This window comes from Hordeum vulgare, chromosome 3H (genome assembly GCF_904849725.1).
Source record: "Hordeum vulgare subsp. vulgare chromosome 3H, MorexV3_pseudomolecules_assembly, whole genome shotgun sequence".
In the NCBI taxonomy this organism is placed as follows: domain Eukaryota; kingdom Viridiplantae; phylum Streptophyta; class Magnoliopsida; order Poales; family Poaceae; genus Hordeum; species Hordeum vulgare.
Window position 1 is genome coordinate 270,712,905 of NC_058520.1, and position 72,089 is coordinate 270,784,993.

At 45.9% G+C, this 72,089-nt stretch overlaps 2 protein-coding genes across 2 annotated transcripts; both read right to left on the reverse strand.

Moving 5' to 3' along the window:
• Nucleotides 1-5,888: 5,888 nt before the first annotated feature.
• LOC123443645 (calcium permeable stress-gated cation channel 1-like) lies at nt 5,889-37,567 on the reverse strand. The gene is made up of 12 exons (XM_045120119.1): nt 37,314-37,567; nt 31,164-31,507; nt 30,382-30,528; nt 29,672-29,807; nt 28,397-28,498; nt 27,913-28,032; nt 27,546-27,626; nt 26,708-27,048; nt 25,844-26,089; nt 14,945-15,269; nt 6,715-6,948; nt 5,889-6,404 (listed from the first exon to the last, which is right to left on the reverse strand). The coding sequence occupies exons 2-12, from the start codon at nt 31,475-31,477 to the stop codon at nt 6,147-6,149; spliced, it is 2,304 nt and encodes a 767-aa protein (XP_044976054.1). The 5' UTR covers nt 31,478-31,507; nt 37,314-37,567; the 3' UTR covers nt 5,889-6,146.
• On the reverse strand, nt 6,896-10,204 carry LOC123443646. The gene is made up of 2 exons (XM_045120121.1): nt 8,446-10,204; nt 6,896-8,199 (listed from the first exon to the last, which is right to left on the reverse strand). Exons 1-2 carry the CDS (start codon nt 8,852-8,854, stop codon nt 7,916-7,918), a joined length of 693 nt encoding a protein of 230 aa, XP_044976056.1. The 5' UTR covers nt 8,855-10,204; the 3' UTR covers nt 6,896-7,915.
• Nucleotides 37,568-72,089: the final 34,522 nt, after the last annotated feature.

Genomic DNA, 72,089 nt, shown 5'->3' on the forward strand with positions numbered 1-72,089 from the left:
CAGCCCCGGCGAGCGGCAACGGCCACCGGCCCCGGCGAACGGCGCCCATCCCCGGCGAGGATGCAATTAACCTAGTCTCGCGCCCACAGCCACCTCTTTTCCCAGCTCCGGCGAACGAGCTGCATATCTGCGACGGCGAGGCACACCCACGATACAGGATGCTGGAACTAACATCGATTTTTGTTGCATGCTTCAACCGGCATCACAATTTGCTACAACCGGCATCGCTATTTGTTGCAACTAGTGTTGCATTTTGCTACATCGCACATGGCTTTGCGATTTTTGCTACAACCAGCAATGAAAAAAGCTACATCCAATGACATGATTTGCTGCAATGGCTATGGCGAAGTTTTTGGTGGCAACGGTGGCGTTGTGATTTTTGCTGCAACCTTGTCGGTCCTTTGTTGTAGCTTTTTTCATCAACGGTTGTAACATTTTATGTCAACGGTTGCAACATTCTGTCATGATAATGACCGCTTGCAGCTTTTTATATGTCTGGTTGCAGCTTTATTCATCAACGGTTGTAGCATTTTATGTCAACGGTTGCAGCATCCCGCCATGACAATGACCGCTTGCAGCTTTTTATATGCCCGGATGAAGCTTTTTCATCTGGGTTTGAAGCTTTTTTTGACAGCGGTTGTAGCATGAGCGCAAAAAATGGTTTCCATCACCGTCCAGCAGCAGCCCCATGTCCACAAGCGCCTTCGCTTGCAGCACTAACTCGAGGGCCTCCCCCGGCGATGTGACCCCACCGGCGAAACCATGAGAAGCTTGGCTGGGGGACAAGATGCTCGTAGAAGCACGGGGGAGAAGAAAGTTTCTCGCCGCATTAGATCGGCATCCTCAACGATGGCGGCCGGTGGTCGCCCTCAACAGATGAGAGAAGGTGGGGGAGCAGAAGGTCGCTCGGGGGGAGAGAAGGGTGCTCGCGTGTGGCCAGAAACTCGCGCGAGGGGATAAGGGTGTGACGGGATACGAACCGCTAGATCTAATCGCATCATACGTCGCACGATGGACCGGCCCGAGCGCTCGGCCGGACTGTCCTATGTAAACGTTTACCTTTTCATTAGCACCGGACCAAATCCTCCTCGAATTAAGATTTCTTAGTTTTTAAACAATGGACAAAATAGGAGCATGGTTACTGTACATAATGGGCAAATTCTAAACAGTGGACATTGCACCATTTTGGTCAAACAACGATCTAAATGTATATAAACAGGAATCGATGAGAATCAACAAGTAAAAGCACAACCATGATGAAAAGCAAGGCCATGATTATCATATCTCCTACACAGGACCAAAGAACTTGAGCTTTTTTCCATGTATACATAATATAATATTTGTTAGATAAAACAAGATCAACGAGACACGAGAGACATGGATTTTTACGTGGAAACTCTTATGGGAGAAAACTACGGATGCACGAAGGCGCAATCACTATGAGGGTGGAGTATTACAAGCACGAGACGACAGACTGTCTTTAGGTGCGACTACATGGAGTATATATGAGGGGCAATACATGAGAGTCCTTGGAGGACAAGTAAATGAGTTGTACTTGTACGCGTCGGTACCAACACAAAGGCCTACACCGTTTGTACTACGTCTAGTCCAATACGGTAGAATTTGGATCACAATTTAACAATCTCCACCTTGAGCCAAATTCCCTCCAGTAGTCGAAGAAAAAGTGAATAACTCCATCCAAATCAGCTTAAACACCTTGTGCGTCAAAAGTCCATAGGACTAGTGAGAAATACCAACTAAGCCTGAGCAAAGCTCAAACTTATTGGTAGGAACTGGCTTTGTCATCATATCAGCAGGATTATCATGTGTGCTTATCTTGCATACCTTCAAATCACCTTTAGCAACAACATCTCGAACATAGTGAAATCTGACATCAATGTGTTTTGTTTTCTCGTGATACATTGGATTCTTTGTAAGATATATAGCACTTTGACTGTCAGAAAATATGGTAGGGCAGTGTACAAACCTCACCGAGATAGCTTCTTTGCATGCCTCAGAAATAGCCATATACTAGGCATCAGTAGTGGAACAAGCCACAATACACTGCAACGTTGCTCTCCAACTCACAGCACAACCACCAATGGTGAAAACATAACCTGTGAGCGATCTTCTCTTATCCAAATCACCAGCAAAATCAGAATCAACAAGTCCATCTCCAGTATTCCCAAACTGTAAATAAGCATTAGAAGTACCTTGCAGGTATCTGAAAATCCAGTGAACTGCTTTCCAATGCTCTTTTCCAGGATTAGCCATGTATCTACTAACTACACTCAGTGCATAAGATAAATCCGGACGAGAACAAACCATGACATACATAAGTGAACCAACTGCACTCGAATAGGGAACTCTAGACATGTACTCAATATCTGCATCTGACTCAGGACATAAGACTGATGATAATTTGAAGTGTGCAGCTAACGGAGCACTTACTGGCTTGGCATTATGCATATTAGAACTTTATCAATATACCCGTTCTGACTGAGATATAATTTTCCAGACGGTCTATCTCTGGATATTTCCATGCCAAGTATTTTCTTTGCTGGAATTTGGCTATAACCTTTAGCAACTAACCTTGCTTTATATCTTGTCTCATCATTAGGAGAAACACCTTCCTTTATTTTGAAAACTCACTTGCAACAAATAGGTTTCTTCTCTCTAGGTAATCTTACCAAATCCCAAGTGCCATTCTTTTCAAGTGATTCCATCTCATCATGCATAGCAGTCATCCACTTATTACTATCACCAAAAATAATAGCCTCGGAATATGAAGAAGGCTCAACATTACCTTCAATTTCTTCTGCAACAGATAAAGCAAAAGAAACAATATTGCACTCCTCAATTAACCTCTCAGGTGCATTAATACCCCGCCTAACTCTGTCACGTGCGAGATTCCAACCGGGTGGAACAATAGGCTGATTTGGAGTGACATGTTCATCATCAAAGACGGGTTCATCATGTGCATCAACATTTTCCTTATCAGAAGTATCACCTGAATCGATAAGATGCTCCACCTGAACAGTAGGTTGTTGTTCACTCTCAATTGGAACATTAGTAGATGCAACATCATGTAAGATAGCAGATTCATTAAAGATAACATTCCTGTTAATAAAAATCTTTTGTGTTTCAGGATTCCACAATTTAAAACCTTTAACACCAGATTTATAGCCAAGAAAGATGCACTTAACAGCCCTAGGCTCCAACTTTCCATTGTCAACATGAGCATAAGCAGTGCAACCAAAAACTCTCAACTGTGAATAATCAGCAGGTGAACCAGACCATACGTCAATTGGAGTTTTCTTATTAAGAGGAATGGATGGTGAACGGTTGATGAGATAACAAGTAGTGGAAGCAGCCTCAGCCCAAAAACGCCTATGCAAACCTGCATTGGACAACATGCAATAGGCTCTGGAAATAATGGTCATGTTTATACGCTCAGCAACACTGTTTTGTTGAGGAGTATAAGGAACGGTGCGGTGTCTGACAATGCCTTCAGACTTGCAATAATTTTCAAATTGCTTAGAACATAATTCCATACCATTATCTGTGTGAAGTATTTTGACCTTCTTTTCAGTTTGTCTCTCAATCATAATCTTCCACTCCTTAAAAGCTGAGAAAGCTTGCCATTTATGCTTCAAGAAATAAAGCCAAACCTTTCTCGAATAATCATCAATAATAGTCAACATGTAACTAGCACCACGTAATGACTTTTTGCGAGATGGTCCCCATAAATCAGAATGCACATAATCAAGAATACCTTCAGTTGTATGAGTCGAAGTGTTGAACTTCACCCTCTTGTGCTTGCCGAAAATACAATGCTCACAAAATTTCAATTTACGAGTTTGATATCCTTTAAGAAGACCTCTCTTATTTAACTGTGCCAAACCAAGTTCACTCATATGTCCAAGACGCATATGCCAAAGGTTAGAAGCATCACAATCAAAATTCTTTGAAATAACCAGAGTAGCGTTACCTGAAACGGTAGAACCTCGAAGGTAATAAATACCATTGGTCGAACTTAAGTCACCTTTCATCACAATGAGAGAACCTTTGGTGACCTTCAAAACGCTATCTCCACATGAATACTTGTAGCCCTTTGCATCAAGGGCACTCAAAGAGATAAGATTTCTCTTCATCTTTGGAATATACCGAACATCTGTCAAAGTTCTGATTGTTCCATCAAACATCTTGATTCGAATGGAACCTATGCCTTCAATCTTGCATGGTGAATTATCAAAACCCAAAACGGAACCATCAGCAGTAGTAGAATCAAAAGTAGTAAACCAATCTCTATGCGGGCACATATGAAAAGTACACGTAGTGTGAAGTACCCACTCATCATTTGTCTCAGCACATCCAGCAATAACAACAAGAGCATCATCGGAACTATCATCACGAGCAACATTAGCAGATTTTTCACCTTGTTCTACAACTTGAAACATTCTGAGATGTCATGCCCATCTCTCTTGCAATACCTACAAGACTGCTTCTTGTCTTTGGATTGCGACCGACCCCTCTGGTCGTTCTTACTTTTACCACGGTTTCCATTATGTGAGTTCTTCTCCTTTGTCCTGCCACGGACAGATAATCCCTCGGCTTGGGATGAACTTGAACCATCATGAGGCGCCATTAATTTCATCTTCTCCTTAGAGTTCAAGCTTCATAAACTTCATTAAGCGTGAGAGTATCACGACTGTATAATATGGTGTCTCGAAAATTGGTATAAGAACTTGGCAGTGAACAAAGTAACATTAAAGCAGTATCTTCTTCATCATACGTAACCTCCATTGCAGCTAGATCGGATATGATCTCTTTAAATTCTGAAATATGAGTCAAAACATTACCTCCCTCAGGTAACCTGTGCATGAATAATTTTTGCTTCAGATGCATCTTGCTGGTGAGATCTTGTCATGCAAATCGCTTCCAGCTTTAACCATAGAGCGACGACAGTTTTCTCGCTCAAAACTTCCTGCAAAATATTATTATGCAAATGGAGTTGAATTTGTGACAAAGCCTTACGATCCCTTCTTTTCTCCTCATCAGTCCAATCCTCAATTCTATTCTTTTCAAAACTATCCAATGCATCATCATAGTCGGCCTGCGCCAACAACGCCCGCATCTTGACTTGCCATAGGGTAAACCTTGTGTCGCGGTCGAGCAGCGAAAGATCGTACTTCATGGATGCCATGAATAGATAAATATGTGTACACAAAGCAGTACAAGCCGATAGAAAAATTCTTGACAAAATTAATATGCGGAGCAAAAAATACTAAGAGCGGTAGCACCTGGTAGCTCTTGGGTGTAGACGTAGCAACGGAAGACAAGATCTGTTACGTGCAGGCAGCAACAACAGCTCCTATCGTTGTCTGGCCGCAAGCAAGAGATGACAGGATCTGATCTGTTTTAGTTGCAGCTGTAGCTGTTCACATGGGAGCGGCAGCAACTTGACGTTACTAGCAGCAGCGGCACGATGGATACCAGGAGCAACAGCAACTTGACGTGAACAGCGGCACGGTGGACTCCTGGCGCGTGGCTAGCGAACGAATCTGCACCAACGAATTCGACGACTCGAAACTCAGCGACTTTTTTTCACAGCAAACCGCGACAGCGTCCGGATTTTACAACGGCGGCCTGCAACGATTTAATCCCGTCGGACTCCGCTTCAGGAGAAAATTATCGACGAATCGCCCAACGCGGCCGCGGTGCAGACAACCCTAGCTCTCCTATCAAATCTCGTATACGCAGAACCTCAGCTATGTATACCGCTTAACAAGATCAACGAGACACGAAAGACACGGATTTTTACATGAAAACTCTTGCGAGAGAAAACCACGAACGCACAAAGGCGCAATCACTATGAGGATGAAGTATTAAAAGCACGAAACGACAGACCATCTTTAGGTACGACTACATGAAGTATATACGAGGAGCAGTACATGAGAGTCCTTGAAGGACAAGTAAACGATTTGTACTCCTAACGCAAAGGCCCACACATACTACGTCTAGTCCAATAATATTCGTCATAGCTCCTTTATATTGTGAAAAAGAAATACCAACAACTGAAAGGAAAAAAGCAATGATGAAACGCATTACTGTGTTCTTTATTCAATGTACACGGCCAAACTCTATCATAGTCGCTGATCATTTACAATTTCAGGCATAGAAGGCGCTTCTGAACCGTTGTTTCTGCTCGGGACAGGGGTGTTCCGTCTCGATTGCCGCTTCGTTGCCACGAGGACCTGGTCTGCCTCCCCTTCATCCATCATGGAGAATTTCTCATCGTCCTCGCCTTTGAAAACCGGGTGGATGTAGGCACTTGCCAGGTACGTTTTCAGGTCAAACCCTGGCTCTCGCGCACGTTCTAGGGTGTCTTTCCTCATTGCCTCCTAGAAAACAAAATTAACATGTTAGTAGTTTCCTCAGTTACAAAGCCTTTCGATTTGGTTGGTGCATAAAACTAGAAGAATTCATTACCGGTTAAGCTGGTATAATTTATTCATAACTATAAACACAAGTACAAAACTATATCTTCATTCTATTTACGTTAGAAGTTTGATAACTATAAACACAAGTACAAAACCCAAAGTATTACAAATACCGGTTAAGCTGGTATAATTTATTCATAACATGTAGTAGCATGATCAGCATCTGAGATGCACAGTGATGCAAAACTATCATATTCAGAAATAACATTACCTGCAATGGATATTCTACAAAAGCAGGTTCATAGCGGTTCTTGCAGTATTTGTGGAAATAAAAGGTCACCACAGGAAGAACAAGGAGCACTGGTGTTGACTGGCCTGCGCCTTTTGTGCTTAATAATCCAAGGAAAAGCAGCTGTGATACGATCAATGCTGTGATTATACGCCCATGAACACTTGGCCAAAATGCAGCTGCACTCTCATATTCTTGATTGTACACATTTATTATCTGAAACAGTATAAGTTCAAGTTAGAAAATAGTTTCATGGAGCAACTGAGATATAACATGGGGTGACTTTATTATTCAACCAAAGACTCAGCAACTTTGAACTAATTATTACCTTATTGTGATGAACATCAAAATAAGTCTATTTCTTTGATAAAGAACATACAATAGCTGGGCTGAAGCATCAAGCATCGGGCACCAGATCAAAATAATAATACAATTTTAGGACTAAAAAAATGCACTTTGAAAAGGCCCCACAACACAGTTACTCTTAGATTACAAATGGTTGAATGTCAGGCCTCCCCACAAATCAGTAGTTGAGGCTTTATCTGATCAGGCTGGTAACAGATAACAAACAGATTCTACTTCATTGATGCTTCGTTTCAGGTTATTTACATATTTAACAACACTTTTTAGTTCCATCAATTCGGACCTTTGTGTTAAGCTAGCCAACGCAACCAGAAGTCCGAATTGATGAAAAAGGCTAGTACAATCCACATATACTGTAACACCCCCTCTCACGTGTGACGGGAAAGACAAGTCAACACGTTTTAGTTCGAATTTCAATAGTAGTCCTTCGTGTTAAGCTTCATGCACTAGCCAACGCAACCAAAAGTCCGAATTAATGGAAAAGGCTAGTACAATATGTTAGAGTACTATATATGTAGCCATGTAACCTTTCAAATTTACCTTTCATATTTAGTCCGTATAAGGGGTTTTTTGCATATTACACACCTGTACATGTATATATACTGGTCTATGGCCTCCTGAAAATACAAGTTGCATATTTCCTAACATGGTATAGAGCTAGGTCAATTTTTTTGCACGTTGCAACTTATGCTATTGATCCGCTCCATGCCACCGCTCTCCACTGTGGCCGTCGCTCGTCGCCGCCCTTCTGCGGTGTGTGGACAGGCTCCTCCTCTCCCCGATCCAGTCATTGCTGGATCCTGCAGCATGCCCGATCAACCTATTTACCAAGCCGACAACCCTGACAGTCTAAAGACACACCGCCAGAGACGGATCCAAGGATGAGAGACGAGAACCACATAAGTGACCAAGGCGATGATGCCACTGCTGAAAAGAGCTGGTAGACAAGGCAGCAGAGAGAGACTGGCTGCGGTGGCAGTGGATGGAAGGTGAAGCCAGTCAAGCTCCCAGAGACCCTGAGAGTCACGGTGCCGGGGATCAGCACCAAAAAGAGCACCAGTGTGACGGTCCAGAACTGAACATGAGTTAAAGTCAAGAATGACCCTGCAACCAGAAGTCAACAATCTGATCACCAGAAATGAGCTGCATGGTAAGCCGAGGAACATGAGCAAACATCGAGAACGTGAAAAGATGCAGTGCTAAGAGTGCCTCGGCCAGTAACCGAGAGAGAAGTACCATCAACAATGAGAACATGAATAGGAGAATCGAGAGGTCGAGTAGATGACAGGGTTGATGGATCATGAGTCATATGAAAAGATGCTCCAGTATCAAGAATCCATGGGGATGTACCTGCTTGTGTAGAAGGTGGTCTCACAATGCCAGAAAAGTCCGTAGCAGAACCAACAGACCCTGTTGATGAAGAACCAGAAGATGGAGCTATCAAGCATCGAAATCGCCCAATCTCCTGCTCAGTCAAGGGCGCAACTGAAGGTGTCGATGTAGACGCACCCGAAAATAGAGAGTCGGAGGCAATCAGCAGGGCGCGAAGCCGCGCAATCTCGTCCTCGATGAAGTACACAGCTGAAGTAGGCGGCGTAGTGGCACGAGGAGAGAAACGACCACCACCACCTGGGGAAGCCGCTAAAGATGGCGGTGTAGCATGACCAGTATCGTCGACAATGGCTGGTGGAGAAGACGAGGCCATGTGCAGACAAGCACCAAGCGCCAAGGGAAGACGCGTGGACGAAGCGCTGTCCATGGAGTCGTAGGCTGGTGTCGGGGAAGAGCTACATGCATTGATGAAAGTCGCGAGAGGAGTCGGTGTAGAGCGACAATCACCATATGTGGAGCTCGCAGGAGGAGCAGCAGAAGAGCTACTAGCACAACCGTCAGGAGTCACCGGGAAGCAAGGGACTACGACGTTGCGCGCTGGTGTAGACACTTTTTTTACTCTTTTTTTAGGAAAAAGGCAGCAGTTTCCTCTCCCGACCAGAACCACACGAGATCCACGAGCGATCGAGGGACTCGTATCCAGCAACAGGGACAGACTGGCAGCGGAGGTCAGCAGCCGCCGGCGAGGGTGTCGGCTGCAAGGGAAGTCCGGGGAGGGCGCGCAGATAGGCGGGGCGATCCGATCTAAGGTGCAGCAGGGTCGAGTTGACTGGGTCGGCGCGGGGCGATCCGATCTAGAGATACAGCAGGCTCGAGCAAGGATGGAGGCTAGCAGAATCGCGTGTACGACGGCTGGCGACGGGATCCAGCAAGGAGACGGCGGCTGACGACGGGATCCAGCAAGGAGACGACGGCCTGGCGACGAGATCCAGCAAGGAGACGGCGGCCTGGTAACGGGATCCAGCAAGGAGACGACGGCGGCCTGGCGACGTGATCCGGCAGGCAGGAGGCGTTGACGGATCGGGGAGGCTGGCGGCAGGAGCTAGCGAATCCTCATAGCGAGCCCGTGTCTCAGCGTCCTTTTGACCTTGTTCACTATGATGTCTAGGGTCCAGCTCCCTTCGCTTCGAAGGGATGCCATCGCTACTATATTATCTTTATAGATGATTTCTCTCGACATACGTGGATATTTCATGTCTACTCGTAGTGAGGTCTTATCTATCTATAAGCGTTTTGCTGCCATGGTTCACACTCAGTTCTCTTCGCCTATTCGAGTGTTTCGTGCTGACTCTACTGGAGAGTATATCTCCAAGATGTTGCGTGGATTTCTTGCTGAGCAGGGTACCCTTGCTCAGTTTTCTTGTCCTGGTGCTCATGCTCAGAATGGCGTGGCTGAGCGCAAGCATCGTCACCTTCTTGAGACGGCTCATGCAATGATGATTGTTGCCTCTTTCCCGCCTCACTTTTGGACTGAGGTTGTCTCCACTTCCACCTATCTCATCAATCTTCAGCCGTCCACTGCTTTGCAAGGTGGCGTTCCTTTCGAGCGTCTTTTTGATCGTTCTCCCGATTATTCGACACTTCGTTTGTTTGGTTGTGTTTGCTATATTCTTCTTGCCCCTGGCGAACGCACCAAACTAACCGCTCAGTCTGTTGAGTGTGTCTTCTTAGGCTATAGTGATGAGCATGTCTTCTTAGGCTATAGTGATGAGCATAACCGCTCAGTCTGTTGTGTTTGCTATGTTCTTCTTGCCCCTCGCGAACGCACCAAACTAACCGCTCAGTCTGTTGAGTGTGTCTTCTTAGGCTATAGTGATGAGCATAAGGGCTATCGTTGTTGGCATCCTATCGACCATCGGATGCGTATTTCTCGGAATGTGACTTTTGATGAGTCTCGTCCCTTCTACCCGCGCCCATCTTCCTCGACCTTTTCAATGGAGGATATCTCTTTCCTCACTTTTCCTGACACACCCATCGCCCCCATCCAGCCTTTCTCTATTTGTTCCCCACCTCTTGCCGATTTGCCGCCACCATCTCCCACGGTTTCCTCACCTAGCATGTCACCGGATTCTGCACCTTTTCAATGGAGGACATCTCTTTCCTCACTTTTCCTGACACACCCATCACCCCCATCCAGCCTTTGTTTATTTGTTCTCCACCTCCTGCCGATTTGCCGCCACCATATCCCATGGTTTCCTCACCTAGCATGTCACCGGATTCTGCACCTTCATCTCCGGTGGCTTATTTGTCTCCACCCCCCGATTCTACCTCGGTGATTCCTCCTTGTGTTCTTCCATCTTTTCCTTAGTACTTCACTCGTCGTTCACGTAATGTGGATGCCTCTACGGATGTGTCAGCCTCCTCATCTCAGCCTACCTATGCCTTGCGTCCTCGTTCTCGTTCGCCTGTTGATCGCCTTGAATTTCCCACCGCTGGTGCTGCTGTTCTTGAGCCGACTACTTATCGTCAGGCTGTTGTTCATCCTGAATGGCAGTTTGCGATGGCAGAGGAGATCAATGGAGGATATCTCTTTCCTCACTTTTCCTGACACACCCATCGCCCCCATCCAGCCTTTCTCTATTCGTTCCCCACCTCTTGCCGATTTGCCGCCACCATCTCCCACGGTTTCCTCACCTAGCATGTCACCGGATTCTGCACCTTTTCAATGGAGGACATCTCTTTCCTCACTTTTCCTGACACACCCATCACCCCCATCCAGCCTTTGTCTATTTGTTCTCCACCTCTTGCCGATTTGCCGCCACCATATCCCACGGTTTCCTCACCTAGCATGTCACCGGATTCTGCACCTTCATCTCCGGTGGCTTATTTGTCTCCACCCCCCGATTCTACCTCAGTGATTCCTCCTTGTGTTCTTCCATCTTTTCCTTAGTACTTCACTCGTCGTTCACGTAATGTGGATGCCTCTACGGATGTGTCAGCCTCCTCATCTCAGCCTACCTATGCCTTGCGTCCTCGTTCTCGTTCGCCTGTTGATCGCCTTGAATTTCCCACCGCTGGTGCTGCTGTTCTTGAGCCGACTACTTATGGTGCTGCTGTTCTTGAGCCGACTACTAATCGTCTGGCTGTTGTTCATCTTGAATGGCAGTTTGCGATGGCAGAGGAGATTGCTTCTCCTGAATGCACTGGTACATGGGATCTTGCTTCTCTTCCTTCCGATGTCCGTCCCATCACTTGTAAGTGGGTCTACAAGGTTAAGACTCACTCCGATGGTTCTCTTGAGCGTTACAAAACTCGTCTTGTGGCTCGTGGGTTTTAGCAGGAGCATGGTTGTGATTACGACGAGACATTTGCTCATGTGGCCCACATGACCACTATTCGTACACTTCTTGTTGTGGCCTCTGCACGCCACTGGTCTGTCTCTCAGCTTGATGTTAAGAATGCCTTTCTTAATGGTGAGCTGTGTGAGGAGGTGTACATGCAGCCACCAACTGAGTATTTTGTTCCTGATGGCATGGTACTTCATCGCTCTCTCTATGGCCTTAAGCAAGCCCCCCGCGCCTGGTTTGAGCGTTTTGCCTCTGTGGTGATTGTCGCTGGTTTTTCAGCAAGTGCTCATGATCCAGCATTGTTTGTCCACCTTTCTCCTCGTGGTCGGACTCTTCTTCTTCTCTATGGCCTTAAGCAAGCCCCCGCGCCTGGTTTGAGCGTTTTGCCTCTGTGGTGACTGCCGTCTTGTGGCCCACATGACCACTATTCGTACACTTCTTGTTGTGGCCTTTGCACGCCACTGGTCTGTCTCTCAGCTTGATGTTAAGAATGCCTTTCTTAATGGTGAGTTGTGTGAGGTGTACCACCCACCAACTGGGTATTTTGTTCCTGATGGCATGGTACTTCATCGCTCTCTCTATGGTCTTAAGCAAGCCCCCCGCGCCTGGTTTGAGCGTTTTGCCTCTGTGGTGATTGTCGTTGGTTTTTCAACAAGTGCTCATGATCCGGCATTGTTTGTCCACCTTTCTCCTCGTGGTCGGACTCTTCTTCTCTATGGCCTTAAGCAAGCCCCCGCGCCTGGTTTGAGCGTTTTGCCTCTGTGGTGACTGTCGAGTGCTCATGATCCGACATTGTTTGTCCACCTTTCTCCTCGTGGTCGGACTCTTCTTCTTCTCTATGGCCTTAAGCAAGCCCCCGCGCCTGGTTTGCACGTTTTGCCTCTATGGTGACTGCCGCTGGTTTTTCAGCAAGTGCTCATGATCCGGCATTGTTTGTTCACCTTTCTCCTCGTGGTCGGACTATTCTTCTTCTCTATGTTGATGGCATGATCATCATTGGTGATGACCCCGATTATATTGCCTTTGTAAAGGCCCATCTTAGTGAGCAGTTTCTTATATCCGATCTTGGACCTCTTCGCTACTTTCTTGGGATTGAAGTCTCTTCTACCTCTGATGGCTTTTTTATATCCCAGGAAAAGTATATACAGGATCTTCTTGCTCGTCCTGCTCTTACTGACGAGCGCATTGTTGAGACTCCCATGGAGCTCAATGTTCAACTCTGTGATACTGATGGTGATCCCCTGCCTGATCCGACACCTTATCGTCATCGTGTTGGCATTCTTGTCTATCTAGTTGTCACTCGTCCGGACATCTCTTATCCGGTTCATATTCGGAGTCAGTTTGTCTCCGATCCCACCTCGTCACTATAGTCACCTCCTTCATGTTCTCTGATATCTTCGAGGCACGATCTCTCACCGTCTATTCTTTCCTCGCTCCAGTTCTTTATAGCTTCAGGCCTATTCGGATGCTAGGTGATCCTTCATATCCCTTCATATCATCGTTCACTTTCTGCTTACTGTGTTTTCCTTGATGGTTCTCTCATTGCCTGGAAGACGAAGAAACAGACCGTAGTTCCCCGTTCGAGTGCAGAGGCTGAATTGCGAGCTATGACTCTTTTGACGACAGAGGTGACTTGGTTACGGTGGTTACTTAGGATTTTGGTGTTTCTGTCACTACACATACTCTGCTCTTATCTGACAGTACAGGTGCTATTAGCATTGCGCGCGATCCTGTGAAGCATGAGCTCACCAAGCATATTGGTGTTGATGCTTTCTATGTGCGCACTGGTGTGCAGGATCAGGTTATTGCTCTTCAGTATGTTCCTTCCGAGTTACAGTTGACGGATTTTCTGACGAAGGCCCAGACTAGAGCAGCATGGCTACTATCTCTCCAAACTCAATGTTGTTAATCCACCATGAGTTTGGGGAGGGGGGTGTTAGAGTACTATATATGCAGCCATGTAACCTTTCATATTTACCCTATTGTATAAGGGGTTTTTTGCATATTACCCTATTGTATAAGGGGTTTTCTGCATATTACACACCTGTACATGTATATATACTGGCCTAGATACCATGTTACATATACTGTAACACTTCGGACCATGTGGACAAATGTGTGTTGTAAGACACTGGGGGCAAATCTGACCCCTATACGTCCACACATGCGTCCAGGAAGCTGTCCGGGCGTGGCCGCTACATGGCCTGTCACATGCATATGATTGATGGGGATGAAGAGAGAGAAAGAAAAGAAAAAATAAACAATGCGAGACACGCCCGGACGCCCTCATATCCTCCCCAATGTATGGGCTGGATATGAGGGTTCGCGGACAGTCTGGACATGAGGACAATTTGAGGGGTCTGGTTGGGTGGCTTTTTCCTTCTCTCCTGTATAGGCACATACGACTGTGCTTGCATTAATGAAATTATTTCCACCCCTAAAACATGAATTGACTCAATCCAATATAGTATTCCCTCTGTACCTAAATAATTGTAGTTGGGGAGACCTACGACTAGTTTTCCCCAACTATAATTATTTAGGTACAGAGGAAGTAGTCAATCATTCTATAACCTATTTCTTCAAAGGGTCGTGCATTGCTTCACAGACTAGCGCATCATTTTTGGAAGTGATTTTCGATGCTGATTTCTGGTTTGTTGCTTGCTTCACAGACTAGCGCATCATTTTTGGAAGAGATTTTCCATGCTGATTCAGATTCAGTGATGGTTTTCACGGATACACTGGATGTGCTCCTTACACTGTAACTTTGCTGGTTTTGCACGCAATTGTCATTGTTTTGAACTTCAGCAGTTTCCGCACATAGTTGTCTGCAGTCCAATACTCTAATACTTCAACTTCGTACACAGTGATGGTACCAAACTCTGAACTAGGCTTTAGCCTTTATGAGAAGCACATTTGCTCGTGCATGCTCCTGAATTCGTAGCGCCAGCATATCCTTTCCATAAGTTCTATGGTTGTATGGATTTTTCATAATAACTCTAGCAAGTTTGGTCGGTAAATCCAAGATCGACTATTATTTGCACAAAACAAACATATGTCCAGCAGTGGTAAAGATTGAATAAGATTTCTTCAAAAATAGTTTTAGACAGTTAGAATCATCAAAGTATTCTGTGCCAGGCATCCCAAAGTATAATCCTTCCAGTAAATCTTACCTGATGGCGGTAGACCACGTATGCGAGCACAAAGAATACCAATATGAATGGAAGCAAAAATGGCGTCACCACAGCATAGACGAGACCAAGTAAGAAATAGAGCTGTATTTGGGGTTCATTCGAGTCAAAACCAATACTTCCGGGGTCCATCGCCTCTTCTCTGTCTTTCTCAGTCTTGACCAAGAAAAAGTTTTTCAAGTGGAAGATAACCAATGGCTTCAATCTCAATATTTCACCAGCTACCCCAGCCCATCCATCGACCATTACATACGTTATGAAAAAGGTTGCCTTCATTGGAATTGCTACACCGATTGTCCTTGGTATTCTGCAAAAGAAGCAAATATAAACAGTTTCAAATGGAGAATAATAGGAGTTATTGGCATAAACTGTTGAATATGCCAGGTAAATGGAAAGGCCTTCAAATCTATGCTAGATGGTAAACAACTGCGAGTAACAAGGAACACTAACAAACTTCAAGACCGTAATCATCCTAACGATTTGGACAATATAGCATGAACAAAATGGATGTGTCTTGTACAGCTTCAAGACCATCATCACCAGCAGAGACAATCTCCATGAGAGAGAGGCTTCTCTGTTTCTTTTCTAGGCTTCTACAGCCAGTAAATAATGTGGCAAGACTTGATTCTTTTGGCAGGAATACGAGGGGCGCAAGTGGTACCATTTGGTGAAATGGACCCGTATTTGCAGATCCAAAAGAAACGGGGGCTTGGGGGTGAAAGATCTTCTCAAGCAAAATATTAGTCTTCTCACCAAATGGTGGTAGAAGCTTGAAACTCAACAAGGCCTTTGGCAACAAGTGATAAAAGCCAAATATTTTTAAAAAGATACTGTCACCTCGGTGCGGTGTAAATTTGGCGACTCACCGATTTGGGAAGCTATTATGGAAGTCAACGAATATTATCTGGCTGCTAGAGGCGTGATCTTGAAATCTGGCAACATTGCTAGGCTTTGGTTTGATCCCTTAAGCAATAACCCTCCTTTGAAAGATACATATCCTTGAAATCAGGAAGTTACGGTCGCTCAACTCAATGCTGGGGTTATGGTGACTTCTTTAGAAGACCTTCACAGTCCACTGATGGAGCAGTGGGAGAATCTTAGAAACCTGGTGGGCTCCTGGGCACTCTCTGGCGAGCCAGACCAGATTGTGTGGAGGCTGGGAAAGAAAAAAAGGTTTACAACCAAATCTGTCTATGATTATTGCTGGGTGTAACTATAGATGGGTCTGGAAATCAAAAATCCCCCTTAAAATCCAGATATTGCTGTGTCAAACCTTTCAAGACGCTATTCTGACTAGAGATGTTATGAAAAGGAGGAATTGGGCAGGTACCCCTAGCTGCTCGCTTTGTTCTGAGAGAGAGACTTCTCAACACCTTTTCTTTACCTGCCCGGTAGCTAGAGTGGTTTACCGTAAAAGGCTTTCGCCCCGCTTTATATATAAAGGAACGATCAACAACACCTCGATAGAAACGCCCGGCACCACAACACATGCACACACCCAAGGCAAGATACATAGACGCTGAGTGCGGCAGCACCATCCCTCGCACTACAAGAGCACCGGGGGCTCAATCGGGAACACGTCACCGCGAAGAAATGAAGCCGCATACGACGAACCGTGTGCTCCAAGGCCGTGTGCTCCAAGGTGGCACCTTCAGGAAGGATGCGAAACCGGGGCACTGCCACCGCCCGATCCGAGGATCAGAGTTTCCCCTGGAGCAGCACGACGGGCAGTGAGAGCCGCGATGACGCCTTCCGGTGACTTCACCTAGCATGTCACCGGATTCTGGACCTTCATCTCCGGTGACTTCACCACCATCTCCCATGGTTTCTTCACCTAGCATGTCACCGAATTCTACACCTTCATCTCCGATGAGTTCTTCCTCTCCACCCCTCGATTCTACCTTGGCGATTCCTCCTAGTATTCTTCCATTACTCGTCGATCACGTAATGGGGATGCCTATGCGGATGTGTCGTCCTCCTCGTCTCAGTCTACCTATGGCTTGCGTCCTCGTATGAAAGTCTCTTCTACCTCTGATGCCTTTTTATATCCTAGGAAAAGTATATCCAGGATTTTCTTGCTCGTGCTACTCTTACTGACAAGCGCATTGTTGAGACTCCCATGTAGCTCAGTGTTCACCTCCGTGATACTAATGGTGACCCCCTGCCTGATCCGACGCGTTATCGTCATCTTGTTGGCAGTCTTGTCTATCTCACTCGTCCGGATATCTCTTATTCGGTTCATATTCTGAGTCAGTTAGTCTCTGCTCCCGCCTCGGTTGACTATAGTCACCTCCTTCGTGTTCTCCGATATCTTCGGGGCACGATCTCTCACCGTCCATTTTTTCCTAGCTCTAGTTCTTTACAACTTCAGGCCTATTCAGATGCTACGTGGGCTAGTGATCCTTCAGATCGCCGTTCACTTTCTGCTTACTGCGTTTTTCTTGGTGGTTCTCTCATTGCCGGGAAGACGAAGAAACAGACCGTATTTTCCCGTTCGAGTGCAGAGGCTGAGTTGCCAGCTATGGCTCTTTTGACGGCAGAGATGACTTGGTTACGGTGGTTACTTCAGGATTTTGGTGTTTCTGTCACTACACCTACTCTGCTCTTATCTGACAGTACATGTGCTATTAGTGTTGCGCGCGATCCTGTGAAGCATGAGCTCACCAAGCACGATCTCTCACCGTCTATTCTTTCCTAGCTCTAGTTCTTTACAACTTCAGGCCTATTCAGATGCTACGTGGGCTAGTGATCCTTCAGATCGACTTCAAGCCTATTCAGATGCTAAGGAGGATCATAGTAACACCCTGAGAGAGCAGAATTGAAGTAGCTGGGACACTCTCAATCTTCAGTCGACGTCCCCAGAGCCGCGCAGATCCGCATCATGTTTGAGGCATTGATCTTCAGCATCTTGGCTCCACGCTCCATCGCCTCACGATCAGCACCAGCCATCAAACCTGCCCAGTAATTAAGATAGCCGCATACAGAATAAACCACGTCAAAAGATCTCAGCTTCTTGTCCTCAAAGGTAGCACGGTTGCAACAATTCCATATTGCCCAACACACAACAATCAAGCCAAAGGTATAAAATTTCACACCACCAGGAAAAGTATTGCCTGGACCTAAGGCCCACGACACAACCAACAGTCCTCCAAACCTCTCTAGCGCAGGCAATAAAGAGTGTTTTGGATGCTCCTCTTCCTCCCCGGGGTGCTCCTGGGGGCGCCTCCGGGAAGAAACCCTTCCGCCGCTGACCCGCCCCCCGCCTCATCTCCTCCCTCGCCACCGCTAGGGGCGTCGCCGGCCAAAGGCCGCGTGGAGCAGGCGGCGGCGGGGGGCTCCCTCCAACGCGCAGCTGGTGGGCGTCGCGGGGCGCCTCCCCTCTGCTCGGCTGTGTCGGGCGTCGGGCCGGCCCTGCGCCGGCTCCCTCCTCCCCCGACGTCTTGCGGTCGCCGACGCCATCTTCTCCCCTCCCTCCGGCGCAGCTCGTGGGGCTCCGGAGCCCTGGGGCGGGCTGGTGGCGGATCTGGCCCCTGCCCAGATCTGGTTGGTGGTGGTTGGCAGGGGCAGGGGTGGTCGGCGCCCTGATAAGGTGGTGGTTCTCCGGCTAGTGTTCGTCTGCTCTGGTGTGGTGGTGGGGCTCCGGCTGGTCCTGGTTGGGGCGTGGAGGCGTTGATGTTCTGGTGGGGGTGCGTGTCTGCCTAGGTTGCTCCGGTTGGCAACTACGGTTGGACGCGCGGGTGCATGTCTAGTGGCTCCAATGCTTGGCAGGGGTGGTCGGCGCCCTGATAAGGTGGTGGTTCTCCGGCTAGTGTTCGTCTGCTCCGGTGTGGTGGTGGGCTCCGGCTGGTCCTGGCCGGGGCGTGGAGGCGTGATGTTCTGGTGGTGGTGGTGCGTGTCTGCGTAGGTTGCTCCAGTTGGCAACGATGGTTGGACGCGCGGGTGCGTGTTCGGTGGCTCCGATGCTTGGAGCTCGCCGGGCGGCGTGGTTTGGGTTGTGGCCCAGTGTGGCAGCTGCTCCGGCCGTGGGTGGTTCCACGGCAGCTTGGCAGGTCGACTGCGGCGGCGGCTGGGATGCTCCGGCGCCCGCCGCCTGTAGTCGACTTGTGTCGGCCTTCGCTTCCTCTCCTCGTCATCCGAGCGTTACTTTGTCGAAGGGTTGGTCTTCTCCCAGTTGCAGTCCATTGCCCGTCTTGCGCCCGGTGCGGCAGGACCGACCTTGTCTCGCGCACGGTTGGCAACGACGGTTGGACGCGCGGGTGCTTGTCTGGTGGCTCCAATGCTTGGAGCTCGCCAGGCGACGCGGGTTGGGCAGTGGCCCGGTGTGGCAGTTGCTCCGGCCATGGGTGGTTCCTCGGCAGCTTGGCAGGTCGACTGTGGCGGCGGCTGGCATGCTCCTTCGTTCGTAGTCGACTTGTGTCGGCCTTCGCTTCCTCTCCTTGTCGTTCGGGCGGCGCGGGTTGGGCAATGCTTGGAGCTCGCCGGGCGACGCGGGTTGGGCAATGGCCCGGTGTGGCAGTTGCTCCGGCCATGGGTGGTTCCTCGGCAGCTTGGCAGGTCGACTGTGGCGGCGGCTGGCATGCTCCTTCGTTCGTAGTCGACTTGTGTCGGCCTTCGCTTCCTCTCCTTGTCGTCCGGGCGGCGCGGGTTGGGCAATGGTGTGTGGCAGTTGCTCCGGCCATGGGTGGTTCCTCGGCAGCTTGGCAGGTCAACTGCAGCGGCGGCTTGGCATGCCCCGGCGTCCGTAGTCGACTGTGTCGGCCTTCGCTTCCTCTCCTCGTCGTCCGGGCGTTACTTTGTCGAAGGGTTGTCCTTCTCCCAGTTGTTGTCCATCGTCCGTCTTGCGCCCGGTGCGGCAGGACCGACCTTGTCTCGCGCACGGTGTTGCAGGACCGATCTCGTCTCGCGCACGGTGCAGCAGGACCGACCTCGTCTCACACATGGTGTCGCATGACCGAGCTCGTCTCGCGCCCAATGCTGCAGGACGGGTCGATGAAGGCCAATTTTGGCCGGTCTATTGGGTCTCGGCGCTGCGGGCTGCCCAGGGGTGTGAAAGACGGGCCCTTTCCGCTCGTCTCTTTGGTTGGGCTAGCGGCGGATCTCGGGTGAGCTGGTGTCAAGGTCTTGGATGTCGGGGTGGCGGCCCTGGTTGTGGTAGCGCGGTGCTTTTGGGCAGAGCCCGTGGCTTGGTGCTGCTCAGTGGCCATGGCTGTGTGGGCGGCGTGGTAGCTGGGCTGTGGCGTTCAATGGCAATGAGTGTTGGCCGGGGTGAAAAATTGTTCTATCTTCGGACGGACCGACGGCGGCGAAGCTCCTTCCCTTCTTGAAGGCGTCGCGCGACTTTCACTGCCCGTCGTGCTGCTCCAGGGGAAACTTTGATCCTCGGATCGGGCGGTGGCAGCGCCCCGGTTTCTCATCCTTCATGAAGGTGCCGCCTTGGAGCACATGGTTCGTCGTATGCGGCTTCATTTCTTCGCGGTGACGTGTTCCCGGTTGAGCCCCCGATGCTCTTGTAGTGCGAGGGATAGTGTTGCCGCACTCAGCGTCTATGTATCCTGCCTTGGGTGTGTGCATGTGTTGTGGTGTCGGGCGTTTGTATCGAGGTGTTGTATGCCGGGGTGGCGGCCCTCTTGGTGGTAGCGCGGTGCTTTTGGGCAGAGCCCGTGGCTTGGTGCTGCTCGGTGGCCATGGTTGTGTGGCCGGCGTGGTAGCTGGGGTGTTGCGTTCGGTGGCAATGAGTGTTGGCCGGGATGAAAACCTGACCGGCGGCGGCGAGGCTCGTTTCCCTTCTTGAACAACAGCCTCACGATAAGAAGTCGGCTCAAGAACAACAGCACCAGCGGTGGGAAATCCAAGGCGGTCAATAGGCGGACGAGGACAAGGACGCAAGCCATAGGTAGGCTGAGACAAGAAGGACGACACATCCGCATAGGCATCCCCACATACTGAAGAGCAATAACCTGATCTTGCACACCAGCGCGCACATAGAAAGTATCAACACCAATATGCTTGGTGAGCTCATGCTTCACAGGATCACGTGCAACACTAATAGCACATGTACTGTCAGATAAGAGCGGAGTAGGTGTAGTGACAGAACCACCAAAATCCTGAAGTAACCACCATAACCAAGTCATCTCTGCCATCAAAAGAGCCATAGCTGGCAACTCAGCCTCTGCACTCGAACGGGAAAATGCGGTATGTTTCTTCATCTTCCCGGCAATGAGAGAACCACCAAAAAAAACACAGTAAGCAGAAAGTGAACGGCGATCTGAAGGATCACTAGCCCACGTAGCATCCGAATAGGCCTGAAGTTGTAAAGAACTAGAGTTAGGAAAGAATAGACGATGAGATCGTGCCCCGAAGATATCGGAGAACACGAAGGAGGTGACTATAGTCAACCGAGGCGGGAGCAGAGACTAACTGACTCAGAATATGAACAGGATAAGAGATATCCGGACGAGTGAAAGCTAGATAGACAAGACTGTCAACAAGATGACGATAACACGTCGGATCAGGCAGGGGGTCACCATCAGTATCACGGAGGTGAACACTGAGCTACATGGGAGTCTCAACAATGCGCTCGTCGGTAAGAGCAGCACGAGCAAGAAAATCCTGGATATACTTTTCCTGGGATATAAAAAAGGCATCAGAGGTAGAACAGACTTCAATCCCAAGAAAGTAGCGAAGAGGTCCAAGATCAGACATAAGAAACTGCTCACTAATGGTGACAAGTGATGATCATGTCATCAACATAGAGGAGTCCAACCACAAGCAGAAAGGTGGACAAGCAATGCCGGATTAAGAGCACTTGCTGAAAAACCAGCGGCAGTCACCACAAAGGCAAAACGCTCAAACCAGGCGTGGGAGGCTTGCTTAAGACCATAGAGAGAGCGACGAAGACGACATACCATGCCATAAGGAACAGAATACCCAGGTGGTGGCTGCATGTACACCTCCTCACGCAGCTTACCATTAAGCATTCTTAACATCAAGCTGAGATACAGACCAGTGGCGTGCAGAGGCCATGGCAAGAAGTGTACGAATAATTGTCATATGGGCCACAGGAGCAAAAGTCTCGTCGTAATCACAACCATGCTTCTGCTGAAAGCCACGAGCCACAAAAACCATCGGAGCAAGTCTTAACCTTGTAGACCCACTTACAAGTGATGGGATGGACACCGGGAGGAAGAGGAACAGGATCTTATGTACCAGTGCGTTCAAGAGCAGCAATCTCCTCTGCCATCGCAAACTGATATTCAGAATGAACAACAGCCTCACGATAAGAAGTCGGCTCAAGAACAACAACACCAGTGGTGAGAAATCCAAGGCGATCAATAGGTGGACGAGGACGAGGACACAAGCCATAGGTAGGCTGAGACAAGGAGGACGACACATCCGCATAGGCATCCCAATTACGTGAACGACGAGTAATGGAAGAATACTAGGAGGAATCGCCAAGGTAGAATCAGGGGGTGGAGAGGAAGAAGTCACCGGAGATGAAGGTGCAGAATCCGGTGACATGCTAGGTGAAGAAACCATGGGAGATGGTGGCGGCAAATCGACAAGAGGAAAAGTAGAGGTAGCGGAACGAATAGACAAAGGCTCGATAGGGGTGATAGGTTTGTCAGGAAAAGTGGAAAGATGGGCGCGGGTAGAAGGGACGAGACTCATCAAAAGTCACATCCCGAGAAATATGCATCCGACGACCGATAGGATCCCAACAACGATAGCCCTTATGCTCATCACTATAGCCTAAGAAGACACACTCAACAGATTGAGCGGATAGTTTGGTGTGTTCACGAGGGGCAAGAAGAACTAGCAAATAGAACCAAACAAACGAAGCGCTGAGTAATCGAGAGAATGGTCAAAGAGACGCTCAAAAGGAACGCCACCCTGCAAGGCAGTGGACGGCTTAAGGTTGATGAGATACATGGAAGTGGAGACAGCCTCAGCCCAAAAGTGAGGCGGAAGAGAGGCGGCGATCATCATCGACACGATTCTGAACATGAGCACCAGGACAAGAATTGAGCAAGTGTACCCTGCTCAGCGAGAAATCCACGCAACATCTTGGAGATATACTCTCCAGCAGAGTCAGCACGGAACATGCGAATAGGCGTAGAGAACCGAGTGTGAACCATGGCAGCAAAACGCTTATAGATAGATAAGACCTCACTACGAGAAGACATGAAATAGATCCACGTGTGTCGAGAGAAATCATCTACAAAGATAATATAGTAGCGATGGCTTCCCTTCGAGGCAAAGGGAGCTGGACCCAAAACATCAGAGTGAACAAGGTCAAAAGGACGCTGAGACACAGTCTCGCTATGAGGATAAGGTAATTGAACATGTTTACCAAGCCGGCAACCCTGACAGTCTAAAGACACACCACCGGAGACGGATCCAAGAAGACCACGTCAAACTAAGGATGAGAGATGAGAGCCACATAAATGACCGAAACGATGATGTCACTGCTGAAAAGAGCTGGTAGACAAGGCAAGAGAGGTGGAGAGACTGACTGCGGTGGCAACGAATGGAAGGTGAAGCCAGTCAAGCTCCCAGAGACCCTGAGAGTCATGGCGTCCGGGGCCAGCACCAAGAAGAGCACCAGTGTGACGGTCCAGAACTGAACATGAGTCGAAGTCGCACCAGTGTGACGGTCCAGAACTGAACATGAGTCAAAGTCAAGAATGACCCGACAACCAGAGTCAACAATCTGACCTCCAGAAATGAGCTGCATGGTAAGCCGAGGAACATGAGCAACATCGGGAACATGAAAAGATGAAGTGCGTTCCTCAGCCGGTAACCGGGAGAGAAGTACCATCGGCAGTAAGAACATGAACAGGAGAATCAAGAGGTCGAGTAGATGACAGAGTTGATGAATCATGATTCATATGAAAAGATGCTCCAGTATCAAGAATACACGGAGATGTACCTGCTTGTGTAGAAGGTGGTCTCACAATGCCAGAAGAGTCCGTAGCAGAACCAACGGAACTTGTCGATGAAGAACCAGAAGATGGAGCTAGCAGACATCGAAATCGCCCAATTTCCTGCTCAGACAGGGGCGCAACTGAAGATGTCGATGTAGACGCACCCGGCAATAGAGTCGGAGGCAATCAGCACGGCGCGAAGTCGTGCAATCTCGTCCTCGGTGAAGTACGCAACTGAAGTAGGCGGCGTAGGGGCACAAGCAGAGAAGCGACCATGACCACCTGTGGAAGCCGCTAAATATGACGGTCTAGCATGACCAGTATCGTCGGCAAAGGCCGGTGGAGAAGACGACGTCGTGTGCAGACAAGCACCAAGCACCAAGGGAAGACGCGTGGACGAAGCGCAGTCCATGGAGTCATAGGCACCAAGACAACCGGTGAAAGTCGCGAGAGATGTCGGGGAAGAGCAACATGCATCGATGAAAGTCGCCAGAGTCGTCGGTGTAGAGCGACAATCACCATATGTGGAGCTCGCAGGAGGAGGAGTAGAAGAGCTACCAGCACAGCCGTCAGGAGTCACCGGGAAGCAAGGGACTGCAATGTTGCGCACTGGTGTAGACATTTTTATTTCTTTTTTTTTCTTTTTTTTACCAAAGAAACTCAGTCAACGAGACCAGGACCAAGCCTGCGATCTCGCAGAAGCACCTACTCATGCGGGCAGGGCGAAATGACAGGGGACGAAACCCGCAACAGACGGTGGGATCTGGCGATGGACAATGGGATCCAGCAAGGGCTATGGGAACGAAGACAGCAACAGAAGGCGGCGGCTGAATCCGGCATGTGCGGTGGAGTACTGCTGCAGCAACAGCAAGATCTGGCGGCTGATCGGGCGACGAGGCGAGATCCAGCGAGGGGGATCAGGCGGACGGCGGGATCCAGCAGGGTGGAACGAAGCCGGGATCCGGCTACTTCGAGCGATAGAGGAGACCCAGCGACCGTGTCCAGAATCAGCAGCGGCTAGGGCGACTGGGGCGAGGGGATCCAGCACCGACAGCGGACTGGGGCGAGGGGATCCGGCGTGGGCGGCGGTGTGGGGTGACGGGAGCAGGAGAGCTCGATCGAGACTGGCAACGGGATCCAGCGAGCAGCAATCGAGCGAGGATTCCACTGGTGACGGGATCCAACCACCAAAGGAACTCGAGAGCAGAGCAGCACATGACGGCCTTCAGCTAGGAACAAAGGCAGCCGCGGAAGAGACAGCGCCGACGACGGCTGTGCAAGAGATTGGATCGGGAGGAGCACGAGTTGCGCGTGCAAAAAAAAAACTAAGGCTCTAATACCATGTTAGGAAATATGCAACTTGTATTTCCAGGAGGCCATAGGCCAGTATATATACATGTACATGTGTGTAATATGCATAGAACCCCTTATACAATAGGGTAAATACGAAAGGTTACATGGCTACATATATAACAGCCACATGCCAAAATTTCCAAATGCCATCTAAAGAGCAGGTAAACACATGAAGGAAACTGAAAATAATATTTCCAATTGACCCACCATCTCACGTTGTGCGCTGCTGCTAGGCTTCAATGCAGCTTATTCTAACCAACTAATAGCATATACAAATATATCAATTTGATGATAGTACTTGTACTCACCCCAAAAAATAATTGTAAGCATCCTATACCACCATAAATAATTGTAAGCATCCTATACCACCATAAATAATTGTAAACATCCTATACCACCATGCAAAATACAGAAAAAAGAGAAAGTGCTAACATTCAACTGCATTTAATATCCATCTGTAGCTATGTTGACCTTCATTTCACATGTTAAAGTGCATGATTACTTGATTACATCTGTTCTTGTTTGAGTGCAATGAGATGTTGGATGATTGTCAGCTTCTAGTTATATATGAGATTCCAAACGGGAGTAGGTGTATAGTACATACTGATTTGCTGACTGATGAAGATAGGTCTGTAGCTGCTCCAAAGCAGATCCAGCAATGATGCTTGCCAGAAATACATTAAAGAATAAGAAGATATAGTACTTCGATGCAGATCTTCTTTCCAGTGAAGACACAGATGTCAATCCTTCAACCTTTGACATAAACATTAATATGCTTGGGAGCAGTATAAGGAAGATCTTCAGAGCAATTCCAGGAAGGAATCCTTGGATGAATGATTTGATAGCAGGCCTGAGCAACAGTTGAACAACAAACTTTCGAAGATCATGAAAAATGCCAACAAAGCAAATACAAGTAAAGCATGACTGAATTACATCAAAGGTCCTTAAACTTGTTTGCTGAATGTTAAGTCACCCACTTCCATACAAAATGTGGTGAAGCTCGATTTTTACTTCTGACCAGCAGTATGTTTTTGTGAGGCCTGTCTCTCATTTTTACATCTGCGGAGCATATGTTTTTGGTGAAACTAAAGAAAAACAAATATAGTTGCTACTTCAAATTGAAGTTCTTTACTCCCAAGAACATTGGATCCCATCCAATGCTCAAACGGTTTTTTTCCATCAAGAGATATTAGTCCGGTTTCATCATTTTCACAACAGATTATTATCATCAAACACAAATGCATAATCATATTCTTTGTTATCCATGTAAGACATTGTTAACTAATCCAGAGTCCAACTTATTATCACTGCAGCAGCACCTTTGCAAAAATTCACAAAAAGGAAATAAAAATAGGCAAGGTAAAAAGAATATAAAGCAACTTGCCATTGAAATCATACAAACAATCAATAGCATACTACTGTAGAACTAAAGAAAAAAATGAAGAATATCATGCTGAAACACACTTACATTTCAATTATAGGCTTCAGAAATGGAACTGCCTTCTCAATCCCTTCAATATTTGCAAGGGACTGAACAAATGCGATTGGGATTACATAAAAGAAGTTCAGAAAGAAGAATGCTACCGCAATTATCAACCTTCTAACTGTAAGGTGAACAATTGGAATAGACAAATTATCCCAGTACACATCACGAGGTTCTGGAGCCCACTCAGTCAACCAAACCGTCGGATTACTGGTTTGTTGTGTCTGAGCACATACTGCTGCACCCCACCTTGATCTAAAGGAGACAAATGCTGCTGGAACAACTAACTTGGGATCCTTCACGATCTTTTCACGTTCTTCAGCTTCCTAAATGAATGTCATTTGTAAGTGGCAGTAAATCTAAGGGTTTACGGTATTGCAGCTATTCCTCATTTCAAGAAGAAAAACATTTAACAATATGAAAGACAATGCTTTACTTACATGACTGAACCAAAAGTTAATTATTTAAGAGTACCATCAATTATTAAATACAAAAGCAAGAACAGGGATCTCATGTCTTTCGACATCCACTTGGTTAAGTAAAATAAAAGGGAACCATTGCTTCAACTTGCTTCACTTCAAATAGCATATAAAGCCATTGCTATGAACTCAATGTTGTTTGAATCATAGTCTCACGTCATCAATAAATACCATCGATTATTGATTCTCTTAATTGTATGGTAGCTAAAGGTATTGAAATATGATAATATAGAAGTACTTTGGATGATGGATATTATTTACTTTTTAGGGCAACGTAATGTATTAAATGAAGAAAGTGTACTATTTTCAGAATATCGCTAGAATGAAGCTGAATAGTGACTTACTTCCTTTTCTATCCTCTCAATTTCCGATGTGTAGTGTTCAACAGCATCCACTTTGGAACCAAAACATCCAAGAAAACCAGTCTGGAACAAAGTTACAAATTATAAAACAGAAAAGCGCTAGAATGAGATTTATATACTTTTTCCTATTTTGATCAAAACTGAGAACTGTTTGCAAGAAAATTGATGGCTAGACATGATCCACTTTGGAACCAAAACATCCAAGAAAACCAGTCTGGAACAAAGTTACAAATTATAAAACAGAAAAGCGCTAGAATGAGATTTATATACTTTTTCCTATTTTGATCAAAACTGAGAACTGTTTGCAAGAAAATTGATGGCTAGACATGATCCAGTTTTGGGAGGCAACCTTAACAGTAGGCCTTTTACTTGCATTTCTTTCATACTTCAGCTGATAGAAGTCGAGCCAATTCTGCATCTTCTTCTTCTCTTTGACCAGGTTAGCGAGCTTATTTGCATTATAAACAACCTTGAAAGAGAAAGTGCATGTCATAAATAAATTAGAACATGACTGGTAATGCCGCCAATCCAAAGTACACAATCATGATTTGTATTTTTACATTAAGCAAATAAGTATACTTTATATGGAATTTGAGTACAGATAAATTGTACACACACCAACCAAAATCTGACTGGCGTGATAGAAGGTTTATATGGAATTTGAGTACAGATAAATTGTACACACACCAACCAAAATCTGACTGGCGTGATAGAAGGTTTGAATTTCGACCAATGCATCCAATCAAGCAGAAGGTTGAGAAGAATGAAGTGGGCATATACACAATTTCCATTGCAATATGACTATGCCTAGCCATGAAAAATGTAAATATTACCTGATGTGTTAGATAGTGATCAGGATGATTCACAAGGAAGAAATGCTCTGCAAGCTCACCAATTGATTCATCCGGATCAGGTGGTATATTCCGCACCAGGACCTAAAAACCATCATGCATCAATTGTATGTCACAAATCATAACTACAACGGCAAAATCCTATAGAAAATAATATTTTAAAAATTAAGAGCACCATGCGAAGGATCAGGCGCCTATGGCTTTTGGGTGCAGCCGTCAGGAGACAGAAGCACAGGATAAACTCGACCGGTTTGGCTGGCGTAACACTACTAGATTATGTGTACGGGTGATGTAATCCTGTTAGCGACCGGTTGTGGTTGAGCCTTTTATTACTATTCTTGTGCTGGATGTTTATACATTTCATTTAATAAAGATGATTGTGTGCATCACATGATACAGAGGATGGGGGGCGCCTCCTTTTCAGTTTTTTTTATTGTATCTTGATTTCTTTATCAAAACTAAAAGCATAAATAAGAAGAAAAAAAGATGAGTTCGCACACTACACAGTTCTGTATCTGGATACAACTATTCGCAAGAGCTAGGCTGTCTCTGTTTTCCATACAATTGAAGATTGGCTTTAAGTCATATGTCGGATAAATATTGCACTTTATTTTCCTTCTTTGGAAACTTAACAGCATAATCAGCAAATGATTCTTTACAGAATGAGCTGGATATGCTCGGTAGTGTATTTGGTTGTCGTAATGCTGACTTGTAAATCCTTTCAATCACACTGAATTATGTAAGATTTGTTTTTAACTGGAAAAATGTCATATTCAAGTTCACACTGACCGGCAAAAAGGGATTCCACCTGTCCCCTCAAATACGAATAAGTTGCCTTAGGATCCAAACCATTACATATTTGAAGAGAATTAATATTGGCCTAGATTGATGTCACTAGATTCATTGTGAAATGAAGTTCCATAATATGTAAATTCTGTCGTTTGTGATTTACTATTGAGGGGGTGGCCTAGAGACCGTATCAACATTCAAAACAATATGTATAAGTGGAAGGAGTATTATAAAGAGAATCAAGATTGGACACATTAGATTGATGTCACTAGATTCATAGTGAAACGAAGTTCCATAATATGTAAATTATGCCGTTTGTAATTTACCATCGAGAGGGTGGCCTAGAGACCATATCAACGTCCAAAACAATATTTATAAGTAGAAAAAATGTCAGGGAAAATAATCTAGATCCTGATCTACCAATTAGACACAGAAATAAAAAAGATTTACAGAGTAACAAGATCATACTGTGAACTGGTCTGGGCGGCGTTTCTCTGATGCAAGAAAGCGCAATCTCATCGTTGCGACTATTTCATACTCCCGCAACAGAACATAGCATGTCCAAAATGTGAAAACATAAGCCATAGTCAAGTGAGCTATGAACCTGTGTTCAAAGGGTTACTCAATAAGCAATTCCAGAGTTGATGTAAAGCTCTATGTGGTCCTATGCTGTCATGCCAATCTGCTGCCACATGGTGTACGCTGGCATTGTAGCTCAAATTAATATATGCCAATCTTTGGGCTCTACATTTCCAACGAACGCAATCACATTATTCTCTCCCAATTCAGTTGGACAGAGGATGGGAAGTTGGTCATATTCCAAACCCTCTCTCCATCTCTCTATTCCAGTGTCTACTCTTTTTAGATAATGATCTCTATCTGTACTAGCTCCCTCTCTATCTCTGCTACCTCTCTCTCCCTTTCCCTCTCCCCCAAATCTACTGGGGAAGAACTGAGATAGGCTATCACTCCCCAGATCGATCATGTATATTTAGGGTAATCTGAACCTACCCCATATCTATTATCTTCAAAGTTTGTGGTAATGTGGACTGCATGCTCAAACAGATTAGCTTTGGGTAACCTCTCCCAGAGTTAACTTGTGGTGTTACCACATAAGCAATCTTAGAGAACTACTATATGCAAATATATTTAAGAGAATAAACTCATCTAGTGCTAACCTCTTCGACCCAAAAGGTATGTTGGATATCGAAAGTTTGTCGATATCACTGTGCTCTACCTTCAAGCCCTCAAGGGTATCATTGGTCCAATTAACAGGAACGAGAACAAGAAATGCTAGAATTGTGATTGGAACAAATATTTTAAGCCTGCAAAGGTTAAAATGTGTTTAGTATAAGTAATGATTCAAGCAAAAAAACATGGAGCTGGACAACAATCAGTGGATAAAACAGAACAATTCATTGGTTCGGCATTTTTAATACTTATGCTGCACTTTGTATATTGAGAACAAGACAAAATAGAAAAGGTTTAGAATCAATACAACAAAATAAACATTCTTGAGAAAACTGGAACCAAATAATAAGTAGGTAAAAATAAAAATGAATGGTTAAACACAAAGATTAACTCACTGAAGCAAGTGAATATTTCAACACTGGAAGCTAGATGTCTTATAGAGAAATAAAATACTACAGCAAATGCAAACCTAAAGGACAACTAGAAGAAACAGAATAAAACATATAAAAAATGCTAATACTGAACTGATCTCTAGCTATCAGCAACATTCACTGCACCAGATCATTGTGCAACGCAATCGATCAAGCATCCGTAAGAAACACTGTTCAGTATACAATTATAACCAGCTATAGGCATGTTACAAAAGATGTGCAGTCAAGCTGAAGCTAAGAACTTCACCAGTGACTAGGAGTTGCATCTTATCTGAGGTACAAGTAGGCAGAGGAGATACAACATTAAATATGTCCACAATGAAACATAAGTTACATACCCTGTCAAGTAGATCCGCAGATAGACAGCTGAATCAAGCCCTGCATGGCTAATCAACTCATCCTCTGGCATTTGGAGAGCAGCAGGCATCCAACTTAAGAACTTTAAGTATGATCGCATGTCCAAATTTACAAACTTCCGTACAAATGCACCCCCATGGCTTGGGCTTTGTCTTGTACCTTTCAGATACCACTTTGGGAAGTAAACCCTGTCATTGATGGGCTGTAGCCGTAGGAAAGCAAATGCTAGCAGGAATATGACGGCACTCAGTATGTTGATAGCTGCAGAAACACCTATATCTTGGATCGTAGCCATAGTTGTTGTTCATATAACTTCTGGGAATTCCTACAGATGTTACTGTAAGATGTAAGGAAGAAAGCAAGCATATAATGTTGAGATAGTTTGATGTCATGAGAACAAACTTGTAAACTAAACCAAACCTAAGAACTGGTGAAGTGAAGAATGTCAAAAGGACAGACCCAGTGCATACAAGCTCCCACACACGGTGGGGTCGATAGAAATGAAACTTTATGAGATAAAAACCCTTAATATGACACAAGGTGGGGTCATGGTGGCGTCGATGGCGGAGGCACCTGCCAAGGTTGGTACCTCAATCTGCTCTGAAGATGAACCAGTGGAAGATGGTGACGGCGACACATGTGAGTGCGTCAGACCGGTTTGTGCCCCTGACCCGGTATGTGGCTCGGTCAGGGCCTCCGGCTTTAGATGTTAGGCTTAGGTGAGAGGTCTGGATATTTGGCTCAGCTTTCACCCCTTCATCATATGGATAGGAGTAGCGGCAAATGTTGCCAAGATGGCGGATTCATACATATTGTTGTACTCCCTCCGTCCCAAAATAACTGTCTTAAGCTTAGTACAATTTTGTATTAGAGCTAGTACAAAGTCAAGACAGTTATTTTGGGACAGAGGGAGTATTACTTTGTAAGGTCCTCGGGAATAATCAATAAAATGGTCGCATGCATCTCCCAGATGCAGAGACCGGGGGTCATCCTCCTTTTCTAAAAAAAAAAAGCCCTTAATATGAGGTTACTCAATATCATCACAAATAATACTACAAGTTTGACATGGTTCAGTTTGGTTCCGAAACTCGATTCATATATGAGATAACATCGGTAATGTCTGGTCCAATATTGACCTTTTCAACACAAAGAAGTGAAAGTGATTACTCGATGTTGTTATATTTGTGTCGAATATTATGTACGCAAGGGGTTACGTGGACTTGGAGTTGTAATTGGTGTGGATAGGTACGAGTCGTGTAGGAGTCGGACACGTTGTATCCTAGGCCTCTTATATATCGAGGGGCACCACACGTTGTAACTCATGACGATCGGATAGCAATAGGTACGCGGGGGAGCCGGCGACTTGTGCCGGCGCCCGGGCGGCCGGTGTTGCGGTATCTTGGGGAGGAGCGCCCGTAGTCATGCCCCGGGGATGTAGCCATATCGGTGAACCTCGTTAACAAATATCGTGCCTCGGTGTGTCGTCTATGATCTTGCATTAGCGTTTTATTCTAACAAGTGGTATCATGAGCAAGGTTACGAGAAGGCTATGCGGAAGATCATCTGGAGGTACAAGGATCATGCTTGACGGGTGCCAGGAAACGTCCGATTGGCGCAAGGTGGAGCATGGCGGCGATCGCGGATGCGGTCGATGGTGTCGGACACTTCGGACAGGAGGCCTGGACCGTTCGATGGGATGCGGTCGGTAAGGATCGGCTAGACGTGGCGATCAGACCGGCGTAGTGGCTGTTGAAGACGTTGCGGAGGCGACGGATTCGGCTCGCGGTCAGACCGACGACCAGACGTGGAGACGGTCGGATAGATCGGAGTGTGAGAGCATCAAGATGATGCGCTCGGTGTTGTACAAGGGCGGCGGCGGGACACTGCGGACGGATTGTGTCGGCGACGCGGGTGGCCAGGGTACGACACGGCTCGTGCACGGATGTTGCGCGAGGTGGCGTCTGTTGCGACAGGGTTGGCGTACGGCGAGTACGCACGACAAGGTTGTTCAGATTGCTGGCGAAGAACCAAGATCAGAGACATGGCAGAGGTTGTCATCGAGATTAGCGGCGGAGTTTTTCGAGGGACGCGGACACAGGAAAGGAAGGATACGGTTCGAGGCTGTGTACGCGAAGACGACGCTTCGTGGCGTGCGGCGGCTAGTATCGTTGGATGAGGTGCACCGCACATGAAAAGCAAACCGTGTCAGCGCAGGAGTTCAGGGGATTAACACGCGGCCAGTCAACCTACAAGATGATACGGGTATACGTGTTTGGTCTAGGGAACAAATCCTGCTGCTGGTTACGATTTGGAATAGAAAAAAGATGCGTGTGCATGCATCGGTCCTGGGAGACTGGTTACGTGGTTGGTCTAGGGAACAGATCCTGCTGCTGGTTACGATTTGGCATAGAAAAAGATGATTGTGCATGCATCGGTCACTCGGAGACTTGGTTTAACATGACCGGACAAAACGGGGCAGACTGGACTCAGTTTCCGTGTACGGGAAGGAAAAGCCTATGGATCCATACGGCAATAAAAGCCTGGCGACGGAGGCAGCGAAGACACGAGAAAAAAGTCTGCAGATTCGGAAAAAAAAAGTGGAGCGAACGAGTTGCTGTGAGCAGAATTAGCGTTGTATTCTGCGCTTTGCTGCAAGAGGCTTCACGGCAATTTTCTCAAGGACGGACACGGTCTGTGCGGGTCAGATTTCTTGGTAGATCGCGTATTACAGCGTGGCTTCAGACGAAGAATTTGGGATTGAAGATCTTTTTCATGAGGAAGTCGCATAGGCAAGCAAGGGCGGTCAGACCAGCGGCAACAGGTCGGTTAAATCGCGGCTCGGCATGGCGCCGGGGTTCACCAGATTTGAGGTGGAGAAATTCGATGGCACGGGTAACTTCGGTCTATGGCAGGCAAGAGTCAAGGATCTTCTGGCGCAGCAGGGAATCTTGAAGGGTTTGCAGGAGACGAAGCCGGCCAAGGTTGACGACGATACGTGGGAGGATATGCAAGTGCGGGCAGCCGCCAACATACGGTTGTGCCTTGCAGACCAGGTCATGTATCATGTCATGGATGAAGATTCTCCTAAGGGAATTTGGGACAAGTTGGCAAGTCGTTATATGTCCAAGTCAGCGACCAATAAGCTGTATTTGAAGCAAAAATTCTATGGGCTGAAGATGCAGGAGGGGTCGGATCTTGTGGAGCATGTGAACGCCTTTAATCAGTTGGTCACGGATCTAGCACGGCTGGATGTGAAGATTGAGGACGAGGACAAGGCACTACTTCTTCTTGTTTCGTTGCCACCGTCCTATGAGCATTTGGTCATTACGTTGACACATGGAAAGACAACCGTCAATAATGAGGAAATCACGGCAGCATTGCTTGGACATGAGTTGAGGAAGCAAAAGAATGCTGCTGAAAGGGATAGTACTCAAGGTTTGGGGTTGGCAGTTAAAGGTTATCAGCTCAGGAAGGGACAAGAGGCGGAGAAGAAAAAGAAGAAAAAGGTGCAGTGCTACAAGTGCAAGGAATGGGGACATATAAAGAGGGAATGCCCAGAGCTGAAGGGTGAGGCTAGTGCTAACCTGTCTACTAATGGTGGTGACTCAGACAGCAGTAGTGATGCTCTCGTAGTATCAGACAGACGGTCAACTAAAACTGAAGCTTGCTCTTTTCATGCGACGCCCAACAGGGAGTGGTTCTCTTCGTACAAGTCTGGTGAGTTTGGTTTCGCCTATGTGGGCGATAATACTGATTATCGTGTTGCTGGAATAGGTGACATCAAAATCAAGATGTTTGACGGAGTTGAGCGGATGCTTCGGGGAGTCAGGTATGTGCCAGGGCTAAGGAGGAATCTAGTTTCGCTTGGTGTTCTTCATGATGGTGGTATGGAATTCCGTTGTGATCGGGATAAGAAGACCATGGAAATCATAGAAGATGGGGTGACCGTGATGATAGGAGAGAGGACGGCTTCGCATCTTTACAAGTTGCAAGGGAGCACTATTGCAGGTGGAGTCATGAAGAGTGGAGCTGCAGGAGTAGCGGTGGAGTCTCAGGGTGGCGGCGGGTTAGACCCGTCGGGTAGCTCTAAGTAAGCTACAAAGAAGACAACTCAAGTCCGGAGTACATGGAGGCTCGACGCATGGATGACTTCTAGGTGGTGGAGAATATTCGCCAAGGTGGAGTTTGTTATATTTGTGTCGAATATTATGTACGCAAGGGGTTACGTGGACTTGGAGTTGTAATTGGTGTGGATAGGTACGAGTCGTGTAGGAGTCGGACACGTTGTATCCTAGGCCTCTTATATATCGAGGGGCACCACACGTTGTAACTCATGACGATCGGATAGCAATAGGTACGCGGGGGAGCCGGCGACTTGTGCCGGCGCCCGGGCGGCCGGTGTTGCGGTATCTTGGGGAGGAGCGCCCGTAGTCATGCCCCGGGGATGTAGCCATATCGGTGAACCTCGTTAACAAATATCGTGCCTCGGTGTGTCGTCTATGATCTTGCATTAGCGTTTTATTCTAACAGATGTAAACATGTAACAACCACGAAATAATATTACAAGCTTGACATGCTAGACTAAGTTGAGTTCGGCTCTACTCTGTAGGAATGCTTTGTTCGCCACAAAACGCTATCTACTCTTGTAGCACCAAATAATGATGTCTTAACACATGGAAAGTATATGTAATTCCCAGAAAAATGATTTTCTTGAATCCAATATTTCTAATGTCTGGTCTAAATTGGGCCTTTCAGCACAAAGATGTGAAAGGAAAGCCAGTGATCAGAAGTAACAGGCATAGGTTAATATTTACTGTGAAGATGGCCCAAGAAAGAAAGTCTGCATGAGAGAAACCATGGGATATGGAGACCATCCATATCTGACAGCTACAGAAATGAAGCTGAAATAGCATAATTCCAATTGGACAGCTACATCAACCAAAGCTACCTCTGATTGTGATTCCAGTGCAGGCAAACCAAACACATATGCCCATCAATTATGAATCAGCTATGAGATTGTGATTCCAGTGCAGGCAAACCAGACACCTATTCCCATCAACTCTCAATCAGCTATGAGATGCTCGATGGACAATAGAAAATTTGGACCGTCAACATCACGACATAAAATACTAGCCCCTCCATATCTCTAGGTCGTCACTTTACTAATAATGTAATATAAATTATAGTATATCACAAAAGTTATAGCATTAGAAAATAGAACATTTGAAATTTGGTATAAACATAAATTTTGTAATATATATCTCGTATTATATTGAAATCTAAGTATACCAAGAGAGGCTTGGATTGCAGTCGTATTGGGATGTTTGGCCCATGTGCTAGTACCGAAAAATAAAAGAACCTCTTCGAAAATAAGGCGTCACAGGTGAGAAGGTGATAAGTTTGCATGAATTAATTCCATGAGGAACGGTGGGTGCGAAGTGAAACCCCATGGTTGAAATCTTGAAACGGTAGTCGCGTCAAGTTGAATTTTTTTTAATTTGTGAGTTGGGTTAGTTAGGTTTGGATTAGGTTTAATAGTAATTCAATTTGTCGGTTGAGAAAAAAAAAGAGTAGGTTAGGTTCGATACTAATTTGAATTGTGACTCGAGAAAAAGTACGGAGTACTCCGTCTGTCCCAAAATAATTGTCACTAATCTAGTTTAAAATTGTACTAAGTTTAAGACACTTAATTTGGGACAGAGAGTACAATTTAATTTTTGTCACTTCAGAGAAATGGCGTGTGTGTGTGTGTGTGTGTGTGTGTGTGTGTTATAATGAAAAGAAAACCGTCTCTTCCCTCCGTTGTGCAATTGATTGGGGATTTTAGCACCTGATACCAGTCCAGAAGAAAGAAAGAAAAATAATGCTAGATTTGAGAGAAACAAACGGATTTATCTGTATTTACATTGTTGGTCCTCCATAAGAAACGGAAGAGAAACGACGGAGCAATCTGGTGGGACACATGCACGTCTCCCCGGGATGAAGTAAGTAGTAAGGAAGAAAAAGAAAGAAAAATCGAAGCCTGGAGAGGCAGATCTGAGCACCCAGAGGGCAGGAAACCGGGCGAAAGAAGCCAACCTAGTAGCAAACTCATCCAAGGAAGGAAGAAACAAGAGGAAGCAAGGACATACCTCGTCTCTCCACCAACACCGGTACCGGGAGCAAGCTGGCCGTCGTTCCGGTATAGCTATGGCGTCTCGGAGTGGAGCGGGTAGCACCGACGCTTCCGCTGCAAGTGAAGTGCTGCTGCTCCCTCCCTGGACAGTACAGCGACGCCCTGGGGTTGGGGTTGGGATTTTATCCCCCTCCGTCCCTTTCGTCGTGGCTGGAAAGGAAACGGCGAGGGAGGGAGACGTTACTAGTTGCCGCTGTCTCGTGTGCTCGGTGCTGGCTGCGGGGTGGGTGGAGTTATTTATTACCATGACTTTTCTCCCACGCTGTGCACCGGTTACAGCACCACCAGTCCATCACCTGTGGATGTGGAATTGTGGATGTGGACGCCCCTCTTGCTCTGGCATGGGTAACGGGCAGTTTTACTGCGCTCTGCTACGAGAGGGGGATGCATCTATTCTCAGCGTGGGTGGCCCTCTGGCCTGGGTAACGGACAGTTTTGCTGCGCTCTCCTACGAGGGAGGGGGTGCATCTCAGGGTAGACTCCAAAAGATGGGGCGTAGGTTTCCGTGTTACATATCCACTTCCTTCCCACATGTTGGGGCAGGATTTTTTTTATCATTCCTTTCCGTAAGGCCTTGTTTGATGCGCAGGGTTTGAAGAGGTTTGTAGGGGATTATTTTTGAGCGGATCAGAAACCCCGTAACTCCCCACATATTCATTTGGTGGACGGGGTTTATGGTGAGCAAACTCATTCAATCCTCTCTAATCCCCCTCGATTCCTTCCTACCCACGCGGCTCGGAAACCTTGTCTCATGGTTCAGGGATTTGGCAATTGAGGGGATTTGAGATGATTGGATGGAAGGAAGGGATTCACCCAATCATCTGGAAAAAAAACCCTCTACAATCCTCCCCAACCCCTTCTTGCCAAACAAGGCCTAATTGAGGATAATCATGTGTGCAGGTCGGGTTATGTTTGTATTTCACGGCAAGTTTTGATCATGGCCGTCTCCTGTAATTCCTTCAAGTACTAACATGTTCTTTTAAGGAATATATATTCTATATTTTGTTGAAAATATAAGCAATTTATCATATGATTTTTATTAAAAGAAAAGCTCGAAAAAACATGACTATCATAAAATAGATGAAACAAGACATGGAATATAAAGATGAGACGGCGAAAGACATGTGCACATATAATCTAGAATGAAACATATGTAGAGCCGTTCTATATACACAAGGCATCATATGCAGTGATGAGCAGAAACGGAACATATCTACAAGTGAAACTATAGCAAAAAGTTGCGGTAGGAACTTAATGAAAAAGAACATGAGTACGTACTGAGTTGCAGCAGCGGTAGGGTTGGTGTTGGCGTTGTCGTTGGCCATGTTACCGAAGAGGTGGTCGATGTCGGGGAAGTAGTCGTCGTCCGGGAAGAGATCGTCGGTGTCCGTGATGGAAGCCAGTAGTCACGTTGAGCGCTCCCCAAAAACCTTATCGCCCTTCTCTCGTACAGGACTTGAAGAGACGGAGTTTCGGAGGCCTACTGTCCCGACCTACGGTGCACGCCGCAAGTAGGGATGGGGAAGAACGTAGCAGCAGCACGGAGAAAGGAACCGGTGACGAGAGGAAGTTCTGATGCGTCTTCTCTGGAGAAGAGCGACCTCTCTTTTATAGGCGCAAGAGAAGGAAGCGAGAGGCCAATGACGGGAGCCGAAGAGAGTGAGGGAGACGAAACGAACAGACAGCAGCCGAAGAGTGTTGCGTTCGCTTTCAATAACCACTACAACAAAACATTCAGCTTCCGAGTGACCTTTCGTATACTAGTCGTGCGTGGCAAAAATTTAGTTCGGCTCGGCCCATTCCCGCAACCCACGTCGTGTCATGACGAGGCGAGGCGGGCGGCGGAGGAGGAGGAGCGCGCGTGTATGTCTCTCTTGTTCTCAAGCTCATACATGCGTGGAAACGTCCTCCCTTATAAGGAGGTCCAACTCCCACTAAACTAGCAATGTGGGACTAAACATTTCCACCTCTTGCCTTGCACAAATGGGATGCGTGGGCCTCTAGGATTTATTAGGAATTTTCTGAAATTATATATTGGGCTGGCCCAAAAGTAGACAAAATTCCAGCAATCCCCCACCAGATCCCAGAGGCACACAAAAATTGCCTTTGGTTCCAAAACACTGCTTTATATACCGATACTGAAGTGGAGACTGTTAAGTTGAACTTTGTAACGACTAAGATGCGATCCTTTCCGATTTGGGAAACGAGGCCCCGAATTGGAAAGAAGCGCATCTAAGCGTTTCGCAAACATGGTAACATAGCACATACATAATATCAACAGAATGACAATAAGGGATTCAATTGCCATCTCATAAATATATCAGAGTTATATCACGCATCCAAACAAGGTAGTTCCGCTACGGACTACAAAACATGAGAAATGACTATGCTACCCTGCATGCTTGCCCATGATCACGGCCATGCCTCAATCTTCTGGATAGTTCACGTACAGGCGGTCGTTCTCCTCATCGTACTGCCACGCCAGCTGTGTGCCGTCGGGATCACCTGTCTCGGGGGTACCTGAACCTGTTGGTGTTGTGAAGGAATCTGTGAGCCACGGGGACTCAGCAATCTATGACCTCGGTGCCAGAACTAGTCAAGTTATTAGGTTGGAAAGGTGGAGTATTTAGGTTGCAGCATCCTAAGCTTAATATGGTGGCTAACTTACGTAGAACATGTATGAAGGTGGTCTATTCTAGCGATCGATGATAGTTGATCACTATGTGATCCTGAACACCTACCTACGTCAATCATAACCCCACCGTGTTCCCGATCGAAGAGAGATCTTCGAAGGGTGTAAGTGCATCTAGTGCCCCTTAGTGATTTTGGTGGTTTGAAGACTTATAGGTTAAGTATCTAATGTGTTTGTGAGTGTACACAGGATCTATAAGTCATTGAGGAGTTTGAGATATTTGAAGAATATCGACCCCTAAAAATATATGTCTTTCAGTTGAAGAAATTGGTTTGAAGCTGAAGAAATGAATCACGAGGAATCTGCGATGAAATTGATATTCCTCATGAAGATACTGATATTGAGAAGACCGGTGGTTCCGGAAGAAAATCGTTCTGAAGAAATTGAAGCGTGAAGATTTACGTTTTCTGTTTTACTTTCTTCGCATTTGATGAATAGGAACACCGTACTAGTAAAGGGGGCAAAGTAACACTATGGAATAAATTTCCTCATGATGCTCAACCCAAGCCTAATCCTATCAAAAGCCTCAAGTGAGGAATATGAGTGACATGAGGACTCTCACAGTTGAGGGTTCCGACCGTTTCGATAACCATGCCAAGTCATTGGTCTTATCCACTCCAACGGTCATATTATTTAAGGGCATTAGTGTCAAATCATGTCGGGATGCTCCCAGGCTATAAATAGCCACCCCCACAACCACTAGCTGGTTGGCTGCTCCGTTAGAAACTGACACTTGTCATAAGAGCAACACAAATTCCTCAGAGCTTTCGAGAGTAATTCATGAGTGAGGAAATACCCCATACACCGAAACCACAAACTAAACCTAGTGATTGAGCATCACTGAAGAAGTTGTTCCTGTGTGGGACTGAAGCCTTTTACCTTTGAGGACTGTGCATCCTCCAGACGGTTAGGCGTCATGGTCTAGAGCAATCCAGCAGTCAATTGTGGATCGCCGGGTGACCAAGTTTGTGAGGGTTTGGAAGTTTGCCCTGAAGACTTACCACGAGTGTTGGGCGAGGACTGTGTGTCCTTAGCTCAAGGAGAACACGGTAGGGACTGTGTGTCCCGGGACTGGATGTTCTTTGGTTTCAATACCAAGCCGCTCCAAACCAGATGTACAACTGTCACAGCAGTTGGAACTGGGTCATCAACAATAGTCTTCACTAAGAATCGGGTTCTAATTCCTCAACTCTTTACTTTCTCTGTATTATGTGTTGATGACTTTCACTTTGACTGTTTGAAGAATTTGTTGAAGACTTTCTCTGAATTTCCTCAACCCCAAATTCTTCACAATAGTTAATCATCATCTGTATTCTGCGTGCCTGCTTACTGTGCAATCTGTTTTCACATTCTTCACTCTATAATACTACTGTTGTGAACGTTTGCACGTTTGATCCTTTACTGTTTCCGCTGTAAGTTAGTCATCAGTGAGGAATTTCCTCAAAAGGAATTTCCTCAGTGATGAAATTCTAAAAATCTCCTATTCACCCCCCCCTCTAGTCGATATAACGCACTTTCAATTGGTATCAGAGCAAGGTACTCCCTTGTTATGTGTGATTTTGGTTTAACCACCTGGAGTTTTAGTTATGTCGACTGCAGGCATGTTTAAGGTGACCGCAGCATGTCCTACCTACGAAGGAAAGAACTTTCCATTCTGGAAGAACAAAATGCAAATGCATTTACAAGCTATTGATAATGATCTCTGGTATATTGTGGAAAATGGAGTCCCCATCATCTCTGCCAGTGTCACTGCGGCTGATGTGAAGAAATTCAAGCAACTCGATTCTCAAGCGAAGAACATCATTTGTGGTCATCTGAGTCCTGCCCAGTTTGGAAGAGTAAGTGCCTTGGGCTCTGCAACACTGATCTGGGAGAGACTGTGCAAGGTAAATGAAGGAGTATCAACCCAGCGTGATTCTCGTGTTGATATTCTTCGCAATCTCTTCAATCGCTTCAAGAGACATGACAATGAAAGCTGCCAAGACACCTTTGATCGCCTCACTGACATATCAAATGAACTGCAAGCAGTGGGAGCTCGAGACATCACTGATCATGAAGTTGTGAAGAAACTGCTGAGATCTTTGGATTCTTCATTTGATACTTTAGTTCTGATGATTCAAGAAAGACCAGATTACAAGATGCTTGATCCAGCTGATATACTAGAAAGGCTAAATACTCATGAATTCCAGCTAGAAGAAAAGAGAGATCTATATGGACCAAGCTATTCCAGACCACGTGCACTGAAGGCTAGAGCAATTTCCTCATCTTAAGACGAAGACAAAGACGACAACATTTGTGATCCTGAAGAATTTGGACAGGAGCTTGCAATGCTTGTGAGGAAATTCCAGAGATTTACACGACGAGGCCAATTCGGTAAATCTTCAAGAAGAGACATGAGGAAATAAAATCTGCATCTAAGGACTACAAGAAACGAACCTGTCACAAGTGCAAGAAATCACGTCATTACATTGCTGATTGTCCCCGTTGGGGAAAGGAATCAAAGAAGAAGAAATACAAGGATGACAGTTCTGATGACTCGAAGAAGAAGAAGAAATCTTCAAAATCCTCATCTTCAAAGCCCTCATCGCACAAGAAGACCAGTTTCAGAAAGGCCCGGGCACTTATTGGCAAGGAAATGGACTCCGAGGCAGAATCAGAGGAATGTGATGAAGAAGAGGGTTCGGATGAAGACTCAGAATCAGGACAGGCTAGTCTTGCACTAGCAACCACTTTCGTCAGCAAGTCAATCTTCAATCTTGAAGAAAATGATTGCACCATCCATACTGATGACTATGCTGATGACATCGCTCCAACCTATTGCTTCATGGCAAAAGGTTCAAAGGTATCAAATAATGCCTCCTCCTCTGATTCAAGTGACTGTGAACCTAATGTTTATAAGAAACCCAGTTACAGTAAACTTCCTATTATTGCCACTGAACAACAAACTGCTCTGGAAAAGCTTCATAAACTGCTAGACAAATGTGATGATCTGTTGAATGATGAAATGAACCTTACCCAAATCCTCACTGATGACATGAAAATTCTTTAGTCTAGATTTTATAATCTTCAGGATCGTTATGATACACTCCTCACTGATCATGAGAAGCTTTCCTATGAATTTCTTCAAAGGAAGCTTGATCTTGAGAAGCTGAGGATGTCTCATGATGATCTTCGTATGGAAAATGATTCATTACTAGCTCAACAGATCAGCGCTAGTCAAGTTGAATTTATTCCTCCATGTCTTAAATGCATTGAACGCGAAACTGCTGATTCTTCACCAGAATCTTCAAATGCTACCATTGCTACAAATTCTTCAACTGCACCTGTTGTGTCTATTTCCTCACCTGAGGAAAACACAAAGGTCACTGATGAAAATGCAGGGTTGAAGGAATTGTATGTGACAGGCATGTACAAAAGCCTCAAAGGACATCAAATCCTTTGTGATGTGCTCAAAAAGCAGATCTTGAACAGGAACCCGAGGAAAGAAGGAATTGCCTTTGAGAGGAAACTAAACGCTGATGGATCTTATTGGAAACCTGAGCAGTATCCCAAAACCTCATGGGTTGCTGCTACTGGATCTCCTTTTGATCCATCTAATCTAACTGGCTTTTCATGTGAACTATCCTATTCCTCAGATGAGTCATTTGATTCCAACTATAAACTGTTCAAAACTCAATCTGGTGAAGTATTTGCTCGATATGTTGGAACTAACTGCAGGAATGGCCCTCCTCTGAGGAAAATCTGGGTTCCCAAAAGTTGTCTTGAAAATCTTCAGGTGAATGTCCTCATGACACCACCACTGAAGAATCTGAAACTCAGATCAAATTCCTCAGGAGGACCAAAGTCTTCAAGAGGATCAAAGTCCTCAACTGGTCAAAACTATGCTCGTACCCGTGCTTATGCGTCTAACATGCAGGGAAACTATAAGGAATATGAATATGAGCGTTACTCCTCAAATCATTATGTTCATAAATCCTCAAACCAGTTCTCTGCATATTCATATGAGTACTTTAATCCCCCTACTGTTAGGAGAAGTGCATTAGCTTCAATGCCACCTTTCTCATATGGAGCTCGTAGGATGATGAACGCTTTGCCACCCCTTCAGATGTGGGTGGTGAAGAAATCAAACTAATCACTTCTGCAGGACAGGTCTCCAGATGAAAATCATCATCTGAAGAATTTGCTGGAGACCTGAAGAAATGCTTGATAGGACTCAAGCTAATGATTGATGAAATAGAAATATTTCACACGTCCTTACATTTCTGTTATGATGAAATTAGTATCATATTCTTCAAATCTGAAGCATATGAGATGGTAAGCTGTACTAATTCATCTGCAGGATGACAAACCCAAAAATACTGAGTGGGTTCTCGATAGTGGCTGCACACATCACATGACTGGTGATAAAAGCTTACTGATGAATATGCCACTAACTCCATCACCTCTGAAGCAAATCACATATGTTGATAAGGTAAAAGCAAGGTATTGGGACTTGGCAAAGTGGCTATTTCCAAGGATAGGCATATGGACAAAGTGATGCTTGTTGAATCCCTTGGTTTTAACCTTATGTCAGTCTCAATGCTTTGTGATCTTGATATGATTTGTATCTTTGGTAGATATAGATGTGTAGTCATCATGGAATCTGACAGATCCAAAGTCTTCGAAGGTGTAAGAAGAGGGGATTTGTACATTGTTGATTTCTCTACAGGTCCTCAACCAGCCACTTGCTTACTAGCAAAAACCTTAGAAGGATGGATGTGGCACCGAAGACTAGGTCATGCAGGCATGAGGAATTTGCACACGCTCGCTAAGAAGAAACATGTCATCAGCATCGAAACAGTCAAATTCCTCAAGGATCATCTCTGCGGTGCTTGTGAATCTGGGAAAATGACCAGATCCAAGCATCCCTCCAAAACCATCATGACCACTACACGACCATTCGAATTGCTTCATATGGATTTGTTTGGACCTACTCACTATGCCACACTAACCAATGCAGCATCTCTATATGGCTTTGTCATAGTTGATGATTATTCCACATACACTTGGGTGCATATTATAGTGTATAAAACTGAAGTGCAGGAAATCTTCAAACGATTTTCTTCAAGGTCCTCGACGAACTTTGGTATCAAGATCAAACATATCAGGAGTGATAATGGAACCGAGTTCAAAAACACTGGTCTTGATGATTATCTTGATGAACTTGGTATTACTCACGAATTGTCTGCTCCTTATACTCCTCAGCAGAATGGTGTCGTCGAAAGGAAGAACAGGACTCTGGTTGAGATGGCGAGAACCATGCTTGAAGAATATCAGACTCCTCGTCGCTTTTGGCCTGAAGCAATCAACACTGCATGCCATATCATCAACAGGGTATATCTTCACAAATTCCTCAAGAAAACCTCATATGAACTCCTCACTGACAAGAAACCCAATGTAAGTTATTTCAAAGTCTTCGGTGCAAAATGCTGGATTAGAGATCCTCACCACAGCTCAAAATTTGCACCTAAGGCACATGAAGGTTTTATGCTCGGTTATGGAAAGGACTCGCACACTTACAGAGTCTTCAACAACTATCACAACAAAGTTGTTGAGACTGTAGATGTGCGGTTCGATGAAACTAATGGCTCGCAAAGAGAGCAATTGCCTTCTGATCCAGATAAGCTGTCTCCTGAGGAAGCAATAAAGCTCAAGCCTACTGAAGACATTGTTCCATCTGAGAAAATTGATGAAGAAACGATCCCCATTGCTGATAAGAACCAAGAAGATGTTCCTGAGGAAATTGCATCAGCGCCACTTCCTCAGCCCAGACAAAATCCTCAACCAGCTCATCCGAGGATTGCAAACCAAGTTGAACTTGACAAAATCCTCAACGACATCAACGCGCCAGATCCTCTCACTCGCTCAAAAGCTTCACACTTACTTAACTTTTGTGGGCATTTCTCCTTTGTATCCATCACAGAACCCTCAAAAGTTGCTGAGGCTTTTCTGGAACCGGAGTGGATCCAAGCTATGCAAGACGAACTTCTTCAATTCAAGCTGAATGATGTATGGGAGCTCGTCAAACGACCAGATCCTCGCAAGCACAACATCATCGGCACCAAGTGGATTTTACAAAACAAGCAAGATAAGGACGGTCAAGTGGTGAGGAACAAGGCACGACTTATAGCCCAAGGCTACACCCAGGTTGAAGGAATAGATTTCGATGAAACTTTTGCACCTGTTGCTAGACTTGAAGCTATTCGAATATTACTTGCTTATGCTAATCATCATAACATCACCTTATATCAAATGGATGTGAAAAGTGCATTCCTCAATGGTAAGCTTGAGGAAGAAGTATATGTTGCTCAGCCCCCAGGTTTTGAGGATCCAAAGAATCCAGACAAAGTCTTCAGACTCAAAAAGGCTCTGTATGGCCTCAAGCAAGCCCCTCGGGCATGGTATGATACATTGAAGGAATTCCTCATGAAGAAAGGCTTCAAACCTGGTCCACTCGATCCAACTCTTTTCACTAAATCCTATGATAATGAGCTATTTTCTGTCAAATATATGTCGATGATATTATATTTGGCTGTACTGAGAAAAGATACAGTGATGAATTTGCCTACATGATGAGTGAAGAATATCAGATGTCCATGATGGGGGAGCTGAAATTCTTCTTAGGTCTTCAAATTCGTCAACAAAGCAATGTAATCTTCAGATCACAGGAGAAATACCTCAAGGATGTTCTGAGGAAATTTGACATGCACGAATGCAAATTTGCCAAGACTTCGATGCCTACCAACGGCCACCTCGGCACTGATGAAAATGGTAAAGATTTCGATCAGCAGGTATACCGTTCTATGATTGGCTCTTTATTGTATCTATGTGCATCTAGGCCAGATATAATGCTTAGTGTTTGCATGTGTGCACGTTTTCAAGCAAAACCGAAGGAATCACACCATAAGGCTGTGAAACATATTCTTCGATACTTAGCTCACACACCAACACTAGGATCATGGTATCCCAAGGGCTCCAATCTTCATCTGGTAGGGTATTCTGATTCAGACTATGCTCGTGACCGTGTGGATCGCAAGTCAACTTCTGGCACATGCCATTTCCTCGGAAGATCACTAGTTTGCTGGTCCTCAAAGAAGCAGAACCGTGTATCACTCTCCACTGCCGAAGCTGAGTACATTGCTGCTCGTTCTTGCTGTGCTCAATTGCTATGGATGAAGCAAACCCTCAAGGACTACGACATCAGCATGAAGAATGTACCTCTCTACTGTGACAATGAGAGTGCTATCAAGATTGCATACAACCCAGTACAGCACTCGAAGACCAAGCACATCCAGATTTGTCATCATTTTCTTCGGGACCATGTCCTCAAGGGCAATATCCTCATCGACCATGTGAAGACAGATGATCAACTGGCAGATATCTTCACTAAGCCCTTGGATGAGAAAAGGTTTTGCGAGTTGCGGTGTGAGCTAAATATCTTAGAGTCTTCAAATGTTTTGTAAAAACATGCACACATCCTAATACTTATGCAAAGTTGATGACTTAGATGTGCAACACATGATGAAACGATTTTCTTCAACTCATGAAGAATGTCACTCTGAATGTGAAGAAATTAACGAAGAAATTGATTCTGAGGGCCCTACAACAATTGTACGGGGCGTCTGTAATCAACATTCTTATATGGTGGGTAACGCCACCGCCCAATGTGAAATTCCTCAAGTTGATTTTCTTCAAATGATCAATTTCCTCACAATGCATTCTTTTTCAAAATAGTTGTTCTTCATTGTGATGATCTATTACAAAACCTTCGAAAACACTTGATGACTTTCATTTGACTAGGTAGACTGAGATTTCTAGTCCTCAACATCATTCACTTATTGCTATTTCTTCAAGTTGATGTTTCTGCTAAGTGAATGTGATCGGACCCTACTTTCCCTCTATGCTATACTTATCCAATCTATTCAATTCTTCATATGCGTTCTATTTGAAACTTTGTTCAAATATCCTCACTGCATCCTTGTCAGCTGATGATTTTGTAACGAAAATCCTCAAATCTTCAAAAATTGTTTTCTTTAAAGGCATAGTAACTGAACCCCCACTTCCCACGATCGGATAACCACGATCTCCACTATCTCCACCGCATCGTACGGGAGCTACACGTGTCGTGCGGAGACGTAGAGGCAGGGGCTATTCGGTCCGAAACTTTCGCGCCAAACAGTAACTTTCGGGCTATAAATATGTCCTTATCCCCCTCGGTATCCTCTTCTTCGCCTCATCGCTCTCCTGCCACAGCACACTCCACCGAACCCTAGCGCCACCGCTGGTAGACTTGTCGCCGGTGAGGAAGAGCTTCACTGCCTCGACCTTTTCGTCGCCAGAATCACGCCGGAGTCGGACCATCTTCGTCCGCCGCCGCCGTAGACGTCCTCTGCCGCCAAGTTAGGGTGCATTGGACACTCGAACGAAGAGCCTCTCCAACACTACTTTCTGTGTTCTTCGTACGCACCTTCTAGGGTAAATATATCCCATTTTTATAGCAGATTAGATCTGAAATTTTACATATTCTATGTGAAACCTGTTTTTCCTCAAGATAAGATGCGCACATGATTCCTCAAACACTACCTATCACCACAATCATTGATGAACTAGCTAAGCATCTAAGATTTTCACGAGATTCCTCAATTGTGCAAATTTTCGGATCTGTACAACTCTGGAACCCAAGAACAGTATGCTTAGGCAAATTCCTCAACCACTGGTTATATTCCTCAAACTGTCAAACTTTTTCATTTTCTTCAAATCTGAGAATGCATATGACCTCTCCAAATTCCTCGCAACCATACTCTGTTCACAGGTACACACATGTCAGCTGATGAATCTCTCGGTTCTCATCACATTAACTCATTTGCAGCGTTTCTGGAAGAAACTCTTCAAGGCTCATCAGAATCCTCAAGAGTTCAAAATCATCAGCAAATTCCTCAACTGAAGAAAATGGAGGAAGAGAGAAAACAGAAGGGAGGAAAGAAACTGGAGGAGAACACAACTGCTGATATCCCTGAGGACATATACTTGGACTATTGTACGCCTGATGAACATGAGACAATGGCCAAGAGAAAAATACGGCTGCAGAAGATTGAACGCCGATGGGCGAAGGAATGGAAGGAGTACAGGTTTGTGACTCCCAAATATGCGAAGAAATTCGCTTTGAAGCCTCCTGGCAGAAGGGCCCAAGTTGAGGATCATCAAGTGGCACATCCCTCATGTCTTATGACCATTGATGACTATCCAGATGAGAAAGAAAAGCATCTGGCCAAGCTCAAGAGGCAAGCAGAAGCTGCAGTGAAGAAATTCAATGAATCCTCAGCTGCTGCCTCTCGTGCTGCTCATTCCTCAGCCGCAGAAACCTCAGGCGCAGAGATTCCTCAAATGCAGTCTGCGCCAACAAAGCCAAAGGCTCCAAAGCCTCAAGAGAAGCCTGCTCAGACTTCTGTCACAAAACCCTCAGCACCAAAACCCTCACTACCAAAACCTTCAACACGAAAACCATCAGCGCCAAAACCCTCTGCACCAATATCCTCAGCACAAAAATCCTCAGCTCCAACTCCAAAGCCTCAAGAAAAACCAGTACAGAAGCATGTTGTGAAACCTACGACCGCCAGCTCCAGCTCCTCACTCCCAGCTGCAACTAGCTCGGAGACAAAGTCTTCAACACCACTTGTGAAGACTTTGGTAACTACTGAACGTGCACCTCTGCCCAGCCCCAGCAAAATCATCGCAGTCCCATCTGCATCAGAGGGAAGTGATGATTATGATGATGAAACCCTGCAAGCCATCATCAGAAACAAGCAACAAAGGGTAGCACAAGCATCAGGCAGTGCTATTCCTCTGTCCATGCACCCCAAGGTCCTCCTCGACTACATCAATGTATGGTATGAGGACCCAAACACTCCCATTGATGATTTGAAACTTCCTCGTGGCATCAGCCACATGGTGGCCACCTTCATAAATGAAGCCAAGTGGAAAGAACAGCAGGCCCGGCAGGCAAAGGTTGCAAAGGCCAAAAAGGAGAAATTCCTCAGGCAGAATCTCCTCAAGCTAACACCTGATGCACTGGTGTCAACACAGGCAGAGCTGCAAGTACTGACTGACAAGTACGCCAAGCTGTTAGATCGCAAAAGCATCAAGAGCAATTTCATCAAGCTAGCCACTAGTGCTGTTGATGACTACAACAAAAGAAACCCACCCCCAGCACCAACTCCTCAACCCTTGGTTGAGCAACCAGAAGATACATCTCCTGATGAGGAGGAAACTCCTCAAGCTGAGGAAGAACACCAAGAGCGCCGTGTTGATGAACCGGCCATTGAAGAAATCATCACGGAAACTGCAACTGATGAAATTGCAACCACTGATGAGACTGCTCCTGATCCAGCTGCTTCATCAAAGCAGGCTGATGACTCTGTTCTAGCTAGTTCCTCACTACCAGCTGAAGAATCTGTAGAAAGAACACCTTCACCAAAAGCTTCAAAGGTGAAGAAGATAATTCCGTCTGCATCAGACGTGAAGAAAACAAGGGCTGCTGAAAAGGAAGCAAAGAAGAGAAAAGCCTCCTCAGCAGTGGAAGAGACAGAAGCAAAGCGCCACAAAGAAACTGAAGAAACTGCCCCTCTGGACCCTGTGTCTCTAAATGTCGCACCTTCATATGAAATGGTCGTCATTGATGACCCAGCTACAAGGGCAGATGAGGAAATGAAGGATGTCGCCTCTGAGGAACACACTGATGAGGAAATCCAGATTGATGACAGTCCTCAACCTCTTATTCCTCAGACAGAGACTGCTCAAGCATCAGCTGCATCAGCTAATGAAACTGTTTCTGCCACAAAGCCAGCTGAAGAAAAACATGCTGAGGAAAATGTACATTCTGAGCAGACCCCTCAAGATGAGGAACAGGCTGACCCAACTCCTCAAAATGAGAAAGAAGCGGAAATTCCTCAGCCTGAAGCTCAGCCAGAGCAAGCATCATCTCTCCAGCAAGAAGTACCAGCTGATGAAATTCCTCAACTTGAGGAAAATGCTGAAGAAAATGTACCCGCCCAAGACAATGAATTCATTCTGCTCAACCCAGAGACTGCCATTGTTGTCTCCTCCCCCATTCCTCAGCAAAATCTCAAGCCAGTTCAGCGTCAACCCTTCTCCAAGCGTCCAAAGTTTCAGAAAGAAAATTTCTTTGAGGAACGCATGTATTTCATCGGAGAGAACCCTTATGACAAGCCTCAAATGAGGCATCTGAAGTTTTGGACAAGGACTCAGATGAACTACTATGCCTCTGTGCTCTGTGGACGCAACAAGATATTCCAGCACATGCACATTCCTCATGTTGAGCTTGAAGCAATACCTTGCATGGAACCAGTCCTCAGTGTACTCCATGATGCAGGTTTGCTTCCTATGTGCTCCGACATATCAGACTGGAACAGTGAGCTTATTCTTCAGTTCTATGCCACTCTTCATATATCTGGCAACCCTGAAGACATCAACACTTGGGTGTTTGATTGGATGACCCAAAACACTCACTACAAGGCTCCTGCTTCTGAACTCCTCAGAGAACTGCCCGTACCAATTCCCTCAGATGGGGCGGTGAAGCTTTATGGTGAGCGTGAGCTGCCAAATGGAATGATGGAAGTCCTCATGAAGCCTTTGGCTGCAGGAAAACCCTCAAGAACCACATTCCTCGTCCATGAGCTCAAGTACACACCCCGGTGTGTCTACAGAATCCTCTGTAGTGTGCTCGCGCCAATCAAAGGCCATGACGATGAAGAAGATGTTGTAGGCCTCATGAAGAATATCCTCTTCAACATCATTCACGGTATTCCTATCAATATTCATGATTTCTTCTTGAGGACTTTGGCCGACAATGCCATGTGCCCCTGTGATCACAAGATATATGCCCCGTGGATCATGAGATTCATGAGGACAAGGACAGGCATCAACTTCCACACTGATTTCCAAAACCATGTTGGTTATATGCCTCCTATCCGGGTCAACAAGAAGACTTTCGAGCCCATTGAAGGAAAAGGAAAATCTGTGATTGAAGAAGGCAGCAGGCCCCTTGACGGCCAGTTCAAAGAGCCAGAAGCTTATTCCTCATGGGACGATACTGAGACTCGTCCAGCAATCCCAGTTCCTCCTCGCGTGCTGAACACCAGAGAGCTCATCCTCAGTCTTCACCAGAAGGTGGATCGCAACCACAAATGGGTCAAACGCCAGTTTGGTGCCATTCTGAAAACCCTCACTGAAACTCAGAACTCTGCGAAGATTAATCATCACTATCTACATGAGGTTTTCGATCGCACCTGGGCTACACTTGCACATTTGAAGACTCAGACTGAGCTTGAAGAAATGGACTTTGAGCGGGACTTTGACTGGTCGTGGCCTCCCAAGAGGAAGTTCAGGCCCATTCCAGTGCCAGACCTTGAAGACAGCTCCTTTTCTTCATTCCGAACCGCTGAATCTGATGAGGAACAACTCGACACTGCAACTGGCCCCAGGAAGAAGAATACTCCCAAGAAGCATCACGGCTCTTCCTCGACCGCCAAGAAATGAAGTCTTCTCGGGCGTTAGTCCTCAATTTGTCCCTTTTTGTCACTTGATGACAAAGGGGGAGAAACTCGAGTGTTAGTCTTCAAGCGGGATATTTTTGGGGTTTATAAACTATATTAAGTTACAAACTCTTGGCTCTTCTGAAGTTTTTATGTAATGAGTTGTAACTTAAGCCCGATGGTACTCTGACGCTTTTGAACGTTTTTCTTCGCATGCTTATTCCTCAAGTTTTAATGCACGCATGCTGGAATTGTTAGATACCATTTGCCATCATTCATCTTCATTTTCTTCATATGATATGATATATGTATGCATGATTTACAAGACTCAGGGGGAGATCTCCATGATATAAATCATCAATGTGCATTTTCTATAAAAGAAAAATCATCAAGGTATGCACATCTTCAGGGGGAGTCTCTCTGAATCTTGTTTTCAAATTCCTCAAATGAGTATTTACACTTCACATTTTTGATCCCTCTTGAAGACTTAACCTAATTGTCATCAACCACCAAAAAGGGGGAGATTGTAAGTGCATCTAGTGCCCCTTAGTGATTTTGGTGGTTTGAAGACTTATAGGTTAAGTATCTAATGTGTTTGTGAGTGTACACGGGATCTATAAGTCATTGAGGAGTTTGAGATATTTGAAGAATATCGACCCCTAAAAATATATGTCTTCAGTTGAAGAAATTGGTCTGAAGCTGAAGAAATGAATCATGAGGAATCTGCGATGAAATTGATATTCCTCATGAAGATACTGATATTGAGAAGACCGATGGTTCCTGAAGAAAATCGTTCTGAAGAAATTGAAGCGTGAAGATTTATATTTTCTGTTTTACTTTATTCGCATTTGATGAATAGGAACACCGCACTGTTAAAGGGGGTCAAAGTAACACTATGGAATGAATTTCCTCATGATGCTCAACCCAAGCCTAATCCTATCAAAAGCCTCAAGTGAGGAATATGAGTGACATGAGGACTCTCACAGTTGAGGGTTCCGACCGTTTCAATAACCATGCCAAGTCATTGGTCTTATCCACTCCAACGGTCATATTATTTAAGGGCATTAGTGTCAAATCATGTCGGGATGCTCCCAGGCTATAAATAGTCACCCCCCACAACCACTAGCTGGTTGGCTGCTCCGTTAGAAACTGACACTTGTCATAAGAGCAACACAAATTCCTCAGAGCTTTCGAGAGTAATTCATGAGTGAGGAAATACCCCATACACCGAAACCACAAACCAAACCTAGTGATTGAGCATCACTGAAGAAGTTGTTCCTGTGTGGGACTGAAGCCTTTTACCTTTGAGGACTGTGCATCCTCCAGACGGTTAGGCGTCATGGTCTAGAGCAATCCAGCAGTCAATTGTGGATCGCCGGGTGACCAAGTTTGTGAGGGTTTGGAAGTCTGCCCTGAAGACTTACCACGAGTGTTGGGCGAGGAGTGTGTGTCCTTAGCTCAAGGAGAATACTTTAGGGACTGTGTGTCCCGGGACTGGATGTTCTTTGGTTTCAATACCAAGCCGCTCCAAACCAGATGTACAACTGTCACAACAGTTGGAACTGGGTCATCAACAATAGTCTTCACTAAGAATCGGGTTCTAATTCCTCAACTCTTTACTTTCTCTGTATTATGTGTTGATGACTTTCACTGTGACTGTTTGAAGAATTTGTTGAAGACTTTCTCTGAATTTCCTCAACCCCAAATTCTTCACAATAGTTAATCATCATCTGTATTCTGCGTGCCTGCTTACTGTGCAATCTGTTTTCACATTCTTCACTCTGTAATACTGCTGCTGTGAACGTTTGCACGTCTGATCCTTTACTGTTTCCGCTGTAAGTTAGTCATCAGTCAGGAATTTCCTCAAAAGGAATTTCCTCAGTGATGAAATTCTAAAAATCTCCTATTCACCCCCCTCTAGTCGATATAACGCACTTTCAAAGGGGACTGTCACGGTTACGCACACAGTTGGCAATTTTATTAGCTTATGTTTGAAAGTTATCTATTACCGGATGTTAACAAATATTCCAAGTTGCCACATAACCGCGGGCACGGCTTTCCGAAAGATTTAAACCCTGCAGGGGTGCTCCAACTAGTCCATCACAAACGTACACGGGCCGCAAAGTAATCCTCTATCACTAATCTCGTGATCTCGTCAGATCCCTTAGAGGAAAACCTCAACTCTGGGGAGAACCAAAGCTTCACCGGGATTCCTATACGCAAGATATATCGCTAAGGTAAGACAAGACTAGCAGGACCTCCCGACGTGTCGACGACCCTGATAAGAGCAGCGTATCTCGGTCTCAGGACACGCCGGATGAGCACAGCGTACAGTGGCTTGATAGACATCTCCCGAGTTGCCCCGGGTTGGCCCCGCACACGACTCTAGTTTGGACCAACACTCATGAGGAGCACTGGCCCGGGTTGTTGATTAAAGATCCTCGGGGTGATCATTCCCTATGCAGATTATTATTAAGTGATTAGCAAATTAACGCCAATGTTGGGTCCTGTCGGACAAGTCTTAACACTACGCGATTTATCGAGGGGGTCCCCTTAACAACCCCGAACGTGTTAGGAGCGATCATTATGGAATCAAACACCGGTAGCCAGTAACTATGGCGGCAATAACGGAACAAAGCACCCGGCAAAAGGCTAGGCCTTCCATTATTTACCAAGTATATAGGAGTATTAATTAAATAATAGATTTAACATAATCATATCAAACTCATGTTATCACATGAGACAATTGCACCTGCATCTAGCAACGCTAACATTAGTAGCTGAGCAAAGCCTACTTAGCCATTCAAGGTTTGCTAGGAAGGGATAAGTGTTTGAATTTCATGGCAATGTAGGAGGCAATTATTTCAGTGGTAGGAAGCGAGCATATGATGGAAGAAACGTAAACTAGCATAACAATTCTAGAGATGGAATCAAGGTCATATCATCTTGCCTGTGATATCCTCAGCTTGGAACTGCTCTTGTTCGTCCTGCACGTACTCTCCCGAATCCACGTACTCGTTCTCCGATCCCGGTGCTACCCAACATAAGAATAACATCCAATTAACAACAGCACCTCAAGATGCAACAAGCACATGATGCATGAGATGAATATGAACATGCATCTCTACTTCTATCACTAGCACAAGCGTGAGAAGTAAATACATGTTCCTGGACAGAAATTCACTCTAAGCTATCTTGACATGCATGAGAATGACATGATCAGATGCGTCACGTGAAAATGATGCAAAACCATATAAAGAACGTCACAAACGGAGCTACGGATCAACAGGAAACAACGAAACAAGAAATGAAGTGCTACGTGTCAAATTCACCACAACACACTCCAAAGGCATATCTCTGGTATCTCCAGGTTGCCAAGACATAAAACAAACCAACATGGATGGGGTGGAGCAAAGAAGAACACCACACCATCATCTATGCACTCACAAACATCAAAACTCCAAAACTACACAATCTGCCATAAACAGCATCATAGCACTTTGTGAGCTACATGCAAAGCACCTACAACCACCCAAATATGCCAAATAAGATATGTGGCAGTAGCTATCCAAGAGTACTACAAGCACAAGCAAAAATATCACACAAAGGAGTTAAACACAGAAAGTTACACAACTGCAAACTTGCCCAAAAATATCAGATTTCAGGGACTTAGTGAAAATTCCAGATTCTCACTATTTGTTTATGCTCTGAAGCATTTTGACATCAGCCATAACAATATCTACAGGACTCCAAATGGAATGAAAATTTACATGGGAGCTAGACAAACACATAAGCTTCAACTTTCCAGCTTAAAGCTAAGGCTGAATCACAACACATAGACCTGCACAAGCTCATCAACAGGAGAAGAAAATATAAATAGATTCTCAGACTTAGTGAAAATCTCAGATTTTCACTAATCTGGAATTTCAGCCACATGCCTACTTTGAATGGGCACCACTTGCACATGTGACTTACTAAGAATGAAACAAAAGCAACAAGTGGTAGAGGGGGTCACCCTCTAATGCCTCAACAAGGAATCAACCTATTGTGCACACCACAACATCATGAGACCAAGCTCCAAACATAGAACAAATCTGAAATATGTCATTTACATAAAGTGTTCCAATGGAAAAACTGATCTCACCAATGGATTCCTGGGATTATTCTACCCCAAAAACATATATAAAACATATGCACTTGCTAGAACAATTGGGCACAAACTAGGAAATGAAATCTACATAGAATCATATCTAGTGAATAGTGCATCATCACATGTGTTATTCACTAGAACTATATCTACACAAGCACTTGCACATGACCACAACATCAATGGGGTACATGAGGGGTAGACCTCATGCCTATGTGACTTGGCTCACCACCACACCATCACAAGCAACAAGCACAACATAATAACATCACCTACACATGAAATGGAGGACACACACCTAGTTGACACCATATATACTACCCCTACTATATAAGCAAGATCATGAGCATATCAAGGCCAACATAACTTGGGCATGGGTGTGACACACACACACATGCACACACACTACAAGGTATGTGGGGAGGGGGGAAACCCATCCACACACACACCACACTCTACTTGCACCACTAGGGCATGAACTAGACCCACAAGCACAAACCACACCCTACACCAAAACTTATAAGATGCATCTACATAATCTATCCTAGTGCATCACACACAACAATACTATGCTTGCAAGTATGCACACAACCCATACATGAACTACTACCAAGTAAACCTACACACCCACACATATATGAACACAAACTAGCAAGTTCACCAAGCACCACATGCTGGTTTGAGAGGAGGGAAAAAATACCACAATTAGTAGAAATACCATAGCATCACATCTAGCAAACAAAAGAAGAAAACAACAAGAAAGCCACAAAAAATAAAAGGGTTGTGAGGGGGAATCGAACCCTGGATCCCAGGGTACTGCCTACAGACCCAAGCCACTCTGCTAAGCACCAAGCACTCGACCGAGGAGGGACTAAGCAGGGTATCTGCTATGCTTCTACTGCTAGCACCACTGTGCCGAAACAATTGCCAAAAAAGGGGGGATCGAACCCACGACCTGGGTACAACACACCCCACTGCTGCGCCACTACGCTACGCCTCGGTTACTGACAGAACGGAGGGGTTATACAAGGAATACTATCACTACTCATGTCTCTGCTCTGCACCTGCGTGCCGGCGACAGAGAGGCCGCCGTGGCTGCACTGCTACTGCCGCTGCGCCTTGCGAAGGACTACCCTAATAGATCGGTTACTCACTACTGCTACGAGGGGGAGGAAGCCCCTGCTGTGCTCTGCTCTGACCGTGTACTCACGCAAACAGGCACACAACACATGCACGCAAGGTCTACTCCCTGACAGAGGAACTCCGGCGAACCCTAGCTGAACAACTCGAGGAGAAGGAAGGAGGAAGGAAGGATCCTCACCTAGGGAAGGACGATGGGGATGCCGAACTGCTTGGAGGAGAAGCCGGAGGGGAAGAAGCCGATCTGAAGGAGGCCCTGCTGCAGGCCGACGTAGAACCGAGGAAGAAGACGAAGTGCACCGAGACAGCATCGTTGACGTCGAGCTGGCCGTCGGTGAGGTCGCTCCCCGGCCTCACCGAGGTCGGGAATGGAATGCGGGGTGCTTTCCCGAGCCCCCGGACATGGCGGCAGCGCCGGACGTCGCGGGAGCGGGCTAGACGCCGGCGATGACCTTCTCTCCCTCTCTGCACCTAGCTACCGTGTTAGGAGCGATCAATATGGAATCAAACACCGGTAGCCGGTAACTATGGCGGCAATAACGGAACAAAGCACCCAGCAAAAGGCTAGGCCTTCCATTATTTACCAAGTATATAGGTGCATTAATTAAATAACAGAATTTAAGATAATGATATCAATCTCATGTTATCACATGAGGCAAAGCACCTGCATCTAGCAACGCTAACATTAGTAGCTGAGCAAGCCTACTTAGCCATCCAAGTTTGCTAGGAAGGAATAAGTGTTTGGTTTCATGGCATATCAGGAGGCAATTATTTCAGTGGTAGGCAGCGAGCATGTGACAAAGGAAATGTAATCTAGCATAACAAGTCTAGAGATGGAATAAAGGTCATATCATCTTGCCTGTGATATCCTCGGCTTGGAATGGTTCTTGTTCGTCCTACACGTACTCTCCTGAATCCACGTACTCGTTCTCCGATCCCTGTGCTACCCAACATAATAATAACATCAAATGAACAACAACACCTCAAGATGCAACAAGCACATGATGCATGAGATGAATATGAGCATGCATCACTATTTCTATAACTAGCACAAGCATAAAGAGTAAATACATGTTCCTGGACAGAACTGCATCCTAATCTATTTTTATGTGCAAGAGAATGACATGATCAGATGCGTCTCGTGAAAACGATGCAAAAGCATATAAAGAACATAACAAACGGAGCTACGGATCAACGAAAATCAACGAAACAAGATAAGAAGCCCTACGTGTCAAATTCATCACCACACACTCCAATGGCTCAAATCTGGTATTTCCAGGTAGCCAATACATAAAACAAACCAACATGGATGGGGTGGAGCAAAGAAGAACACCACATCATCAACTAAGCACTCACAAACATCAAAATGACGAAACTACTCAATCTGCCATAAACTGCATCATAGCACTTTGTAAGCTACATGCAAAGCACCTACAACCACCCAAATATGACAAATAATATATGTGGCTGTAGCTAACCAAGGGTACTACAACCACAAGAAATAATCACACACAAAGGAATTAAACACAGAAAGTTACAAGGCTGTAAACTTGCCCAAAAATATCAGATTTCAGGGACTTAGTGGAAATTCCAGATTCTCACTTTCTGTCTTTGCTCTGAAGCATTTTGACAGCAGCGAAAACAATATATATAGGCCTCCAAATGGAATGAAATTTTACAGGGAGCTAGACAAACATATCAGCTTCAAATTTCCAGTTGAAAGCTAAGGCTATATCACAACACATTGACCTGCACAACCTCATCAACAGGAGAAGAAAATATAAACAGATTCTCAGATTTTCACTAATTTGGAATTTCAGCCACAAGCGTACTTTGATTGGGGACAACTTGCACATATGGATTCCAAAACTTTAAATGAAACCAACATGTGGTAGAGGGGTCACCCTCTACTACGACAACCAAGAAACAAACACAAAGGCACACCACAACTCATGGAACCAAGCTCTAAACATAGAACAAAATGAAATATGTCATCTCCAGAAAACGTTCCAATGGAAAAACTAAGTTCACCAATGGATTCCTTGGGGGATTCTACCCCAAAAACATATATAATATGTATGCACTTACTTGGAGCAAGTGACCACAAACTAGGAAGGAAGAAACTACAAGAATTCATATATAGTGATTAGTGCAACATTTCATGTGCATTTCACTGGATCAACTCCTACATGGATACTTGTTCATGTGCATAATGACAATAGTGACATGAGGGTTTTTACCCCATGTATGTGACATAGCACACCAACACCAAGCTCATCTATCAAACTATCCACACTCCACAAGACATCATGCCCACTCACATATGGTCATGTGAAGGTGCATAGTGATTGCAAAGGTGGGGAAGTTCCACACACACATCTACTCCACATCACCCACAACAACATCATGCTCTTGATCAAAACACATACCTACACATGCTACCATAGCAAGCATCGCTAGAACAAGCCCACACATACCAAAATATATGTGGTGAGGGGGAGACCATCCACACACACAAACACACTCCTCTAAATCTTATAAGATCACTACACAAGAAATATAGTGCAACACACATAACAAAACATTGAGCTTGCAAACCTGCAAATATAAAACAACCGACACTAGTAACTCCACTACATGCATCTACATTCATATACTTATGCTAGCATCACCACACATACACATGCACAACAAATTCTACCAAGTAGACTACACACACACTCACAGTGCACCTCATGTGCACACATAGCTAGCAACAACTACTTCAGATCCATGCAGAAAATGAGAAGGGGCAAAACACCAACCTACACTTGTAAAAAAATAGCTACAACCTACTATGAACAGGGGCTGCATATATCAAACAGCAAGGGGAAAGAAAAAAAAGAACAAGGAAAGTAAAAATGGGCAGGGTCTGGGATCGAACCCCAGACCTGCTGGTGGTGCAACTGCAGCGCTACCACTCTGCTAGGCCAAGGCACTTGACAGTACAGGCTTACACAGCAAGGTAAGCTGCCCTACTGCGCACCCACTGTAACGAATTAAAACCAACAAAAAGGCGGGAGGCTTCTCCTAGGATCGAACCCACGACCTCTTGCGTACAACCACAAGTTACCAACCACTGCACTACTATCGGATGCCTGACAGAGGGGGTTCTAAAACATGGGCTCTGCTCTGCCTACAAAGGGTTGCCGGCTACAGGGAGGTCGCCAGGCATCCTCTGTTGCTGCTGCTGCTGCGCTAGGAGGACTACCACACTGCTACTGTTGTGCCTGCTACGCCACATCTACCTGCTGCCACACCAAGCTACTGCTGTTGCACATCACCTGCATCTACAGCACTCACGCACCAACACCTGCTGCACCTACTGATGGTCTCCACTACGAACAGAGCGCACAGATCGTCGGCCGGAGCTACCGCTGCGAAAATCGAACCGAGGGAAGGAGGGAGGAGGTCCTGCTCACCTAAGGGAAGGAGGAAGGGCGCCGATCGGAGGAGGAGGCACTGGAGGGGAAGAAGAACGTCGATCTGACAAAGATCCTGATGCAGAACCGAAGCAGAGGCGAAACCACCGGGAGCACGACGATGGCGAGCTCCTGGTCGTCGGTGAGGACGCTCCTCGACCTCACCGAGGACGAAAATGGGGCGCGGGCACCTTCCCCGTGCCCCTGGACATGGCCGCCGGCGCTGGTCGACGACGAGGGTGGCGATCGACGACGGGGATCTTCTCTGTTCCTAGCTACAGAGCTTACCAGGAGGGGGAAAGAGAGAAGGAGGGAGATGGCGGCGGCGCTGGAGGAAGGAGAGGGAACCCTGGCTTCGGGGGAGGGCTCTGGCACTTAAATCATCTCGGGGGACGCGCTTGAGCCACTGGATCGGAGCCATGGGGAATCGGTGGAGGAGGAGAGGTCGTACAGTGGCTGACATCGAGAGGTAGGAGAGGGTCGCTGAGTGGGCTACTGCTGCGTGGGGAGAGGAGGAGTTGGGCCTCTGTGAGTGGGAGGAAGCCCACCAGAGCGACACATAGAGATAATCGAACCTGTGGGACTTTTCTATATACAGGAAATGCAAGAGATAAAATAATAAAGCCCCACAAGATACACTGCTAAAAATAAAACTAGCACAACCCTGGGCATGGGAATTTAGGCCCTAAATTATAAAAATGGAATCAAGATTTTTGGAGCAAGTAATTATTTTGCAAAACAGAATTAAATGGGTCTGTTTTGCAATTGTTTGCACCATTAAATCAAACCAATAGAACACCAAATCACGAATCCAATATCCCCACAATATTTCCTAAACAATAGACATTTTTAAAACAGGAATAGAAAGGTTGGAATAAGGAGCCATATATTATTGGAGAGAAAGGGGTTTTGTCAAAACAAGCCACCACATGCTATGCCTACTAGCCACATCACCACACGCACACCAACACAAGGCATCACATCACCACAAGAACACAAGGACAAGACATGGCATGAAACAATAGGGTATGCATGCATGCAAGGAAGAAATAAGGGACACATGAAATCATACATGCAATATGACACTCTCATATCAATGACAAGGTGGTCCCACATGAGATAGGTTCCAAATAGGGAAGGTTTTACACTTGGGGCATTACAAACTCTCCCACACTACAAAAAAGATCTCGCCCCGAGATCTACGCCTGAAAGAACTCCAGAAATTCAGAACAGAGGTGATCCTCGCGTTCCCAAGTAGCCTCTTTATTGGAATGGTGTGACCACTGCACTTTGAGAAATTTGACGGTCTTGTTGCGGGTCTTGCGCTCAGTCGCCTCGAGAACCACAACTGGATGCTCACGATAAGAAAGGTCAGGCTGAAGGTCGATGTCTTGAAGATGAACAGTGCGCTCGGGGGTCTTGAAGCACCTCCGAAGCTGAGAAACATGGAACACATCATGGACATTTGCAAAGTTTGCCGGAAGCTCGAGTTGGTACGCAAGGTCGCCTCTCTTGCCAACCACTCTGAACAGACCAGCAAAACGAGGCGCAAGCTTGCCTTTGATGCCAAAGTGCTGCATACCCTTCAGAGGCGACACCTTGAGATAGACGAAGTCATCAAGCTCATAAGACATGTCATGGTGCTTGCTATCATAATAGCTCTTCTGACGGGACTGAGCTGCTCTGAGGTTGTCGCGAATGACCCGACACATCTCCTCAACTTCTTCTATCAAATCATTCCCAAGGATCCGACGCTCGCCGGTCTCGGACCAGTTGAGCGGGGTACGACACTCCCTGCCATAGAGAATTTCAAACGGAGCCTTGCCAGAACTAGCTTGATAACTGTTGTTATACGAGAACTCCGCAAAAGGCAGACAATCTTCCCACTTCATGCCAAAAGAGATACCACAGGCTCTCAACATATCCTCAAGAACTTGATTCACTCGCTCCACTTGACCACTAGTCTGAGGATGGAACGCTGTGTTGAAGCGGATCTTCGTGCCCATAGCAGACTAAAAGGAGTCCCACAACTTGGAAGTGAAGATACTTCCGCGATCTGAAGAGATCATCATAGGCACACCGTGCAAGGACACAATCCTGGAGGTGTACAACTCTGCCAGCTGAGATGCTCAAATGGATTCCTTGACTGGAAGAAAATGAGCCACTTTACTCAACTTGTCGATGACGACGAAGATGGCATCATTACTCTTCTTGGACTTCGGAGACCCGGTGACGAAATCCATCTAAATGTGATCGAACTTCCACTCGGGAATGGGCAATGGATGCAAAAGACCTGCTGGACGTTGATGCTCTACTTTCACCCTTCGACATACATCACATTCATTTATGAACTGAGCAATCTCACGCTTCATACGAGTCCACCAGAAGGTCTGTTTCAAGTCGTGGTACATTTTGGAGCTTCCAGGATGAATAGAGAGCAGAGAGTTATGAGCTTCCTCCATGATCACCTTCCCGAGATCACCTTTCGGGACGACAAGGCGATCCTCAAAGAACAACGTGTCTCTGGCATCAACAGTGAAGCACTTATACTTGGGAAGACTCTTTCCCACGCCAATCTTGACCTTCTTCACCATAGCGTCAAGAAGCTGTGCTACTCGGACCTGATCTTCCAAGGTAGGAGAGATCTGAAGATTTGCACGAAATCCCTGAGGTACTAGCTTAAGGTTGAGCTTCCTGAAAGACTCACAAAGACCAGGCTGGAGAGGTTGCAGAATCAGACTGTTGCAATATGCCTTCCTGCTCAAAGCATCCGCCACGACATTAGCTTTGCCTGGTGTATACTCAACACTTGGATTAAAATCCTGGAGCATTTCCACCCAACGTGTTTGCCGAAGATTCAAGTTAGGCTGAGTGAAGATGTACTTGAGACTCTTGTGATCGGTGAAAACTTCAACCTTACGTTCCAACAAGAGGTGTCTCCAAGTCATCAGAGCGTGTACCACAGCTGCTAGCTCAAGATCATGCACATGATAGTTCTTCTCCGCTGGCTTCAACTGCTTGGAGGTATAAGCAACCACCTTCTTCTCTTGCATCAGGACTGCACCAAGACCCTGGAGAGAAGCGTCGCAGAAGACCTGGTAAGACTTGGAATCATCTGGACGAACCAAGACTGGAGTGGAGGTAAGCTTCTCTTTGAGTGTGTCGAAGGCCAACTGACACTCTGGAGACCAAGCATACTTAACACCCTTCTGAAGAAGACTTGAGAGCGTCTTGGCGATCTTGGAGAAGTTCTCAACGAACCTTGTGCAATAGCCAGCAAGCCCGAGAAAGCTTCGAAGCTGCTTCACATTTTGCGGAGGCTCCCATTCAACAATGGCCTGAACCTTGTACGAATCAACTTTAATGCCCTCGGTAGAGATAATGTGCCTAAGATAAACCACTTCTTTCAGCCAGAACTCACACTTGGAAAACTTGGCATACAACTTGTACTCTCTCAGCTTATCAAGCACCAATCTGAGATGTTCTTCATGTTCTTCCTTAGTTTGAGAAAAGACCAGAATGTCGTCGAGGTAGAGCAAGACAAAGACATTCTTGAACGGAGAGAATATGTAGTTCATCAATCGACAGAATGTCGGAGGATCATTTGCCAGACCAAAAGACATGACCGTATACTCATACAAGCCAAAACTAGTCCTGAAGGTAGTCTTCGGAATATCTTCCTCGCGAATGCGAATTTGATGATAGCCCATTCTGAGATCAAGCTTGGAGAAGACTTTAGCACCTTTCAACTGTTCGAACAACTCAGTTATGTTTGGAAGTGGATATTTGTTCCTGATTGTCTTCTTGTTCAATGGACGGTAATCGACACATAGCCGGTCCGTGCCATCCTTATTCTTGACAAACAAAACACCACATCCCCACGGAGACGAGCTCGGTCTGATCAAACCCAAACGCTCCTGCTCATCGAGTTGCCTCTTAAGTTCCCTCAATTCTTCTGGACCCAGCTTGTACGGCCGTTTGCACATGGGCTCTGTGCCTGGCTCTAGCTCAATCACAAACTCAACTTCTGTGTGCGGAGGCATGTCTGGCAGATCTTCAGGAAACACATCTTCATATCCGCAGACCACTGGGACTTGCGAAATAGGATTGATCTCACCCTTTTCATTCAAAGAGAACAGACGAATTGTATCATCGCGCGCCGTGAATATAATCACATCCTTCGAAGAGTGGGTAAGTTTCACTTCTTTGGCTTCATAATCAATTGACGCCTTGTTCATGGCCAGCTAGTCCATACCGAGAATCAAGCCGATGTCGGAATTGCCCAAGACAATAGGAGATGCCATAAAAGCATAAGCACCCATCTTGACAGAAACATCCGGAACCATCATGTGGGAATTCATGATCTTGCCATGAGACATAATTGAAAGAGGCTTAGGCAAATCACGAGTAGGGAACCCATGCTTAAATGAGAATGGCCTTGAGATAAACGAATGCGATGCACCAGAATCAAATAACACTTTAGCAGGAATATCATTGACGAGGAGGTTACCCATGATCACATCTGACGAGTTTTCTGCCTCAGCTGCATTCACCATGTTGACTCGAGATGATCTGGGGTTGAACCTGACAAGAGCATTGCTCGGAGGTTTGTCTGGAGGAGGAGGCGGCAGTCGGAGCTGAGAAGTACACTTGTTAGCATAGTGACCCTTCTGCCCACACTTGTGACAAGTCACCTCTGCTGGCTGCCGGTACTGAGACTGAGTAGGCCCTTGCTTCTGATGCTGGAATCTCTGCTGGAAGACAGGGCTGGGTGGGTGGGAAGAACCACGACCACCAGAGTGCTTGATCTGCTCCGAGTGCCGAGGAGGAGGAGGAGAAACCTAAAACTTCTGTTGCTTCTGAACCACATGAGTCGAGGAAGAGCTGGAACCTCTGAAGCGCTTCTTAGAATTCTCCACCCTGAGCAAGGCTGCCTATGCCCTGAGAGCTAGGTTGTAGAACTTGTCGAACTCCTCAGGATCGTGCAAAGCAAGAGCTAACTGCAAATCTTCTTTCAAGCCACCTCTGAACTGATAAATCTTGCTCTTCTGATCAGGGATATCCTACAATGCGTAACAGGCTAGCTCATGGAACTAAACGTTGTACTTGTACACGGAATTGCCACCCTGCTTCAAAAGCCTGAACTTCTCACGCATCTCCTCCATAAAGCTGGAAGGAATGTAGTGGGACCTGAAGTCACGACCGAACTCATCCCAAGAAATCACCCTAGCGCCTCTGGAGTCCTTCAGCTGTTGCCACCAGATAGAAGTCTGCCCCTTCAACTGGAATGTTGCAAATTTGAAGAAATCCTCAGGACGCACATTGCTACACTCGAAATGCTTGTTCATATCACAGATCCAGTCCTCTGCATCAAATGGCTGGTCGCATGTAGTGAAAGTCTTTGGCTGGTTCGACAGGAACTGACTCAAACTAGCAAACTGATTGCCACCATGATAGAAATTGCCTTGCTGCTAATTGGCTCTCTCTTGCAACAAATGTAGCAGCATCTGGGTGTTTGCATTAGTAGCAGCCATCACCGCTTGCCAGGCCTCTGCAGGAGGAGGCGACGGCGGCTGAGGATTCTCCAAAGGAGGAGGTGGAGGCGGCATATCCTCAAGCCCTGGGTTCTGATGAGTTGGTGGAGCCATCCTAAAGACGGACAACATATTAGCCCACAGAATAAATTGAAAATATTGCTAAATCAAAAGACAGTAATATCTGAACAGGAATAAGCAATTGCATTCGAACAAAATAGTAAGAATGCTTCCTCAAGGTGACGGTCGACAAAATTCCGATTAAGACCACTGCAAACAAGTATGAGCTAGAACTGCTCGGAACAAACATATGATCGAGATTTCATTTGATATCTTCGTGGATAAGATCGCACAGGCTCAAATTTACAGTAGCCATCTTGTGCAAGGCAGTGCACACTACATATGAAGTATCCCCGAGTCGTAGCGAGCTACAAGGACTCTTTAAGAAACAACGAGAACCGCTGTAAGATGACCATCAACAAACGCACCCACTGAACATTGAATCCCAACCTCAATCATGCATCTGTAGGAAGATAGTCCTATAAGATACTACTTGATATCCCACCTATGAATTCCTGAAATAATTGGTCATGCAATCTGGTACACGGATACAAGGAGTAATATCACACAACTCCTATACTAACCCGTCACCTGTATCACATCTGTCAACACACAACCAACATCTCGGACCTTCATCTACAACAGACCCTCGTGATCACAATGATACTAAGTATGGCAATACTCCGGAACAATCTGCACCAGTACTGGGGACATCGGGGTTATCTCGCCACTACTAGTATTGAAGCAATTATGAACATCCTTCGATCTTAGATACTCATAAATCTGAATGATGGCGATGTGCGCAAGAATCCCCTGGAGCTCAACTCCCCGGAAGAAATCAAGGCAGACAAGAGGCACCAAGACAGGACTCCGTCACATCGAAATCGTATAGATTTCACAAATACCCGCGTGATCCTAAATTTTTTTTGAGCGAGAAGAGGAGTAGAATTAAAGGTTTCCTAAGTCAGGAACCTCACCAGAGCATGGAAGAGGAGAAAAAGAATCCTACTCTCCGATATAACTAAGACTCAAAACATTTACTAGACTCGACTCGGCCAAGTACGATCACACAAAGGCTCCTATGGTCATAAGGCTCTGATTAGCAACTTGTAACGACTAAGATGCGGTCCTTTCCGATCTGAGGATCGAGGTCCTGAATTGGAAAGGAGCGCATCTAAGCGTCTCGCAAACAAGGTATCATAGCATATACATAATAATAATAGATTGACAATCAGGGGTTCAATTGTCATCTCATAAATATATCAGAGTACATCACGCATACAACCAAAGTAGTTCCGCTACGGACTGCAAAACAAGGGAAATGGCTATGCTACCCTCCCTGCTGGCCCACGATCACGACCACGCCTCAATCTTCTGGATAGTTCACGCACATGCGGTCGTTCTCCTCATCGTACTGCCACGCCAGCTGCGTGCCGTCGGGATCACCTGTATCTGGGGCACCTGAACCTGTTGGTGTTGTGAAGGAATCTGTGAGCCATGGGGACTCAGCAATCTATGACCTCGGTGCCAGGACTAGTCAAGTTATTAGGTTGGATAGGTGGAGTATTTAGGTAGCAGCAACCTAAGCTTGATATGGTGGCTAACTTACGTAGAACTTATATGAAGGTGGTCTATACTAGCGATCGATTATACTTGATCACTAAGTGATCCTGAACACCTACCTACGTCAAACATAACCCCATCGTGTTCCCGATCGAAGAGAGATCTTCGAGGGGACAGTCACGGTTACGCACATAGTTGGCAATTTTATTAGCTTAAGTTTAAGTTATCTAATACCGCATGTTAACAAAATATTCCAAGTTGCCACATAACCGCGGGCACGACTTTCCGAAAGATTAAACCCTTCAAGGGTGCTCCAACTAGTCCATCACAAACGTACACAGGCCGCAAAGTAATCCTCTATCACGAAACTCGTGATCTCGTCGGATTCCTTAGAGGAAAACCTCAACTCTGGGGAGAACCAAAGCTTCACCGGGATTCCTATACGCAAGATATATCGCTAAGGTAAGACAAGACTAGCAGGACCTCCCGGTGTGTCGACGACCCTGATAAGAGCCGCGTATCTCGGTCTCAGGACAACACCATCTATGCAATGTGGACAAGGACCAAACCTCAAGTTTCCTTGGGGTGGTCTTGCCGACTGCTAGGTGGGTGGACCAACACACATGAGGAGCACTGGCCTGGGTTGTTGATTAAATTCCTCGGGGTAGCTATTCCCTATGCATATTATTATTAAGTGATTAGTAGATTAAAACCAATGTTGGGTCCTGCTAGACAAGTCTTAACACTACGCGATTTATCGAGGGGGTCCCCATAACAACCCCGAACGTGTTAGGAGCGATCAATATGGAATCAAACACCGGTAGCCGGTAACTATGGCGGCAATAACGGAACGATGCACCCGGCAAAAGGCTAGGCCTTCCATTATTTACCAAGTATATAGGTGCATTAATTAAATAACAAAATTTAAGATAATGATATTAATCTCATGTTATCACATGAGGCAAAGCACCTGCATCTAGCAACGCTAACATTAGTAGCTGAGAAAGCCTACTTAGCCATCCAAGTTTGCTAAGAAGGAATAAGTGTTTGGTTTCATGGCATATCAGGAGGCAATTATTTCAGTGGTAGGCAGCGAGCATGTGACAAAGGAAACGTAATCTAGCATAATAAATCTAGAAATGGAATCAAGGTCATATCATCTTGCCTATGATATCCTCAGCTTGGAATGGTTCTTGTTCCTCCTGCACGTACTCTCTTGAATCCACGTACTCGTTCTCTGATCCCGGTGCTACCCAACATAAGAATAACATCCAATGAACAACAACACCTCAAGATGCAACAAGCACATGATGCATGAGATGAATATGAACATGCATCACTATTTCTATCACTAGCACAAACATAAAGAGTAAATACATGTTCCTGGACAGAACTGCATCCTAATCTATTTTGACATGCATGAGAATGACATGATCAGATGCGTCTCGTGAAAACGATGCAAAAGCATATAAAGAACATAACAAACGGAGCTACGGATCAACGGGAATCAACGAAACAAGATAAGAAGCCCTACGTGTCAAATTCATGACCACACACTCCAATGGCTCAACTCTGGTATTTCCAGGTAGCCAATACATAAAACAAACCAACATGGATGGGGTGGAGCAAAGAAGAACACCACATCATCAACTAAGCACTCACAAACATCAAAATGACAAAACTACACAATCTGCCATAAACTGCATCATAGCACTTTGTGAGCTACATGCAAAGCACCTAGAGCCACCCAAATATGACAAATAGTATATCTGGCTGTAGCGAACCAAGAGTACTACAAGCACAAGCAAGAATCACACACAAAGGAATTAAACACAGAAAGTTACAAGGCTGCAAACTTGCCCAAAAATATCAGATTTCAGGGACTTAGTGAAAATTTCAGATTCTCACTTTTTGTCTTTGCTCTGATACCAACTTGTTTGCGAGACGCTTAGATGCGCTCCTTTCCAATTCGGGGCCTCGATCCCCAGACCGGAAAGGACCGCATCTTACTCGTTACAGCTGCCCTCGAGCAACCTTGCCGGGCGAGCACACATGTATTGTGAATATCCCCATAATCCACCAAAACATAGGACGTTGGGTTTTACACTTCCAACAGACTCGAACCTGTCTAAACTAGCATGCATACAGCCGTCGGTGATGTTCTTTGTGCACCCATAGTCCCGCATAAGCATAGCAAAGGGGCCTCTCCGGTCCCATATATCATCGTAGGGAATCGCCCTGACATCTTTAGGTCGCCTTCCTCAACGGTCCCGGCGTGCACCTTGCGAATGTGATAGTGGTGCAAGGATTGCTAGTACTGAGTGACACGCAATGCGTCTTGGAGACGATCTTCCTCGAGGAGCATGGCATCATCTTGTCATAGCTGCTCTTGTTGGTCCTCATTAAAAGTATGCACTTGAGGTGACCCGTATGTGAGTTCCATGGGAAACATAGCTTCTGCCCCATATACAGGGGAGAAGGGTGTGTCACTGGTGGCTTGGTTTGGTGTCATTTTGATTGACAAAAGAACCGTCGGGAGCTTGCCCACCCCGTGCCTTCCATGCTTGCACAACTTGTCGAAAGTTCTCGTCTTGAGGCCTCGCAACATTTTAGTGTTTGACCTCTATGATTGGTCGTTTCTCCCCGGGTGAGCAACTGACACAAAATAGATCTTGGAACCAACCTCTCGGTGATATTGCATGAAGGTGTTTCTAGTGAACCGTGTGCTGTTGTCGGTGATGAACCTGATGGGTACACAGAAACAACACACCATTCCTTTGACAAACTTGACTGCCGCCAGCGCCATTACCATTCTCACTAGCTCTACCTGAGTCCACTTCATGAACTTGTTGATTGCGACGAACAAGAACTCAAAGCCCCTGGTAGCACAGGGGATGGGCGTGACTATGTCAAGCCCCCAGACCGAGATGACCAGGAGAGCGGCATGGTTTGAAGGGCTTGTGCTTGTTGATGTGTTTGCTTGGCGTTGTATTGGCATGCTTCACACATCGTCACCAGCACCTAGGCGTCTTGGAGGTCGGTCGGCCAATAGAAACCTTGTCTAAACGGCTTTCTTATAAGGGCCTGTGACCAGATGTGGGAGCCACAAATCCCTCCATGTGTCTCTGCCAACAGGTGTTGTCCTTCCTCCACACAGATGCACCTCAATTTCACCGTGTGTGGTCTTCTTATGTATAGAATGATGTCTACGAACTGGTACATACTTGATCTTGATACTCTTTCCGCTTGCTCTTGATCTTCGGGAGGTCTCCGATTTGGAGGAATCAGACGGTCTGTTGCACCCATGCCGAAGCCAGGGGCCCGACGTCCAGGACTAAAGGCATTTCTTCCATCGCAGGAGCCATGTCTTGTATGACAAGGGTAGCTGGGCCCGCCAGAGCCTGTTGCTCACCGGCAGGTGTTCTGCCATCCACGGCAACCTTCTTGGCAGCCACTGGTGGATCTGCCGGGAAGTAGTCACCGGAGTTGACCTTCCTTTTCTTGGCTCGTCGATCTGATGCCGCGGCGGATGGCTGAGTGAGTCA

Bases quoted from the DNA above. Each gene is read 5' to 3' on its own strand.
- LOC123443646 (XM_045120121.1), bottom strand. From the start codon at position 8,854: ATGGACAGCGCTTCGTCCACGCGTCTTCCCTTGGCGCTTGGTGCTTGT. The intron at 8,200-8,445 runs GTACATCCCCAT...TTCTGGTTGCAG, and splicing joins ACCACCTTCTACACAAGCAG to GGTCATTCTTGACTTTAACT.
- LOC123443645 (XM_045120119.1), bottom strand. From the start codon at position 31,477: ATGGCTACGATCCAAGATATAGGTGTTTCTGCAGCTATCAACATACTG. The intron at 27,627-27,912 runs GTTGCCTCCCAA...ACTTTGTTCCAG, and splicing joins GTAAAAGGCCTACTGTTAAG to ACTGGTTTTCTTGGATGTTT. The intron at 15,270-25,843 runs GTATGTACTATA...CTTCTTTTGCAG, and splicing joins CTTCATCAGTCAGCAAATCA to AATACCAAGGACAATCGGTG.